Here is a 72,089-nt window from a genome sequence, read left to right as displayed (position 1 = left end):
ACCCTATTTTGCTCTTTTACACGGTTTTAAGAGAGCTAGGGGAGATCATTTTTCTAACTTAATTTTTCTAACCTAATTCACTCATCACACAAGAAAGAAAAACCCTAAAAATTAATCATCGAATTTTGGGGATCGATTCTAGCAAGAACAAAGGCATATCTCATATCATCTTGGGTGCAACGATTAGGCGAATATCATTGCGATATTATTTTTAGGCCGATTTTGCTAGGACCGAAGGTTGATTCTTCATCCCTATTTAATTTGTTTATGTAAATTCTTTTATGACTAGTATTCATAAACATAATTTCGTTATAATCCTTATAATTTAAAGGGAAGTATACCGATATTTCCTACACTCGTCCCCACACCCCCTTGCATACTTCCTGCTTACTTTTCGCATTTCACCTGCATACTCCCTCATCCCTTCTTCTTTTCGAATAAAACAACCAACAACAACAATAACCAGTAAAACCTTCAACACCATTTTCGTCCCTTTCAAACCCAGATTTCTCCTCCAATTCTCAACCTTTTCCTCTAATTTTTGCACCATTAGCTTCCCCTTTCCTTCCTCATTATTTCAAGGTAAGAAAGGTGCGGTCTTGTATGAATTTCATTTTTAACCCGTCTTATAAAGTTTTGGTTTTGCCTCAATCTCTTTCGTTTTCTTGCTCCATGACGAGGGTTTCGAAGACCCTGTGTAAGATTGAAGCTTTTGAGACCGTTTATTCAAAGAATAAGGAGCGTTTGAGGTAACGGTGATAGGTTACTTGACAAATATCGAAACTCCGTCTTGTTGTGTCGTTTTATATGTCCTTTTTTTCTGATAAATTTTGGTTCTTTACTTGTCTCATGTGCATGGTAAATTTTCGTCTTATGTTAGTGTCTGAAATGGATTGTTTTGGGTCGCTGTTGTCCTCTGTTTGGGCAGTCGGAATGGGGGTGGTCTGCACTGTTGGGTGTCATTTTGGGAGCCATGATAGACGGTTTTCATACTGAATTTAAGACTGTTATGGTGCCCTAGAGTTACGGTTTCATGTACCCCTTTCGGGGCTGTTCTTGGTCAGTCGAAATGGAGTTCATAGAGCTGTTAAAGACGGAGCTTGGACTGCCTTGTGCTCTGTTTGCTTCAGCTATGGTAGAGCGTTTGATGGTGGTCACGGCGTGATTGAGGGTCATTGTGTTCATGTCGAGTGTTGAGCTTGTGGTCTCGTCTTTTGGACTGGTGGTTTCACGGCTGTTCGGCAGCCGTGGGTGGTGGTTAGAGGTGGTCTTTGCAGGCTAGTAATGGGCTGTGTGGTGGCGGGTTGTAAGGCCGGGTAGGGCTGTTGGTTGGGTCGTGTTTAGGGCTGCCCACTGGTTCTTTGAGTCGTGTTAACGAATGCTCTTGGCGCAAGTTCGGTTTATTTGAAATAATTTATTTCCGTCTCGAATTTTTTAACGTAATTCGTTAATGTCGATCTCTCACATATTTAGTTTGTTGGGCTCATTTGATTTTAGTAAATGGGTTAATAGCTATATTTGGTAATTTGGGCTAGTCATGTTTGATAAATTGGGCTAGTTATACTTAGTAAGTTGGGTTGTCATATCTATTCATTCGAGTTTGACCCGTTAATTTAATTGAACTCGTCATATTTATGTAGTTGGGTTTGTATGATTAAGTTATTAGACCACCTTTAGATTACGGGTAATTTTCGGTGTCAGGTCTGCTTCATTTGAATAGTTTAATGACCGTCTCGTGTTTTATATAGCGTAATCCGTCGAATATCGTCCTTTATATATATATTTCTCTCACATGATCAAATTGTTGGGTTTCACATGAATATATGTTTGAATTTTACATCAGTATTAAGTTGGGTCTAACATATCTTGTTTGTTGGGCTTAATGTGATTTAATTGTTGGACTCCTTATAATTTGTTTATTAGGCTCATAAATGAGTCACTTGGACTTGGTCACATTTTATCCCGTATATTTCATATAACGTAAATTATTCATTATCACTTGTTATATTTTATTTAACTAGGATGTGAAATTATGAAATGGAATATTTATTGATATAATACAAGTATGAGATATTTATTATAAGTAGTTACTTGTAGTGAGTCGTACTCTAGATAATGTCTAGTATTGTTCGGTTGTGAGAGTCTTGGTTCTACCGGATACTAGGGGTGAGCCATAGGCCCTCTATTTGCGGTATGATCGTCGGAAGTGATGTTCCCATCCGTACTTATGGTGATGCAGGCCATAAGTATGAATGTGACATTAACTATCCTGTCCCTGAGTCTTGCTTCTACCGGATACTAGGGGTGAGCCATAGGCCCTCTAGTTGCGGTATGATCGTCGGGAGCGATGTTCCCATCCGTACTTATGGTGATACAGGCCATAAGTATGAATGTGACATTAATCATCCCGTCCCTATGTCTTGGTCCTATAGGATACTAGGGGTGAGCCATAGGCCCTCTAGTTGCGATATGATCGTCGGGATTGATGTTCCCATCCGTACTTATGGTGATGCAAGCCATAAGTATGAATGTGACATTAATAATCCCGTCCCATGTGCTTGTTTGTTGTATTTGGCCATGTTTTAAAGGTAACCGTTGAGCCAGATACTTGTTTGTTGTACCTCGGACATGTTTTAAAGGTAACCTCTGAGTCGGGCACTTGTTTGTTGTATTTGGCCATGTTTTAAAGGTAACCGCTGAGCCAGATACTTGTTTGTTGTGTCTCGGACATATTTTAATGGTAACCTCTGAGTCGGGCACTTGTTTGTTGTATTTGGCCATGTTTTAAAGGTAACCTTTGAGCCAGATACTTGTTTGTTGTGCCTCGGACATGTTTTAAAGGTAACCTCTGAGTCGGGCACTTGTTTGTTCTATTTGGCCATGTTTTAAAGGTAACCGCTGAGCCAAATACTTGTTTGTTGTGCCTCGGACATGTTTTAAAGGTAACTTCTGATTCGGGCACTTGTTTGTTGTATTTGGCCATGTTTTAAAGGTAACCGCTGAGGCAGATACTTATTTGTTGTACCTCGGATATGTTTTAAAGGTAACCTCTGAGTCGGGTACTTGTTTGTAGTATTTGGACATGTTTTAAAGGTAACCGCTGAACCAGATACTTTATGTGTTTTGCCTCGGACATGTTTTAAAGGTAACTTCTGAGTCGGGCACTTGTTTGTAGTATTTGGACATGTTTTAAAGGTAACCGTTGAGCCAGATACTTTAGAGGCCGTGCCTTGGACATGTTTTAAAGGTAACCGCTGTGCCAAGGTACTTAAGGACTTGTGTCTCGGACATGCTTTAAAGGTAGCCTCTGAGCCGGATGCTTTGCTTATTATGTGATGTTAGTAGTCCCATTTCATGTATTGTATGTTGTTTGGTTTTCAAGTTGGATGTATTATATGCCTTATCTATGAATGACTACGCATGTTTTGAATGTTAGTCTCATGTCTGAGTGCTTGCATCAAATAGTTATATTCATGATGTTCTAATATGTTCTTGTTTATCTGTGTTTCGACATTTTGTGGCTGGGAGAACCTTGAGTTACTCCCCACTGACTGTGGCGTTCATGTTTACATGAATGACAAGTTGTGAAGATGCTACGTGGGGAAGCCGTGTGGGCTAGTGAGAACTAAACCCTTGGACCTTAGTAGCTAGTTTAGTAACCCCTTACTTGTTTATTCGTAGGATATATTTTCCCCGCTTTCTTGTCATTCGAGGGATATATTTTCCCTCACCTTGCTTATCATGTTTGTATAAATTTAATCTTTATTTCCGCTTTCTTTATTTATGTTTTGGATTTTAACGAACCCGCGCTTTAAACTTTAAAAGTTTCAAAAATTTCCTAATTTCCGCATTAATTTATTATTTATATTTTTCGCTTTATCGCGGGGGTTCACAGGTGGTATCAGAGCCTATATTGCTCCCGACGCACATACGTATACCCCAAATTTAAATTGAACTTGACCTTGAATAATAAATGAGAGATGGGTAGATTTAAGGACCTAAGTTGGTAGTCTGTAGTGTGCTTGCTCTTTGTTAAGTTCTAACATGTTTGTTGATTGTCAATTATTTTTGTACCCTTGGATGACCGTGAACTTACCTATGTGAAGATTTGTTCAACCTTTGAAGAATGCTTCTACTTCCCCGAAGACATTTCTCATTCTTTGTGTACCTTGCCTTATTCTCTTACTTCTTGATGCTTATTTCTTCGTCTAAACTATCTTTTCTCTTTCCTTGGAGGTGACTCTTGTACCCTCCTAACTTGTCCTTTGTTCCTTACTTATCCTCCCTTGACGCCTTGTAGATTATTCTCTTTCTTTTGTGGGATGTTAATCTTGGTTGGATAATTTGGCTTTGTGGAGTTTGTTTGTGGTTGACCCATAACCCTGGTTTTGAGAGGTTGTGATGGTAGGAAGACTGAGGTAGGATGATGAGACATACTTGGTGATTCTTGTACCTAGTTCCTTGATAAAGTGAGTATAATTGATTGGTGGATTCTGTGTGTTAAGAATGAAATGCCTATGTTACTAAAGTTATAGAACTTGGCTTTTTTATTTATGTTTGGGATTTGAAAGTTTAGTAGGTTGAGCGTTGTTACCTTAGGAGTAAACGTGGAGTAAGGTTTATGATTCGAGTTTGGAAAGAGATACCTTTAGGATTTTGATAGCCATACTTAGATTGGTGTTACCTTTTGACGTTTGTTGAGTATGAGTATAGCCTTGCTAGTAGTTTTGGTCTTGTTTTGTGGAAATCATGTGGATGTTTCGTGATTGGGAATTGTTGATTCACAAGTGTGGTAGATTACTTTGTTTCATGGAGTAGTTTAGATGTAAAGTGGCGTAAGTTATCTTGAGGAATCCTTGGAGGTAATGTTGTTATGAGATTTATTTTATTAGGAAGTTTTCGAAATCGTTTAGGATGGTGTAGTGTTTGAGATTCGAGTACCTGGCGTTTCCTTGTTGTCTAATTTCCCTTTCTTTGACCATAAGCGTTACCGTTCATACCTCTCTTCCTCGCTTCGTCGTACTCCTCCTTTTATGTTTGATACTCGTAACTTATAAAAACTCTATCTTTGACATCCTTGTTGAATTGACTCCAATTCTTACCCCTAGGAAGTTCTTTCGTAGCTCTTTGGTTAGTTAAGTTTGAATTCTCTTAGCGTACCTTGTTTTTATGATGTCTAAGTTACTTTTTAATTCATAAATTTTCTAAATATTTCAAGCTACCATTTCCGATTCATTGTTAAAAATTTATGTTACTATTACAAATTTTCCCTACTTGTAAAGATTTGAAAAAAAAAGAAAATTTGATTTAGTTCCCTATTTGTTCTTTGAGTGTAAACTCCTTTATCATGATTTCTAATTGCTAAACCCGAGATTTCTTTAAATTTTATCCAATTTCTATTAACTTTAATCTATTTACGATTTGTTTGTCAAAGTTTAATAGTATATTTTCAGAAATTTAACTCCTTTTTTTTGTTTAAAGGTGAAACCTTCATTCCTATTTTGGCTTTCGCAAAAGAAAATTTGAGTGGATTGCCTTTTTCTTTTGATTTTAACGTTGATCGGATGTTAGAACTCGTTATTAGAGAAGTTTAATAACTTGTTCTAAGCTTGTCGGCGAATGATTTTTGTTTTAAATCTGTCTTTGACTTGGAAAGTTAGCGTTCTTGTGTGCACAACAAGAGCAATTTCGTTCCATGAATGAAACTTATACTTTTGAAAACTCTTCATTAATGTTTTTGAAAGTATTTTGATTTTCGATTTATACAAATGATTTGCTTTTGACCTTATCTTTGATTTGGAATATGATGTTCTTGAATACGTAACAAGAACACTTCCATTCCTTTGATGAGAATCTGGTTCTGTCGGAAAATTTTATTTGAAACCTTTGAAGGGATTTTGATTCTTACGATAAGTAACCTTTTAATGTTTTGGTTACCGATTTCAAAATTCCGGCTTTTTTTATATAACTTTTCATTTCTATTTTCAAGTTTCGAGGACGAAACTTTTTAAAAGATAGGGTAATTGTAACACCCGCGAATTTTCCATTTTGACATTTAAAATTTATTAAACCGTTTGATTGATTTATTTTATATTTTTGAATTATTTAATTTAATTAATTTTATTTCAAATACGATTTTTATAAAAGTAATACTTTAAAGCTTACTTTATATGAAAATACGTATTTTAGTCGGACAGTAATAATAGTGACAGTAATAATAATTCCAGTCTTAATTTCCGTCCAGCTATAGACAGTCACATTTCCACTTGTGAGACTAATCTTTTCTCGACCTATCCCATACCGACAACACACCACTTACCTTTTCATCTAACTAGTCTAATAATCATCCACTCATACACTCACCCTACATTTATATATTATTATTATGATTATTATATATATTATTATTACTATATATTATTATCATTATTATTAGATATTATTGTTGTGGTTGTGCTTCACTCGTCCCCACACCCCCTTACATACTTCCTGCTTCCTTTTCGCATTTCACCTGCATACTCCCTCATCCCTTCTTCTTTTCGAATAAAACAAGCAACGACAACAATAACCAGTAAAACCTTCAACACCATTTTCATCCCTTTCAAACCCAGATTTCTCCTCCAATTCTCAACCTTTTCCTCTAATTTTTGCACCATTAGCTTCCCCTTTCCTTCCTCATTATTTCAAGGTAAGAAAGGTGCGGTCTTGTATGACTTTCATTTTTAACCCGTCTTAAAAAGTTTTGGTTTTGCTTCAATCTCTTTCGTTTTCGTGTTCCATGACGAAGGTTTCGAAGACCCTGTGTAAGATTGAAGCTTTTGGGACCGTTTATTCGAAGAATAAGGAGCGTTTGAGGTAACGGTGATAGGTTACTTGACAAATGTCGAAACTCCGTCTTGTTGTGTCGTTTTATATGTCCTTTTTTCTGATAAAGTTTGGTTCTTTACTTGTCTCATGTGCATGGTAAATTTTCGTCTTATGTTAGTGTCTGAAATGTATTGTTTTGGGTCGGTGTTGTCCTCTGTTTGGGTAGTGGGAGCGGGGGTGGTCTGCACTGTCTGGTGTCATTTTGGGAGCCATGATAGACGGTTTTCATACTGAATTTAAGACTGTTATGGTGCCCTAGAGTTACGGTTTCATGTACCCCTTTCGGAGCTGTTCTTGGTCAGTCGAAATGGAGTTCATAGAGCTGTTAAAGATGGAGCTTGGACTGCCTTGTGCTCTATTTGCTTCAGCTATGGTAGGGCGTTTGATGGTAGTCACGGCGTGATTGAGGGTCATTGTGTTCATGTCGAGTGTTGAGCTTGTGGTCTCGTCTTTTGGACTAGTGGTTTCACGACTGTTCGGCAGCCGTGGCTGGTGGTTAGAGGTGGTCTTTGCAGGCTAGTAATGGGCTGTGTGGTGGCGGGTTGTAAGGCCGGGTAGGGCTGCTGGTTGGGTCGTGTTTAGGGCTGCCCACTGGTTCTTTGAGTCGTGTTAACGAATGCTCTTGGCGCAAGTTCGGTTTATTTGAAATAATTAATTTCCGTCTCGAATTTTATAACGTAATTCGTTAATGTTTTTCTCTCACATATTTAGTTTGTTGGGCTCATTTGAGTTTAGTAAATGGGTTAATAGCTATATTTGATAATTTTGGCTAGTCATGTTTGATAAATTGGGCTAGTTATACTTAGTAAGTTGGGTTGTCATATCTATTCATTCGAGTTTGACCCGTTAATTTAATTGAACTCGTCATATTTATTTAGTTGGGTTTGCATGATTAAGTTATTAGACCACCTTCAGATTATGGGTAATTTTCGGTGTCAAGTCCGCTTCATTTGAATAGTTTAATGACCGTCTCGTGTTTTATATAGCGTAATCCGTCGAATATCGTCCTTTATATATATATTTCTCTCACATGATCAAATTGTTGGGTTTCACATGATTATATGTTTGAATTTTACATGAGTATTAAGTTGGGTCTAACATATCTTGTTTGTTGGGCTTAATGTGATTTAATTGTTGGACTCCTTATAATTTGTTTATTGGGCTCATAAATGAGTCACTTGGACTTGATCACATTTTATCCCGTATATTTCATATAACGTAAATTATTCATTATCACTTGTTATATTTTATTTAATCAGCATGTGAAATTATGAAATGGAATATTTATTGATATAATACAAGTATGAGATATTTATTATAAGTAGTTACTTGTAGTGAGTCGTACTCTAGATAATGTCTAGTATTGTTCGGTTGTGAGAGTCTTGGTTCTACCGGATACTAGGGGTGAGCCATAGGCCCTCTAGTTGCGATATGATCGTCGGGAGTGATGTTTCCATCCGTTCTTATGGTGATGCAGGCCATAAGTATGAATGTGACATTAATCATCCCGTCCCTGAGTCTTGGTTCTACCGGATAATATGGGGTGAGCCATAGGCCCTTTAGTTGCGGTATGATCGTCTAGAGCGATGTTCCCATCCGTACTTATGGTGATGCAGGCCATAAGTATGAATGTGACATTAATCATCCCGTCCCTGTGTCTTGGTCCTATCGGATACTAGGGGTGAGCCATAGGCCCTCTAGTTGCGATATGATCATCGGGATTGATGTTCCCATCCGTACTTATGGTGATGTAAGCCATAAGTATGAATATGACATTAATAATCTCGTCCCATGCGCTTGTTTGTTGTATTTGGCCATGTTTTAAAGGTAACCGCTGAGCCAGATACTTGTTTGTTGTGCCTCGGACATGTTTTAAAGGTAACCGCTGAGCCAGATACTTTTTTGTTGTGCATCGGACATGTTTTAAAGGTAACACTACTACAGATACAGGCTATAACAGCGGTTAAAAACCGTTTTTATATAAAAAAGCGGACGTTGTTAAAGCGTCCGTTGTAAAAGGTTTTAACAACGGTTGGTTTTCTTAAGGAACCCGTTGTTAAAACTATAAACAACGGTTTTAAGTATAAAAACCCGTTGTGGAAAGTGTGACTCAATTTTGGGGCGGAAGTTATAACAACGGGTTGTATATACAAAACCGTTGTTATAACTAAAGACAACGGGTTGTTTATAAATAACCGTTGTTGTTTGTTTTAAAAAATAAAATAAAATTAAATTAAATATTACTAGATGCATGCATAATTACGGCCCGTTATAATTCCGATGCATGCATTATTACTGCCATCCCTGTGCATATGAATGGACAATATGGAATGAGAAGGGTTATAATAAGATTTGAAGCAGTAGAGAGAGATATGATGATGATTATGGCACAACTTCCTAAAATATATATTAATTAAAAAACAACTCAAACCACACATTGCTTAGTATAAATACATGCATTATCTCAAATAACATTCCATTATCTCACTATACATCTCCAAACCCTAACTGCTAAAATAAACTCCAAATAAACCCTAATTAATCTTTCAAACAAACTCCAAATTCCATCAACAAAATGAATGATATCATCCTTAAGACTCTAACTATGATCGAGAACAACAACAGTTTCATCCGCCGGTTGCTCCACATTGAGGAAAGTTTCAGGAGCTACCTTGTTGATGCTCGATCCGTACTGAAGGACGCCAAAAAAGATGGCTTGACAGAAAGCAGCGTGATTGCGCGCTATATGACGATATAACAATCTGGCGAACGGAACCTCCAAATAGCCAAGGAGGAGAGGACGGATATCATAGAAGAGAATAAGACTCTCTATGAAAATAGAAGAATTGCATTTTTATTAATGTAATTTTTTTTTTAATTTATGTATATATATATATATATATATATATATATATATATATATATATATATATATATATATATATATATATATATATATATATTAATTATGTTTATCATGCATTCCTCTCTATCATCTTGCTTCTTCTTTGTTTTAGTTTATTTAATTTGTTTTACTAGCTAATTAAGCGAATAATACATAAAGAAATAACATAATGATCGATAAAAACACATACAAGCAAATGAAATAATTAGAAAAAGAAAATTATGACGATGAAAGACGATGAAACCAGCAGTGACGGCAAGATTTACCTGATAATTAGAGAAAGTAAGAGACGATGAAATCAACAGTGACGGCGAGAAGATAAAGCGACGATGAGAAAGAGAGAAAGAGACGATGAGAAAGTGTGTGTTTTGTGTTTGTCTGTGTTTGTGTTTGTGTATTAAGGTTTGTGTTTTGTGTCTGTAGCTGATTTGTGTTTGTGTGGTTTATAGTATGGAAAGTATTGACAACGGTTATCAAACAAAACCCGTTGTTAAAACGTTTCAACAACGGTTGTAAAACAACAACCGTTGTTAAATAAGTTTTAACAACAGGTTTCAAAAGTAACCGTTGTGATTACTTTTCACTAACTTTGCGTCAATTTTTCACCAAATTATTAACAACGGTTGTGCATGTGTGACCCATTGTTAAAACTTATAACAACGGTTATATAACCATACCCGTTGTAATTAATTTTAGTAAAATTCGCGCCATACATTCTACAACGTCTATTGTGATTTTCGTGAATAATCGTTGTTAAAGGGGCGTTGTAGTTGCCTGGATTTGTAGTAGTGTAACCTCTGAGTCGGGCACTTGTTTGTTGTATTTGGCCATGTTTTAAAGGTAACCGCTGAGCCAGATACTTGTTTGTTGTACTTCGGACATGTTTTAAAGGTAACCTCTGAGTCGGGTACTTGTTTGTAGTATTTGGACATGTTTTAAAAGTAACCGCTGAGCCAGATACTTTATGTGTTGTGCCTCGGACATGTTTTAAAGGTAATCTCTGAGTCGGGCACTTATTTGTAGTATTTAGACATGTTTTAAAGGTAACCGCTGAGCCAATAATTTAGAGGTCGTGCCTTGGACATGTTTTAAAGGTAACCGTTGTGCCAAGGTACTTAAGGACTTGTGTCTCGGACATGCTTTAAAGGTAGCCTCTGAGCCGGATGCTTTGCTTATTATGTGATGTTAGTAGTCCCATTTCATGTATTGTATGTTGTTTGGTTTTCAAGTTGGATGTATCATATGCCTTATCTATGAATGACTACGCATGTTTTGAATGTTAGTCTCATGTGTAAGTGCTTGCATCAAATAATTATATTCATGATGTTCTAATATGTTCCTGTTTATCTGTGTTTCGACATTTTGTGGCTGGGAGAACCTTTAGTTACTCCCCACTGACTGTGGCGTTCATGTTTACATGAATGACAGGTTGTGAAGATGCTACGTGGGGAAGACGTGTAGGCTAGCGAGAACTAAACCCTTGGACCTTAGTAGCTAGTTTAGAAACCCCTTACTTGTTTATTCGTGGGATATTTTTTCCCCGCTTTCTTGTCATTTGAGGGATATATTTTCCCTCACCTTGACTATCATGTTTGTATAAATTTAGTCTTTATTTCCGCTTTCTTTATTTATGTTTTGGATTTTAACGAACCCGCGCTTTAAACTTTAAAAGTTTCAAAAATTTCCTAATTTCCGCATTAATTTATTAGTTATATTTTCCGCTTTATCGCGGGAGTTCACATCCTTTTTATATTAGCTTAACTGACTCATATTTCGAGTGTATATATAAAGCTATAAACCCTACGACCAATGTCTACTTATTAAACCTTTGGTTGTCTCCAACCCCTAGAAATTAATTTTGCTTTCATATGTTAATTTTGTCTCACGTTATAAATAAATTGAGTTTAAACACAATACAAACACTACATAATTCTAATCTCTAAAGCTGTAGGCTATATTGCTATACATGATGTGAGAAAGTTGTACTTAAAAACAAAAGTAAAGAATTTAGTATTACACAAATTCTTAAGATACCTCTCTCATAAGAGAGAGTTATTATTTTTATTTTTATTTTATTTTTTTAGTTTTAGTTAATTTTTAGTTAGTTTATTGGTAGTCTCTTATTAATATAGTGAGAGACGATCTCTCAGGAGATTTACTGGTGATATTAACCATTTAATGCACCCTTAGTCTTCAATGTTTTAATTAAAGTTGCACCTATGAATAGTAATAGTGCGACTCTTCCTAAGAAGTGTAACTGAACATGCATAAAATAACTACATACTCCGTATTAGTATCCCAACATTTATATAACTCTTATCTAGAATTTGTAGAAAATTTAAAAGATTTGGAAGTATCAATGATAGGGTAGATAAAGATATGGGAAACAATCTAAAATTGCTAATATTGTAAGGTTAGAATTCGAGTTATTCATTGTGGAAGTTTATTTATAAAAACATTTGCTTTAAATCTAAATTCGATAAATCGTTCATCATTGCGCGAAAATCTTATCAAAACATTTTGAGTTGAATGTACTTTCAAGTTTCACCTTTGTTTATTTTGTTACTAAGGAAGGTAACTACGCTTTAATTTGGGTCGCCTTAAGTCTGAAGTTCGAGTGATAATAAAGATTCACTTCAGTATGGGTCCTTGATGAAAGTAACTGAATCCCTGGCGGTATTCTTTCATAAGCTTAGAATATATAGTCGAGTACATAGGGTTTGGTACAATGTGAACGAAATACAAAATTGTTGATCAACTCAATCCCTGTATTGGGATGATTGATGATTCTCATATATATAATATAATTACAATATGCATAGTCAAATATCATTGCTACAATTAGGGGATTAACTATCCTAAATTAGTGGAACTAATAACAACTAATATTGACAACAATATTGACCGAATATTTACAAAGATATGAATGACAAATATCCTTGATATTTGTCTAACACACCCCCGCAGTTGGAGCGGTAGGACAACGAACGCTCAAACTGGCTCGAAAGCGATCAAAAAGGTGGCAAGGGAGGCCTTTAGTGAAGATGTCTGCATATTGATATTCGGAGGGCACATGAAGCACAAGAACTTCACCTAGTTGCACTTTGTCGCGAATGAAATGAATGTCAATTTCGATATGCTTGGTTCGCTGATGTTGGACCGGATTGCCAGATAGATAAATGGCCGATACATTATCACAGTAAACAAGAGTGGACCGTGTAATAGGGACATGAAGCTCAAGTAGTAAATTGCGGAGCCAACTTGTTTCTGCTACTGCATTCGCGACACCACGGTATTCTGCCTCGGCACTTGACCGAGAGATGGTTGGTTGACGTTTAGACGACCAGGATATCAAATTGTTACCAAGAAATACACAATACCCGGAAGTAGAACGCCTAGAATCAGGACACCCGCCCCAATCGGCATCAGAATAAGCTGTGAGAGTATGTGATCGAGACGGGTAGAGAGATAAGCCGTGACCAGTGGTGCCTTGCACATATCGAAGTATGCGTTTCAAAAAATGTAAATGAGAAGCACGAGGGTCATGCATGAAAAGACACACCTGCTGTACGGCATAGGCAATGTCGGGCCGAGTGATGGTAAGGTATTGTAAGGCTCCGACAAGGCTTCGATAGAGAGCAGGGTCATCAACCTTGGGTCCATTGTCAGCGCTAAGTTTAGCACCTGTTTCGACTGGAGTGTTACACGGTTTGCACGAACCCATTTTAGCACGTTTGATTATATTCTTTGCATATTGTTGTTGCGACAAAAATAAGCCCTGTTTTGTACGAGTCACAGAAATACCCAAGAAGTGGTGAACATTACCAAGGTCGGTCATTGCGAATTCCTGGGAAAGGCGGTTAATTATGGACCGTAGAAGAGCAGTGCTTGATGCCGTGATAACGATGTCGTCAACATAAAGAAGTAAGTAGGCTTTGTCCGTGTGTGTATAGTAAACAAAAAAAGATGAATCACATTTGCTACCTGTAAAACCTTGTGAGAGTATAAATGTTGCAAAACGATGATACCAAGTGTGGGCGCTTGGTTAAGACCATATAAAGACTTACGTAATTTGCACACATGATGAGGGGTAGCAGGATCAACAAAGCCCGGAGGTTGATTCATATAAACCGTTTCCTCTAAATTGCCATGTAAGAAGGCATTTTTTTACGTCCAATTGATGTATAGGCCAAGCTCTAGAAACGGCGAGACTGAGTACAGTTCGAATGGTGGTAGGCTTGACAACGGGACTGAAAGTTTCGTCACAATCGATCCCTACCTGTTGTGTCTTACCATTAACGACAAGACGGGCTTTATAGCGTTGGAGGGTACCATCTGCATGAAATTTGTGACGGAACAACCACATACAACGTATAACGGAGGCATTAGAGGGCCGAGGGACTAAGTCCCAAGTATGATTCTCCATTAACGCGGAAAATTCGTCCCGCATAGCACGATTCCAATTTTGGTTTTGTAAGGCAAGGTGAGGGTATTTGGGCAGAGGGGAGAGGGTTAAGGTCGTGGCTGTGTAGGCTCCGTCCAGATTACGCGGTTTAAAAATGCCGTTTTGCGCACGAGTGGTCATAGTATGAGTGGGTAAAGGTGGTGGAGGTAGGGGCGTAGGTTGCTGCTGTGGTGGGGTCGGGTTAGGGGAGGTGGTGGAAGCTGTGGAAGGTGGTGTGTGGGTTAACGAAGGTGAGGAAGCTGGGATGGCTGTTTGTGTGGAGGCAGGGGACGAGTTTGGTTGGGAAACAGGGGACACGATGGGTGTGTGTGGTGAGGATTGGGTCGGGATGGGTATAGGAGTAGTGGGCTCGGGTTGTGGGCCAGGTTGGGTGGGGTTGAGTATGTCATAAGTCAGTGGGTTTGGGGTATCATGGGTCGGGTTGAGAAAGTCATAAGACGATGGGTTGGGCGTGGTGGATTCAGCAAATGGGAACACGGTTTCATCGAAAGTGACATGGCAAGACATGTAGATTCTACCAGTGTTTAAATCGAGACATCGATAACCACATTGACTCGGGGGATAGCCTAAAAAGACACACTTGACGGAACAAGGGGCTAATTTGTGAGGACGAGTAGCGGACGTATTTGGTTAACATGCACACCCAAAAATGCGTAGGTGGTCATATGAGGGATTTTTGAGATATAGGATGGAGGTGGGAGAGCGGAAGTGAAGAGTGGATGTGGGTAAAATGTTGTGAAGATGGGTTGCTACGTGAAGGGCATCGACCCAATAGTGAGTTGGAACTGAGCCGTGACGGAGGAGGACAAGGGTGATTTCATTGACTCATCGGATCATGCGTTCAGCTTTGCCATTTTGTGGAGATATTTGGGGGCAAGAAAATCAGAAGACTAGGCCATTTTTAATTGCAAATTTATGGAAGCCGGAGTTATCAAATTCACGGCCCATGTCACATTGGAAAGCCTTGATTTTTCTATTAAATTAAGTGTGAACAAATTTGCTAAATTGACAAAATTTATCAAAGGCTTCGGATTTAAATTTGAGAGCATAAATCCAAACAAATTGAGTGAAGTTGTCTATAAGAACCATATAATACTTATGTCCTTGTTTGCTCAAAATAGGAGAGGTCCAAAGGTCACAATGTATAATATCGAAGGGTGCGATAGTTGTCGAACAAGAGTCATAAAAAGGGAGTCTTTTATTCTTGCTAATTTGACAGGAAACACAAAGACTAGAGTTATGAGTTTTATTACAAGCAATACAACTCTGTGACCGTAACAAACTTAAAATATTAGTCCCGGGATGACCGGGACGATAGTGCCAAACATCCGGACCGTGGGTAAGGAGGGCTTGTGGCTGACACGGGAAGGTGCGTCGAAGACTTGGTGTAGACACAGGGTAGAGCTCGCCATCACTGTCACTCCGTAAAATCGTTGTCCCACTCGGAATATCCTTTACAGAAAAACCAAAGGGATCAAATTCAACAGTTACGTTATTGTCTTTGGTAAATTGTCGGACGGAGATGAGATTTTTAATGATGTTGTGTGCGTGGAGTACATTATGCAGGTGAGGGGTTCGGCTAGGGGTATGTAAATTTGATGTGCCAGAGCCCAAAACTGGAATGCAATTACCGTTTCCGACATATATTGAATGAATTTTACTCGAGTTAAGTGGAGTAGTAATCATACCTGGATCAACAGTGAGATGGGACGATGCTTCTGTATCCATAAACCATGGTTCCACATAATTTTGTACTGAGAGAGCTTGGAACGATTGGCTTAAATCAGTGGGTTGAGGGGCTTCAGACTCAAGAACAGAAGCCTGACCTTGTAGGCGAGAGGGTTGGCCTCAGTAGAGGGGCTGGCGAGGGGGATTAGCTGGTTGTGGAGGCCACGGGGAAGACCAGCCAGGGTATGTGGGGTATGAGCAGGTTGGAGGGGTCCATGGTGAGGGCCAGGCGGCTGGAGAAGGCCACGGGTAAGAGGAAGTCATGGATGGAGTGGAGGTTTGTCGTTATTGGTTATTACGATTATTATTATTATTATTATTATTATTATTGTGACGGCGATTATTATTGTTATTATTACGGTTGGAATTATTATTACTATTGTGATGATAGTTGGGTGGCCGAGAGTTACCTGGTTGGGTGGCCTTGGGATTAGGGTCAACCCACGGCTCAACCGTAGGGGCGGCAGGGGCAGCAAGCGCCGTAGCAGCAGCCTCATCGCGACCCGAGGTGCGAAGTTGTTCAAGTTCGGGCATGCTCCGGGCAGTCTTGAAATTAGGTAGTGTTTGATTTATATAAGATGCAACAGTATCATACTCAGAAGGAAGACCACGTACCAATTGTATGACAAGGCGGCGGTCAGTGACGGCGGCGTCGACATCTTTAAGCATCCCGGCAATCTCGCGGAGGCGTTGACAAAAGGCCTCAAGTGATGGCATATTAGCGAGACGCAGTGTGGTGAATTCCTGCTCGAGAGCAGCAGTGCGGGCTCCTTTATTGTTGTTGAAGATGTTTTTGACTCGGATCCAAGCCTCACGAGCCGTAGACTTGTCTTCAAGAACACGAGGAAGGAGATCGTCACTTAAAGTCCCATAAATCCATTGCAACACATGAGCATCAACTTCAAGCCATGAGTCATAGGAATCGTCTATTTTGGCGGGTGGTGGTGTGCCATCGATATGAGCCAAAACTTTGTACCCATGAGCATGAAGTTTAAAGTGACGGACCCATGATGCATACGTAACCTTGGTGCCATCAAGAACACGTACTTTATGTTGAATGTTTGAGACGGTGAACACTAGGTGCAAACTGGGTTTGGAAGAAGAAGGGGAAGGATATTTGTCATTCATATCTTTGTAAATATTCGGTCAATATTGTTGTCATGTTTTAGTTTTGGGGAGAGGCAATTCAAAAATTGCAGAGGAGAAATCACAGGCAGGCGAGAAGAGGTCGAGATATCTTCTAGGCACTTGATACCATGTTGATCAACTCAATCCCTGAATTGGGATGATTGATGATTCTCATATATATAATATAATTACAATATGCATAGTCAAATATCATTGCTACAATTAGGGGATTAACTATCCTAAATTAGTGGAACTAATAACAACTAATATTGACAACAATATTGACCGAATATTTACAAAGATATGAATGACAAATCCTTGATATTTGTCTAACAAAAATATCTACTGATATGCTATCAAATGAAATATATACAATATTTCTATTTACTAATACTTGAAAATTGAGATGACATTACTCGAAGGCCCGTGCATCGCACGGGCATTAAATCTAGTAATAATTAAACAGTAATTTGTCTTCTCATCTCCCAAAATTACTTTTGTCGATTATACTTCACAGACAGATTTATTATGCTCTTTTGCAGATGCACTACAACACTGCATAGAGCTCCTCAAAATTCCAAAAAAAAAATTTGCTCAATCAAAAGTATTCGAAAATACCAACAGTCACAACTACTCCTCTTATGGCTGCTGTAAATTTTTATACCTCCCATCATTATATAAATTACACCCACATTGATGTTATACCATCAATATTATCAAACTCTTGGAATTACACAACCAACACAACTATCATCAATTCATCTCATCTTCTCCCATGGCAATTACACCAATCCTCACCATTAGCCAACTCAGTGTCGGAGTTAGATTTAGGGATCGTTTGGTTGCCCCTTAGAAAACATAGGCATTGGAAAATCTCATGATTTTGAAAAACATGGGTTGTTTGGTTGCCTTAAATTTTGGAAAATGTAGGAATTAGAACTTCCCAGGAACTTCCAATGCCTACATGATGTGGGAAGTTGCTTACCTACTCCCCCTTGGTCATTGGAAGTTCCTGTGGAATTTAATTCCTATATGAGCAACCAAACACTTTTCCGAAATTCACCCGAATTGGATGAGGGAACTTAATTCCCATGAATTGTAGGTTCCTAGGAAAATTAAGTTCCTTGATTAACCAAACAACTCCTTACTCAGATGAATGTCAGGGTGGTACATAAATGGACAAGACCTGAATTCAAAGATAAGACGAAGAATGAAACAATTGAACTTCTACTCCTTGATGCTGCCGAAAATATTTATTGATTATTCATTTAGAAGCCTCAGTATATTATCGTATAGTTGTAATAGTCTTAAAGCTAAATTTTGGTAACATGGTTAGTATGTATTGTTTGATATAAACTCTGCCAAAGTCATAATATAAAGATGTTTCCAAAGAGTAGTACTTGAGAAGTGAAGTACATGATAAATGAATTAACTTACCGGGCTTATTTTTCATGATATATCACAATAATTCATCCGATCATGGTCTGTCATGTATCCCTCTACCACACAAAAAGACTCCATATCAATAATAAGATGTCATTTTTAACTATTCTTAGAATATTTCCATCTTTTTTTTTAAAAAAAAATGCAACTTCTAATCAATATTATTTATATTCTCCATTTATCTCAGAGTTAAATCATCCAAGCAACTATTAAGAAATAATTTATTTCCCATTTTGGTCCTAAACTATTAGTTGGGGAGGTATACACCATTCGTAACTTAACCGTCGATAACAACACTGGACTTGACAAGGCTACCTCGAATCCATGTCGCTTAAAGTTTGAATTCTCATCCAGAGTTCATGCGACAAATGATACATCTATTCCTACTCATGGCTATCGTTTTGCGAATTTCAAGGATATTATCGATGGCAGAGTTCCGACAACTCATTATATAGGTACAATTATGTCCAGTTTTTAATGTTTGGTTAACACTTTTTTTTTTTGAGGAAGGGTTAACACTTATTTGTTAACTAACTATTGCTTTGTACGCTTATCACATGACAGATGTTGTCAGAAAACTTTATGAAATTGGCCCGATCAATGAAACTCCGAACATAAATAAGTGTCGGACCATAAAGCTCGAAGACATTGAGTCCATGGAACACAATCATATTATCAAAACTCTTAACTCATTCATCTTTCTAATTGTGAAACACTAATGTTAGTGTTGTGTTTCACGCAGGGGGAGTCAGCTATCTTGCACTTTATGGGAACCACACACCGTTCAACTACCTGTTCTTATATCTGAACAACCTAATCTAGATCAGTCTAAAATTATTGTTATACAATGTGTTCAAACCAAAAAATATGAAGGTACCATTATTCAATAGGCTTATCATGTGCATATATTGATATTTATTTATGTTTATCTTAGGGTTAAGATATAATGGTTAATAATTCATTATCTAGGTCATTAGCGTGTCCAAACAACATTTAATGCAAGTGTTTTTCATGTCAACCCTGACATACCGGAAGTTAGAGTGTTTGAGCCAAGGTAATACAAATAAACTTATAACGTCCATTCAATGTGTATGTAAACTACAAAATCCATATAAATGATTTAATAGTTTTCTTACCCTATTGATAATATTTTGCAGTCTTTCTACTCCGGCACCAATTAACTCCTTGCAAATAATTAAAATACCTGATGATGATGATGATGATGATGATGATGATGACTGTTTGGGCTAAAATTCACACAATGAGGAAAGCCCACTTAGTAAGTAATGGATCATAAAGAAAGGAGTGGAAGAAGGGGAGCCCACGATTGAGAGCAAGGGCGCTGAAAGGGGAAATGGGCCAGCAGGCGCGTGTAGAAGGAGGCCAAAGTCCGCTGAAGGAAGCATCTGTGTTTAGGAAAGATAAGTTAGGGAGAAGTCAAGGAGCATTCAGGGAGATCAAGGAGAATTGAGGGAGATAGTGAGATATGGAAAGAGTTATTATGGAAGTTATATTCCTTTCCATAAACATGGTAGGATACACCTAGGGTTCTTACCCTATAAATAGCAAGGGAAGCAATCGAAGAAGGACATCCAAGATCACACATACACAATACCTCGTGCTAGCAAGATTTACATTACACATCAATTGTATTCATCCTCCCATTTAAAGATAGTGTAATATATGGCAGGGTACCGTTCCTCTCGCGGTTGTTCCCATATTGGGTTTTCCGCATCACCAAATCTTACGAGTCAATTTATATTTCGTGCTTTATTTCCTAATTTAAATATAAAAAACAAACGATCAAATTAAGTAACCAACGAGTAAGACCGCATTGACCTAATATAATTAACTTGGTAAAAATCACCTAAACAGTTTGGCGCCCACTGTGGGGCATTATGGTCGTCAATCATTGATAATCTAAATACACCATGGATAAACAAGTATCAGAAGCCGGGTCAGGGAGTATTCAACCGTCGTTGCCACCATATTCTACTCAAAACCCGGCATCAACGGTGTCAACGCAGGCTCCTAGGCACACCTCAAGAACCATACCCACAGCAAAAACTTCTTTGCCTCCTAAAACCCCTGCTGTTACAACCCAAGCCGGATCAGATAAAGGAACAACGAGCTCATGCCTCACCCCACCGCCCAGTCCAACACAAATCTTGCTCGCTGGCGTAGAGAACCTTCAAAAAGCCATGGAAAACATGAGAGAAGACCAGAAGAAAGCTGAAGCTGAAATAAGGAAAAGAGACAGAGAGCTCTGGGCACAGATAGACATTCTGAAGCAGAAATCTGCCACATCAGCAAGCAAGATAGGTGAAGGAAGAGCTCCAGTAGTGGAACTAACACAGAGGACATCAGGCAGCAGGAATCCGCCTCGACAGGTACCAGCTGAACTGGTAACGAGGCTGGATCTAGCTACAGTATCATCAGATGAAAGAATAACCCCGCAAGGGCTGGGATATCTCACACCAGATAACTGGCCGCCAGCCAGCCACGTGGAAGCACGAACAGGTGGCACCCCTATTGATAATTTCATAGCAACCGGCCAGACACCTGAATTAGGGTCCGCGGTAAACCCGCAGGTGAACTGGCAACAAGGAACAATCGTAACCTCAATCCCCTAGCTGCCGGAACACATCAGAACCTTCAAGAGTTTAGGTCAGGAGGTAGCGCATTGAATCAGTAAGCAGCTGACAGGTGGACCCCAGATTCAAGCAGCATAACAAATGAGCAGTACTTGGACTTAAGAGAGATGCTAAGCAGGGTTCCAGGATTGCCACCCCCACTTGAGAAAGCAGCACCTGACAGTTATGCAGACTCGCCATTCGTGGACGCCATATCCATCACAGTCATGCCAAAGGGATTCACAAATCCAAATATGCCTCTCTTTGAAGGCACAGCAGATCCCTTTGACCATATAAGCCAGTAGAAGCAGAAGATGATGACTGTAACAGCCGTAGGGCAGATCAAGGAAGCTTGCATGTGTAAAGGATTCGGATCCACCTTAACAGGGCCGACACTTCGATGGTTTGTGAGTCTACCCAACAGGTCGATCTCTACATTTGCTGAGTTGGTAAAAGCATTTACCCAGCAGTTTGCAAATAGCCGGAAGCCACAAAAGCATGCAGGAGATTTATTCAGAACCGTCCAGGGAGCAGGAGAAACCATTGGAGAATACAATACTAGATTCAACAATGAGAAGGTGGCAGTATGGGAATGTGATGTTTCAACAAAGATGAGAAGCTTTCGGAGAGGCCTCCACCATGACTCGACCATACAAGCGCTAACTATGCACCCTTATCATAGCTTTGAAGCGGTACAAGAAAAGGCAAAGAATAATCGATTGGAGGAAGACATTCTAGCCGAGCCGGCCGCCTAATACACCAAGCGTCTCCAAAGACCTCGGTAGTAGAAAAGTCGGGAAGAAAACAATCTACAAGTAAAAGGGACGAAAGGTATAGGCCATATGGAAGGGGAGTCAACGAATCGAAGAAAATCGGCTACTCCCTACTGCGCGAGTATGGATTCACTACGAGGCATCGGAGAATCCTGAAAGCACTCAGGGAGATGGGAGATGGAGTAATATGGCCCAAGCCACCAGTTGAAGGACAGGCATGGCGAAAAGATAGCAAGAAGAAGTGTGAGTTCCATCGTGACATTGGGCATAATACTGAGGACTGCTACACACTACGAAGAGAGATCAAGCACCTGTATGAGCAAGGTGAGCTGAGCCAACTATTACCACGTGGGGGCAAGCAGCTGGATAAAGTAGGCTCCGCGAAACCTGCAAATCCACCCACATACACCAAGATAATAAACGTGATAACAGGCGGCTCAGACCTAAGTGAGCTGACGTACTCAGTAGCTAAAAGACATGCCACCGAGACAAAAGGAGATAGACCAACAAATTCTTGCAGAATTTCTCACAGTGATTTACCAGTTGTCACCTTTGATGAAGGAGACACATATGACGAACGGGAACATCACCACGCACTCATTATCACCTTGTCAATGGCTAACCGCATAGTTAGAAAGGTCTTGGTAGATACAGGCAGCTCGGTCAACCTGATTATGTTAAAAACTATAGAAAACATGGGATTCAGCGAGAAGGATCTACAAAAGAAAACTATCCCGCTGGTAGGCTTCAGTGGGGAAACATCCAACTCACTGGGGGAGATAGTCATCCCAACCTATGTGGGAGGGGTCAACAAGCAAGTCATATATCTGGTCATAGACGGACCCTCTACCTACAATGTCATCCTGGGAAGGTCGTGCCTACACCAGATGAAAGCAGTCCCTTCAACGTACCATTAGTGCATAAAGTTCCCCACGCCATGGGGGGTAGAGACAATATGAGGAGATCAGAAGGAAGCTAGAGGCTGCTACAAGAAAGCACTAAAGTGCACTGCCAGCCCTCCCGCATAACAATTACAGAAGCAGCCTGTCCAGGATGGGTACATTGAGCCCCCAGCTGAAGAACTAGATCAAATCAACCTGGACAAGTTGCACCCAGAGAGAACTGTGCTAATTGAAGCTGGATGCACAGGAAGCTTGAGACAACAACTAATCAAATTTTTGGAAGATAACATGAACTGTTTCGCATGCTCGCACGACAACATGATAGGGATAGACCCATCCATCATAACGCATAAACTCAGTGTGGATCCAAAGTGTAAACCCATCCAGCAGAGAAGAAGGAAGTTTGCAGCAGAAAGAAATAAGGTAATTAATCAAGAGGTAGATAGCCTTCTGGCAGCGAAGAAAATAAAAGAGGTAAAATATCCAGAGTGGTTGTCCAACGTGGTGGTAGTGCCTAAGAAGAATGAAAAGTGGAGAGTATGCGTGGACTTCACCGACCTCAACAAAGCATGCCCTAAAGATCCCTTCCCACTGCCTCATATCGATGCAATGGTGGATGCGACAGCTGGACATGAGATGCGACATTTCTGGACGCATGGAGTGGTTACAATCAAATCAAAATGGATCTTGCAGATCAGGAGAAGACGACATTCATGTCTGAAAGAGGAATATATCGTTACAACGTCATGCCATTCGGCCTAAAGAATGCAGGCTCCACATATCAGAGGCTGGTCAACCGCATGTTTAAAAAGCAGATAGGAAGAACTATGGAAGTACACATCGATGATATGGTGGTGAAATCAGAGAAAGCCAAAGATCATATGTGACACCTGGCAGAAACATTCAGCACCCTGAGGGAATACAAAATGAATCTAAATCCATCTAAATGCACTTTCGGGGTATCCTCTGGCAAATTCTTAAGCTACATTTTAACACAAAGAGGAATAGAAGCCAGCATCGAGCAGATCAAGGCTTTTTTGCAATTGGAGTCACCATAAAAGCCTAAGGACGTTCAAAGACTAGCTTGTAATACCCGCCCTTTTAGAGACCCTTTGACCAGCGTTGACTGACCTTGGGAGCGGTAATAGTTCTTAGAAGTGCGTGCCAAAGCTATCTTGGGTTACGAGTTATGTGTGGTACTCGATAGAGTAGAGGCTACTCGATCGAGTAGAGTGGTTACTCGATCGAGTAGGGGGTCACTCGATCGAGTATGTGGGGTACTCAATCGAGTATCGGGTTTTCAGCAAGGGTTTTTAATCACGTTTTGTTAAATCCGCAAATCATTTCCGCCTCATTCCTTCTATCCTTTAGTCTCATCTTTCCATTCCCTTCACCATAAAACCTCCATGGAAGCCTTTTGAAGGTTCTTGTGCCTTAGGAGAGCGTCACTTGAGTCGGGTAGCGGTCTTTTGCTGGGTTTCTCCTTATAGGTATGTCGTCATCATCATCCGTATCCTTGTCTTTGCAGTTAGGGTTTGCTTGGTAGTAATAGATGATTGTGTTGTGGTTATAGGCATTGCTTGATTGCTGGATATGTCGTATGTTGGCATGGATTGGTTGCAGTTGCTTAAAGGTAGGTTCGCCTACTCAGTTTCTGTAGATGGTCTAGTGTGTCGGTTGTTGTGGTTGTATTGTGGTTATTGTGTATTGTCGTATTCGTATTATAGCGGTTGTTGATTGTGATTATTTGACTCTGGTTCTCGAGATGCGTTCTCAGCTGAGTGGAGTCACTTGCGGGAGTGGCTTCACGCCCTAGTTTCGCCCTCCGTGGAACCCGCCACGGGAGGGGATGTTCACATTAATGGGACAGGGTTATCGCTCGATATGATGAGCGGGGATTTGGTGGGTACGGCTGCGGTCCCCCACTGGCAGGGCTGGTCCCGTGGACAGTCGGTGACGGAGATTGATCGGTGTGGGTGTGCTTGTGTGTGACTGATTGTGTTGTATTGTATTGTTAGGTGTTGTTGGCATTGTTGTGTCTTATCTCAGTACTGACCTTGTGTGGTTGTCTTGTTGTTTTATGTGTCTGCCGTGATCCCTTATGGTGAGCAGTCAGTCTTAGCAGGTGTTGATATCGTTGATAACTGGTGTCCGGGCAGGGATGAGTCTTCACGAGATTTGATAGTAATAGCGAGTAGCCTTTGAGTTTTATCTTTTATATCGTCAGTTGGTTTTAAATCACTTGTAATATAACATAATAGTTCTTTTATCGACATTTGATTATTACTGTCCTCGGGCAACCGAGATGGTAATGCCCTTATATGCTAAGGAAGGCCTAGTTAAGGCTCCTCTGGATATGGGGATGTTACAAAGTGGTATCAGAGCGACGATTTTGGAACCTGTAACAAATGAACTTAATTAACTTAGCGAGTCTAATAAAATGAACCTGGTGTATGTATAATGGGAGCCCCAGCCGATGCTAGATTTTGGGTGAGTAGGCGCCCTCATTTCAAAATCTTGGCCCCATAGTACTTAAGCCAGTCACAGGGTATGGGAATGTGGAGTCCGTGTGTATATATGTGATGTGTATGTTAGTTGTGTCGGAATTATTTGAGGTTGAGTCTTTGCTAACGTAGAGATGGGTATAGTAGTTGCGTTTGGATGGTGCTTAGTGAAGCATTGGCATGATTAGTGAGCTTATACGATGATTATGAGAAACGTGACAAAAGTTTATTTGATAGAAATGCGTGAAAATGTGAAAGTGTATGCCGTGACATGAAGGTGATCATGTTAGTGTTTGCTTCAGGATGTTAATAACGGTAATTATGTACGAGTTTATGAACCCTACCGTAATTACAATGATGATAGTTATAGAATTGTTGAGTTATAATATGAAACATAGCATATAGTAATGCGTATATGCCTTGCTTATTGGTTGAAATTTTCCGCTGCGTGACAATCAATTTATGTAAGATGATTTGCTTATGATTGAATTTGGAATATGATAGATTAATTTGCTATGTAGAGTATACATTATATTTTTATGACATATGAAAGAATGAATTATCGTTAATTATATGTTTCATGTTGATGTGAACACGAGTTTGGTAGTAAGGTGGTAAGATAAGTTTAAGTAAGGTATGATGACGTGATTATGCTTATGAATGACTCGGTAGCAGGTAAACCGAGTTGGGTAATTTGTTGTTGCATAGTATGACATAAGCCTTAATTGTTGAGACGATATGGTGTGCTTAAGTAATAATAGTAATACGTGAACGAGTATGATAACTGGTGGCGAATTCCGAACTTAGTTTGGAATCGACACGCGATATTGTTTTTGCAGGAACCATCTATTTACTTCGTATTTCTGACCGAGTACTTAACTATACTTGACCGAGTGCGAGTGCTTACTAGACCGAGTAGACCTCACCCGATCTAGTTAGGAAGCTATGACGTCGGGATGTGGAAATTTTCTGCAGATACTCGACGAAATAGCGCCTACTCGATTGAGTAGAGGGCACTCGATCGAGTACCCTAGACACTCGATCGAGTTGGTTACTGTACAGTGATTTTGCGGGTTTCTTAAAACCCTTACTCTTTCTTATTCTCCTCATTCTTCTTCCTTATTTCGAACCCTAAGCTCTAAAACTCCTCAAAATCTCTCATACTCTTGTGTTGGGGGTGATTAGTTTGGGTTAATTGCTTGTTAGTTTTTGTTCTTTTATTTTCCCTATTTAATCAAGGTATGATCTTTCCTCTATTTACATGTTTTTATTGCTTTAAATTGTGGGAATGAAGGTGGAATCTGAAATTTTCGATTCATAGGGGCAAATTATTGCTTTTAATTGTTGTAATATGATCCACATGCCTTCTTTCCTTGATTGTTGGTGATTAATTGCTGTAAAATAGACTAGAAATCACAATTTGGGGGCCGAAATTTCTAGGGTTATGAAATCAAAAATTTATTTTGATTGTTTTACATTGATTTGATGATGGAATTGAGTACTATACATTGTTTATATCATGTTGAAGAATGAATTTTGATGATTTTCACCATAAAAAGTTGCCTTAAAACTCCGTGTTAAAAGTGCCCCAAATGGAGATTCGTTTTCCATATTATAAATTTGGTGTTGAATATGAATGTTTAGGTAAGGTATAAACTTCAATATGATAGGAGTGATGTTAATTGATGGTGAATATGTCAAAATCGTTACAGCTGTAAAGACCGTGTGACAAGTTTAATTGAGTTGTTTGTTTCTAATATTGAAGGTTGATGATGATATGTTTAAATTTCTTCTCTATGAGTATGTCTGAATATCCCACATGATGTTAAGTAATTATATGAGATAGCATATTGAGTCAGTAAGTAATATCCGAACTAGTTGAGTCGATAGTGTTAACATGCTAAATTATTCAACTATGGAGACCGTCTGAATCTGAATTACCATAAAATGAGGTTATATATATCAAAATGGGAACTTGCTGGTGAATTGTGTACCTATCTGAGTATGTAAAGTCCAATTGCACGAAGTATATGCTTTACATGTTTATGCAAGTTGCTTAAGTTATATGCTGAAACAGATGCCGAGACTGAACATAGGGACCCGACAAAGCAAAAGGGGCAGGGCTTCACCGCTTGAGACTGGGGAGGGGAGTGGACCCGTGGTACCCGCGGTACCGGAATACCCTTCAGTAGTGTTTGTAGATTTCAAACAAAGAGAGTGTTTTGTGGTTTTGCAAAAATGCAAGATGAGGCCAACCCGGTGTGTGGATACCACACTTCTGACTGATTTGGGAATGGAGACGGATGTCCGTCACATATTTGAGACCTTGGGCTTTACGGGTTTGTATCGGCTGAGGAAACATTCCTACCCTTTTCTTACCTTGGAGTTTATGAGCTCCTTTAGTTATGACCCAGCTGCCCAAATCGTTGAGTTTCGGTTGATGAACACAAGTTTCTTGCTTACTATGGACCTTTTCGCTTCTCACCTTGGGTTGGCCAAGGCCTCCCAAGGATTCCATCACTGATATTCCTGCTGAGTGCGGTGTCTGCCGCCTAATGCCTTGTCTTACCGGGAAACCAGCTCCCACCTCAAGCAACATGTTGATTAATGATGTTCAGCATGTTACATTGAGGATCTTTATTCGTTCTCTCTCGAACCTCCTTTATATTAGACCGGATATCAGTAAACTGAACAATCATGAGGTGTTGCTTCTGATGTCTTACTTGAACCCGGAGCGGGCCAGAAAGGTGGTCTTCAATGCTCCTGCCATCGTCTGCACTAGCCTTGCTTTGATGGCTACCGCCACTTCCCGTGCACTGAGTTGTGGCGCCATCGCCACTCGGTTAGCTGAAAAGCTAACCTCCTTTGAGGCTTCTTCGGAGTATGTGCCTCTGGCTACACTGGTGCCTACGATGGACCGTGACTACTATCTCGACCTGAAATGGTTGAGAACTTTGGCTGACGGTAGCCTAGCCTGGAGAGTGTGGGGGATGAGTTGGATGGGGATCCCGGCTCCTGAGCACCTTCCACCGATCGAGCCGTTAGAGCTAGTGGTGACAGCTGTTAACTCCGACGAGGAGGAGGAGGATGATGACGTGCCCCGCCAGTTGCAGACCTACCTCATTGATGACACGATTCTCGAGGTGATTCCCGAGCCGAGGAAGGGGGAGAACGCGGCGGTAGCGGAGGAGAGGCCCAGGTTGGGGCAAGGACCCCGTCAAGTGAGAGAGAGGACCGCTGAGACTAGACCACGACCTGTAGCACCACCGCAGCAACACCCTTTTCCTTGCTACCCTTACCTCGACACCCCGGAGACGCGATCGAGCTACTTAGCAGAGAGAGTGTCATCTACCTTGACACTCCGGAACATGCACGAGATGGCGTACACTCAGGGGATTGGGACAGAGGGACCGCATCCGGTATGGTGGAGTGGAGTTGGGAACAATAGTGGGGTTTTCAACTCTTACGGGGTGGATCAGTTAGCTTGGGGGATGCCTCAGTCCTTTGCCTATGGTGGCTTGACCCCATGGTACGTAGGTCCGGGAGCTGGAGCGGGAGTTGATGCAGGCATTGGGTCATCGGGAGCGGGGACTTCGGAAGGCGATGGTGGTGGTGATGAGGTGATGAAGGAGGAGGAGCAGCAGCAGCAGGAGTGATACTCCTATATCTTTATTCTTGGTTATAGTCGTTGGTGTTGGATGTTAGTAGTTATTAGTAGTTAGAACTTTTACTTTTGGATTTGTATGCTTGGCCATAAGGCCGGATTTGATAGTTGACTTTGTTGTAGGATTTTGTGAGTCGGGAGGTCATTCCGACTCAAGTTATGTGACTAGTATGTATATATACATGTGGGTTATGACAGGTTTTCCAAGGCTTCTGACCTGTAAGTACTCGACAGAGTACCCCATACTCGGTCGAGTAGCTGCAGGTATGACAGAATTGATGCATTCTGATCTCAGGGCTACTCGATCGAGTAGCCAAGACACTCGATCGAGTAGCGGGCACTCGATCGAGTACCACTAGTTACTCGATCGAGTAGCACTGTTACAGGAACTTTTGAAAATTAAAAATCGTTTAATTGTTATATAATTGCGTGTTTGATGTTTAACATGGTTATTAGTGACTGGCAACATGTTTGGACCGTTCATTTCATGTGTTGGAAGTCGTGCTTGGTTTTAAACGCGTATTTGCAACGAATAAGGGAGTTGTAATTATTCTTATTGCATTCGTTTTACATCCGTTTTGTCTACAAGTTATATTTCACCGAACTCTATATATACGAATTCAAATGATATGCTTATACATGCTTGACAGTGACTAGTTGTTCCAACATGGTTGTATATATCTTTTTGTTGGACTGGTTGTACGAGTAATATGATAATGTCTATAATGAATAAGAAGGTTTGGATTTATGTTACAATGCAAGTAATAAGTAACATGTGTGGTATATTGGTGGTGAACTTCGGGGACGAAGTTCCTTTTAGAGGGGAAGAGTAATGTCGCAAAATAAAAAGGCTGATTTTGAGGTTATGTTGTTGTTTGTTTATAATGCTTTGTTGTTTAATTACAAAATTTTCTATTGCTTTGGTCACATTGCTTGTATGAAGCTGTAATTGGTTACCTTAGTTTGTTGAGTAATTCATGCGTCGAAGTGAAAAGTATGTTTAAAAGATGGTCATAAAGAGATAGTTGTGGTGCAATGTGTCGTAGTTGAATTGCGTTGTTGGGTAACATGGTGGTATAGTCGTGCGGCATGAAGTTGATATGAATATGTTTCGTGTTGATAGTTGTTACTAATGAGTGGGGTAATGTCATATATGATGAGTGATCGTTGTTTGTGCTGGTTCGTATTGCGAGGTTGATGTTTTACATATGATAGTTTGTAAGAATTGATATATACATATAGAGTGACAGTTGATGATGATGACATATGGGAATGGTATTTCCGGGGAGTAGTGACCTGTGTCGAAAGAGGAGTGGTGTTGTTGTGTTTCCGTGTCGAGTGCGTTGAGATAGGTGAGTTGAACTTCGGGGACGAAGTTCTTTTAAGGGGGGAAGACTGTAATACCCGCCCTTTTAGAGACCCTTTGACCAGCGTTGACTGACCTTGGGAGCGGTAATAGTTCTTAGAAGTGCGTGCCAAAGCTATCTTGGGTTACGAGTTATGTGTGGTACTCGATCGAGTAGCGTGGTTACTCGATCGAATAGGGGTCACTTGATCGAGTATGTGGGGTACTCGATCGAGTATCGGGTTTTCAGCGAGGGTTTTTAATCGCGTTTTGTTAAATCCGCAAATCATTTCCGCCTCATTCCTTCTATCCTTTAGTCGCCTCTTTCCCTTCCCTTCACCATAAAACCTCCACGGAAGCCTTTTGAAGGTTCTTGTGCCTTAGGAGAGCGTCACTTGAGTCGGGTAGCGGTCTTTTGCCGGGTTTCTCCTTATAGGTATGTCGTCATCATCATCCGTATCCTTGTCTTTGCAGTTAGGGTTCGCTTGGTAGTAATAGATGATTCTGTTGTGGTTATAGGCATTGCTTGATTGCTGGATATGTCGTATGTTGGCATGGATTGGTTGCAGTTGCGTAAAGGTAGGTTCGCCTACTCAGTTTCCATAGATGGTCTAGTATGTCGGTTGTTGTGGTTGTATTGTGGTTGTTGTGTATTGTCGAATTCGTATTGCAGCGGTTGTTGATTGTGATTGTTTGTCTCTGGTTCTCGAGATGCGTTCTCGGCTGAGTGGAGTCACTTGCGGGAGTGGCTTCACGCCCTAGTTTCGCCCTCCGTGGAACCCGCCACGGGAGGGGATGTGCACATTAATAGGACAAGGTTATCGCTCGGTATGATGAGCGGGGATTTGGTGGGTACGGCTGCGGTCCCCCACTGGCAGGGCTGGTCCAGTGGACAGTCGGTGATGGACATTGATCGGTGTGTGTGTGCTTGTGTGTGACTGATTGTGTTGTATTGTATTGTTAGGTGTTGTTGGCATTGTTGTGTCTTATCTCAGTACTGACCTTGTGTGGTTGTCTTGTTGTTTTATCTGTCTGCCGTGATCCTTTATGGTGAACAGTCAGTCTTAGCAGGTGTTGATATCGTTGATAGCGGAGTCCGGGCAGGGATGAGTCTTCACGAGATTTGATAGTAATAGCGAGTAGCCTTTGAGTTGTATCTTTTATATCGTCAGTTGGTTTTAAATCACTTGTAATATAACATAATAGTTCTTTTATCGACATTTGATTATTACTGTCCTCGGGCAACCGAGATGGTAATGCCCTTATATGCTAAGGAAGGCCTAGTTAAGGCTCCTCTGGATATGGGGGTGTTACATAGCTGGCAAAGTAGCAGCCCTGAGCAGGTTCATCTCAAGATCCTCAGATAAGTGCAGGTTATTCTACGACATACTAAGGAAGAGCCAAAAGTTCGAGTGGGCCGCAGACCAGGAGTAAGCATTCAGAGAGCTGAAACACTACCTCAGCAACCCACCATTGCTGTCAAAACCGGAACTAGGAGAACCACTGTTCCTCTACCTGGCCGTCACAGAGGTGACAGTGACTGATGTTCTAGTCGGAGAGGAGGAGAAGGAACAGAGGCCAGTATACTATGTATGCAAGTCAGGTACACATCTCTCGAAAAACTAGTACTAGCTCTGGTGATAGCATCTTATAAACTGCGCCCCTATTTTGAGTCCCATACCATACATGTTGTGACCAACTACCCGCTGAAGTCTGTCATGAGGAAACCTGAACTGTCAGGCAGAATGTCAAAATGGTCTGTACACCTTAGTGGGTATGATATCCAGTATGACCCCAGAACAACAATCAAGTCGCAAGCATTAGCAGACTTTGTCTCAGACTTCAGTCCAACCATCCAAAATCTGGTAGATGAGGAAATCCTCGCCCTAGAGGGAAATAGGGACGTGGAGATCTGGCAGATGCACATCGACGGAGCCTCCAATCAAAGGGGGACAGGTGTAGGGTTAATTCTGCGATCACCACAGGGGGATTTGATAGCACAAGCAGTAAGATGTGAATTCAAGGCAACCAATAATGAAACAGAATACGAGGCTTTGATACTAGGAATGCAGCTAGCTCTGGAATTAGGAGTTAGGCACCTGCACATATCCAGTGACTCTCTGCTAATAGTCAACCACGTAAATGACGAGTTTATAGCCAGAGATTCAAAGGTGATTGCATACTTAAAAGTAGCAAAGGAGTTAAAGGAAAAATTCAAAACTTGCAAGCTCGAGTAGATTCCCAGAGATCAGAATGTGGAAGCAGATGCCTTAACAACTCTGGGGGCAACGTTCAAGCTGACAGAACTATCCAACATTCCCATCGCACACATGCTGGAACCTTCTATCCAGAAGACAGATGAAATAGACAGAGGAGAACTGGAGGACCAGCAGGACGAAGTGGGAGTTCAGACAGCTACGGAGGCCGGGGAAGACTCCCAGCCGCCTGACCAACCAGCTATACAGGCAGATGACTGGGATTGGCGCACACCCTACCTAGACTGGCTGCGTCATAGCAAGCTGCCAGATGACAAGAAGGAAATAAGAGCTTTCAGAGTGAAGGCCTCCAGATTTACACTAATTGATGATACACTTTTCAGGAAGTCACTGGCAGATCCCTACTTACGATGCCTGGACAAGGAGGAAGCACAGACCGTGTTACATGCCCTCCACAGTGGTGAATGTGGAAACCATGTAGGGGGTAGGAGTCTGTCAAATAAAGCTCTCAGGCAAGGATACTTCTGACCCACAATGAGGGCATATACAGCAGAATAAGCACACAAGTGTGACGCCTGCCAGCGCTCAGGACCAATGATCCATCAGCCAGCATAGCCTTTACACCCTATCATTTCTCCCTGGCCGTTCATGACATGAGGTATGGACATAGTAGGCCCCCTACCAAGAGCCACAGGGAACAGGATATGGATGCTTGCAATGACAAATTACTTCTCCAAGTGGATAGAGGCAGAAGCATTCACAGAAGTGAAGGACAAACAAGTCATCTCTTTCATAAAACGCAATATCATCTACATGTTTGGTATCCTGTCAGAGATCATATGTGACAATGGCTCACAATTCATCTCCAACGATGCTGAGGGATACTGCGCCAGATGGAACATCACCTTGAAAAAATCAGCACCTAGGACTCTAAAGTCTAATGGGCAAGCTGAGTCCAGCAACAAAATTATCATTGATAATCTGAGAAGGAGGTTACAGGAGTTAGGAGGAAAGTGGGCAGATGAATTGTCACTGGTGTTATGGTCAGATAGAACGACGCCAAAGATAGCAATAGGCCAAACACCCTTTAGCCTGGTGTTTGGTGTGGAAGTAGTCATTCCGTCAGGGGTTCTGGTTCCCACTCACAGGTATGGATGTATGACAGAGGAACTGAATAAGGCAGAGATGGTCAGGAGCCTGGACACAGTAGACGAGCTGCGAGCAAGTGCAAAAGTACGTCTAGCTGCCTAAAAGCAGTCAGTTGCCAAGAGTTACAACAAGAATGTGAAAGTCAGGCTCCTAGAGGTAAGAGACCTGGTTCTCCGTGAAGTGTTCCAGAACACTAACAATCGAAAGGCAGGAAAATTCGCCTACAAATGAGAAGGACCATACCAGGTAGAAGGAGTTGTTGGCCATGGTGCATACAGACTAATGACTATGAACGGTCAAATCATACAACGTCCATGGAACATACTTCACCTGAAGAGATATTACTTTTAATAATAAGTAGATTTTAGCCTACAGAGTAATGTACTATGAAAAGCCAAATTATTTTAAAATAAAAGAAAGTCCGGTAGTAGGCATACTACCAATTTCATCCCCATTTCCGGTGTCTCTTACTCTTTCAAATTTTAAACTGTTATTGGATGGTGTGGTCTGACAGCGTCCTGGGACCACAATTGCTATGGTACCCCATGAGATGGCGGCAGGTACTTCACATCATTCTAATAGACTTTTCTATTTTCAGGCTTCTCTAAGTACATCACTCTGAATCCTAATGTCTATGGTACGTTGAAAGTGTATCTAGAAGGACTGTCAACTGCCAACGCGACAAGGCACATGGCACTCCAACATGCCTAACCTACTTTCCCCACTAGGAGCACCCTCACCAGGCGGGCTGTGGAACATACGAAAGGGAGCCTGGTTGCAGCTAAAAACGCTTACCTAGCTACCCCTTATACCACCCCCTAGACGTAGCTCGCACTAATCGCAATTAATCAGGTCCCCAGCATACATGCACACATATATGGAATGTAGGGATCTCTGCGCTACCATAATCCTGCAGCGTCCCATCGGTCCTAGAATGACGATAAACTTGCCTAAAGTACGCTCTTGTTGGCTCTAAAATATGATGAAAACACCTTGCGTCATGAACAAGGTTAAGTAGTCAAAATTGCGGCATACGCCTAAATCAGCCATCAGGTTGACACGGCAGCTAGCTGAGTCTCAATCAGCCTTTTTAGGCTGACACGACTGGTCTAAATCAGCCTCTAAGGTTGCCACGGCCATCCCTCCTTACGATGCGGCACATGCCTAAATCAGTCAAACAGACTGACACTGCAGCTAGCTGAGTTTGAGTCAGCCTCCTCAGGATGGCATGACTCGCCTAAATCAGTCAACAGCTGACACGGCAACCTCCTAAACAAAGAAAAATGAAATTTAACACACAGTATATAATTAAAACTTGCCAAACTAGGGCAAGGGGTATTCCAAAAATCCGGCCGAAAATACGGCCCAAGAGTTTAATCGCCACCATGGTGAGCTACCAGAAAAGTGTTTCAAAATATTACAAGTCTGCCACCAAAGGGCCAGACTACCAAAAGTTCACTGATATAAAAATTAAAAAAAAAACTTCTTAATTGTTGGTCACATTAATGACCTCCACATATGGCATCTTTTCTGCCTCCTCCTGCTTACCATCTGTTTCAGGTACGGGACCAGCTTGCACACCCTCAGCTACCACAGCTTCCTGAGCTCCGTCTTCAACATCCCGGGGAAACCGAGCATCCTCTGCAGCAGCCTGATCAGCCAGCGCATGAGAATTCACTTTGCCAACTTCGGGCATCAGGATGCTCAGGTCAGGTTGCACCGGGTACAGGGTCTCCAACTGGCTCTCTTCTTCTTCAATAGCTTGCAGAGTTGGAGGCTCCTCAAGGGCAGCACGCATTCCGCTGATCTTTCCCCACCAGGTAGCATAGGCAACAATGTTTGAGGCCATGGTAATCAGCTCACTGATCTTCTCCTCAGAGCTCTTCAAGGAGTCAGAGAAAGTGGTGCAAACCTCATGGGTACGAGCCAGCTGATTAGCCCCTTCCTTCAGCTTCTTCTTTGTGCCGGCTAGATCCGCCTTCAGCTCAGCCACCCGTCCCCTCAAATCAGCGTGTTGCTTCTCTAGATCAGCGACGGACCCAACCAGCTCCTTGTTCTTGGCACTAGTAGCACGGCTAGTGGTCGGCACTATGTTGATCATCTTCCTGTTATAGAGAGCGGACTGGAGGGCCTGGGGGCAAGGAAAGTCAAAGTTAGCAGGAATTGAAGATAAGAAACTTAGAACAGGTGGAAGACGAAGGATACTCACCATGAAAGCATTATGCACATCGTTCTCAGCCATCTCCTCGGGACCAAACTCCGAGAAAGCATCAACCAGAGGAGGGAAGAGCAATTGGTCAATTTCGGGCCAGTATGGCACCTTGTCAACATTTTCAAAGCCCTCTGGAAAATGGGCGATGATGCCACCGCTAGGTGAAGCACGAGGGCTGGCAGGAGGAGTAGGAGGATGACGAGATAGCGGGCTAACCTCTAGAGGTTCAGTCCGAGCTGAGCTGGAATGAGTAGGAGGTGACTGGAAAGAGGCAGCAGGGGCGCTCCTCTTGGAAGCAGACGCCATGTCAGGACTTGCAGCGGACCTTTTTCTTTTAGCACTCTGGAGGATAGCCTCCAAAGAGTCAACTTTTGAACCTGCAAGCAGTCATTATTTCAGGTGTCAGGAAGGGTTAGACAGCCAGCAAGGTTGCACGCAGGTAAAGAAGACTTTAGGCAGCTTACAGGAAGACATGCTGTGGGCTGATTGTAGGGGGTGGAGGAGGAAGCAGGTGAATATCCAGGCAGCAGATCAGGGAACTTCCTCTCGCTCAGATGAATGCAGAACAGTATGTTGCGAGCTGGGATCGGGGCACCAATGTGGGTTAGGTAGTAGGGACCTGCATGAAAACGACTGTTAGAAATATCGGTATATTTCATCAAGGAAAATTCGGATTATAACGAAATTATGAAATATAAAATTACGAGTCATAAACGAAATTCATAAACAAAAGAATAGAGATTAGAATTAACCTCCGGTCCTAGCAATTTGGCCTAAGAACAAATATCGAGATCGATATTCTCCTAATCGTTGCACCCAAGATGCTCCGAGAAATGCCTTTTTCTTGCTAGAAAGAGAACCCTAATTCCTAATATTTTTTAGGGTTTTGTGATGAGAGTATCGAGTAAAAATCAAGAGAGAAAAATGATCCTCCCTCTTTCTTATTATAACCGTGCAAAAGGAGGAAAAAGGGGAAGATATTTTTTTCTTATTTTTCTCCCCTTTATTTCGTGTAACCAAACAAATAAGGAGAAAATCTTCTTATTTTAGGTTGTTATCATATTGTATAAAATGTGTATCATTATCAATTGTCATTTATATAGTCACGTATTAATAAGTCCACACACAACAGTTTGTAGTCGATTTATTAATACCGGTTTGTCATCATTATTATGACAATTTCGTATAATATATACATTAACTATAAATATCGCATATTTATAATTTGCTAATTAAATATAACCGTTTATGTTTAATTAAGAATTAACATCTTAATTCCATTAAGCTAACATTATATACATTAATTAAATATAACAGTTTATATTCAATTTACGAATTAACAATTAATTAGTCTCAGCTGATATTATTTAATTGTATTAAATAATCGACTCATCATCACATTGACTAACCTTTTAGTTAAATTCATGGACTAACCTTTTAGTCATATAAGGCATCAATGTGATTATATTTTCGTATAATCACATCTCTCAAACACATACTTTAGGTGTGACTTTTAGGGACCAGTTGATCACCGCCATCAGTATGATAATAACGTCAAACTTCTAGCAAGCCAACCGTTATTAATAAACGTTAATCAACTGATAAAATACTAAGTATACCATGTGAACTTATAAGAGATTTATACACGTTATCACACTAACTGTGGAGGACACTAGCTCCAACAATCTCCCACTTGTCCTCACAAGTGTATGTGCGATAACCGATTCTCATATCCTTAATTTCTCCCACTCAATGTAAAACAATTTGCAAAATCCGTATTCACAAAGGTCGTATTTTACAAGTGATCAATATCAAGAGTGGTTTTCCCAACTAGAGAGTAACTTAACTGATAAACGAATCATCATTCGAGCATGGCCATGCATTTCAGTTATAACTCCTCGAGTGGCCCTGAGAAATGACTAAACCTGATAAAGGATGGATATTTTCTTCAACTCGAATCCTGCAGATACAAGCATAGTATGAAATGACCCAGTAAAAATCTGCTTAGCCTCCTGTTACGGTCGACCATGAGAAAGAAACCAAAGTCACCCAAAAACTGCCTTAATCTCAAGAGACAGTCGATAGTCAAAAGAATCGACTCTAGGAACACAATGGACGTCCAAACCACGACCTGGCACCGAATGTTTTAAATATTTAGGACTCCATTACGTTGTCACAATGTCCTACGAGGTATCGTTATAACTCGCATCTGTGATCGATCAGCCAACCGTTTGACTTATGGCTCGTTGAACCCACCATCAATCAACTTCACAATATAATAGTTAGAGTTATTAGCTCATGTAGGCGATTACGGACCAAAACAAATATAATGTAATTCAGTTCACTGTGTGGCGTTCAATGTTGTCGTACAATCCACATGAAAAACAAAATATGAAATAATACGATGAAGTTATAAATAGCATATGAAAAAGAAAATGTATCGAATCCATAAGCAACTACTACAACTCAGGAACACGTTTAATTCCCATGGAATAACGTGCCCTTCATGCTTATCATATTTCAATGGTTTAGTGAGAGGATCCGCGATGTTGTCATCCAAAGCAATCTTGTCAATCACTATCTCCTCTTGCTCCACGTAATCACGGATCAGTGAGCCTTCCGATGTACATGTCTAGACTTGTTGCTAGACTTAGGCTCCTTGGCCTGGAAGATTTCACCTCTATTGTCACAATAGATGGTGATTGGGTCATTCGAACTAGGAACTATGGTTAGTCCTTGTAAGAATTGACGCATCCATATAACTTCCTTTGCTGCTTCTAAAGCGGCGTAGTACTCGGATTCAGTATTAGAATCTGCTACAACTTCCTGTTTGGAACTTTTCCAGCTGACCGCAGCACCATTAAGACTAAAGACGAATCCAGACTGAGATTTCGAACCATCTCGATTCGTTTGGAAGCTAGCATCTGCGTAACCAATTGCACATAGCTTAGTATCTCCTCCATAAGTCAATGCACAATCCTTCGTTCTTCGTAAGTACTTAAGGATGTTTTTAACAGCCATCTAGTGTGTTTCACCTGGATTGTTTTGGTACCTACTCGTCATACTCAATGCATATGCCATGTCTGGACGTGTGCATATCATGTCATACATGATTGATCCTATGGCTGATGCATAAGGAACGCGACTCATGCGTTCAACCCCTTCCGGTGTCTTGGGTGACTGAGACTTGCTCAAATGCATCCCAGAAGTCATTGGAAGGTTCCCCTTCTTGGAGTTAGTCATGCTGAACCTTTCAAGAATCTTATCTAAATAAGACTTCTGACTCAGTGATAACATCCGTCGTGATCTATCTCGATAGATACGGATTCCCAATATGCGTTGTGCCTCACCCAGATCTTTCATCTGGAAATGGTTCTTCAACCATCCTTTTACCGAAGATAAGAGAGGAATGTCATTCCCAATCAAGAGTATGTCATCGACATACAATATCAAGAAAACAATCTTGCTCCCACTCAACTTGACATATAAGCATGGTTCCTCGACCGATCGAGTGAAACCATACTCTTTTATCACCTGGTCGAAACGATGTTTCTAACTCCGAGAAGCTTGCTTAAGTCCATCAATGGAACGTTTAAGCTTGCACACTTTCTTAGGATTTTCAGGATCTATGAAACCTTCGGGTTGTACCATGTACAATTTCTCCTCCAAATAACCGTTTAAGAAGGCGGTTTTCACATCCATCTGCCAAATTTCATAGTCATGAAAAGTGGCAATCGCTAAGATTATCCGAATGGAACGCAGCATAACTACGGGTTCAAAAATTTCATCATAATGCAATCCGTGCACTTCAGTGAAACCTTTTGCCACTAGTCGTGCCTTATAGGTATCTGGTTGCCCTTCTACAGAATGCTTTATTTTGTAAAGCCATTTGCACTGAAGAGGTCGTACCTTGTTAGGTAAATCAACAAGATCCCATACGTCATTCTCATACATGGAGTCCATCTCGGATCGCATGGCTTCAAGCCATAGCTTAAGAGTCGGAACAGGTCATGGCACCTTTATAGGTAGCGGGTTCATTACTCCCTAGGAGCAAAACGTCATTTTCCTTGACCATACCAATATATCTGTCTGGAGGATTAGAGACTCTACCCGACCTCCTAGGTTCTTGAGGAATATTAACTATATCATAAGTTGAAGGAACATCTTCCTCCATCTGTTCCTCGGTTGTTGGTTCTTGAATCTCCGACAGCTCGAAGGTTCTATTACTTGACTTGTTCTCGAGAAACTCTTTCTCTAAGAACTTTGCACTAGCCGCAACAAAAACTCGATGTTCGGTAGGCGAATAGAAGTAATGACCAAACATTCCTTTTGGATAACCAATAAAGTATGTCTTGACCGATCGCGGGCCGATTTTATCCTCGTGTCTCCACTTAACATAAGCATCGCAGCCCCAAACCCGAATAAAGGACAAGTTAGGGACCGTTCCCTTCCATATCTCATACGGAGTCTTGTCGACAGCTTTAGACGGACTTCGGTTAAGTATAAGAGCAGCTGACAAAGAAGCAAAACCCCATAATGAATCAGGTACTACCGTGTGACTCATCATGGATCAAACCATATCAAGTAGTGTTCGATTTCTCCGTTCGGACACACCATTTAATTGAGGTGTTCCAGGTGGAGTTAACTGTAAAACTATTCCACAGTCTTTAAGGTGTTGATCAAACTCATTTGAAAGATATTCGCCACCACGATCTGAACGGAGTGCTTTAACCTTTCTTCCCAGTTGGTTCTCAACCTTATTCTGGTATTCCTTGAATTTTTCAAAAGACTCACTTTTATGCTTCATTAAGTAGACATATCCGTATCTACTCAAATCATCCGTGAAAGTGATAAAATATCTATAGCCGTCTCTTGCGGTGATTGACATAGGTCCACATACATCAGTATGTATGAGTCCTAATAGGTCATTAGCGCGTATTCCAACACCTTTGAAGGAAATTCGAGTCATTTTGCCGATAAGACATGATTCACACGTGCCAAATGATGAGAAATCAAATGTGGATATAGTCCCATTCTCAATGAGTTTCTTTACACGTTTTTCATTTATGTGTCCCATTCGACAATGCCATAGATAAGTTTGATCTTTGTCACCAACCTTTAATTTCTTATTATTCACATGTAATATATCTGTGGTATGATCTAAGATATAAATTCCATTCATGGAAACTGCTTTGCCATAAACCATTTCATTAAAAGAGAAAATACAGCTATTGTCCTTTATTGAAAATGAAAAACCGTCTTTATCAAGTACGGAAACAGAAATAATATTCTTAGATAAACTGGGTACATAGTAACAGTTATATAAATATAACTCAAAACCACTCGGGAGCTGGATTACGTATGTTCCCATTGAGACTGCAGCAACTCTTGCTCCATTCCCTACTCGTAGGTCCACATCACCCTTTGCGAGGGGTGTGATGTTTTTTAGGCCCTGCAAATGATTACACAGATGAGAACCACAACCAGTATCAAGTACCTAAGTTCCGAAACTTGCATGTTTAATCTCAATCATATGAATATAAGATGACATACCAACATGAGTGACGCGGCCTGCTTTTATATCCTCACGGTACATGAGACAGTTCCTCCTCCAATGCCCAGTCTTGTGACAATGGTGGCACTCAATGTTACCGCCCTTGCTCTTTGCCTTGCCTTGTGAGCCACTAGTCTCACCAGGCCCACTCTTACCGTTTCCTGACTTCTTAAACTTTCGCTTTCCTACAGTTAGGTCGCTGTGAGCTTTGCCCTTACCCTTATTCTTGTTGGAAATCATGAGAACATCTTGCTTCATGCTCCCACTCAATTTCATATCCTTCTCGGTCTGTACGAGAAGTGAGTGTAGCTCATGAGGACTTTTCTTCATGTCATTCATGTTTTGGTAAATTTCTACCAATTTAGGGTTAAAGCGGTCTTAGCGTTAGGTCCGTATTATGATTTGATTGTTTGTTGTATGTTAATTTGAATGTGCGATGTAAATAAAGAACACGAGAAATTTTGGTGACGCGGAAAACCCAATTTGGGAAACAACCGCGGGGGGAGATGGAATCCCACCAATATTTTCACTATAATTCGGGAGGAAATACAGTTCGTGCGTTTGCTATGAATGCTAGGGTATATTTTTTGTATTTTCTGATGATCCTTCTTCTCTGCGCTGAGGCTCTTTATATAGGGGAGCTCGGTGAGCTAGGGTTTCTTGCTTTTCCTCCAAGTTATTCCTAATTTGACACCGAATAGGACTTTCCTTCCTTGGATATGGTAAGTGATAGGACTCTCTCATGCTTCTTCCATGCGGATCAAAGCCCACGTCCCGCACTGCTTGCTAATGCTGTCACCCTGGCTCCCTGATATCCTGCGTCCCACAATGCTTCCAGACTTGCTGCCCCAGGTCAGCCCATATCCAGATTTTGGGCCTAACAGTTTGCCCCAAATTTTCCGCGAAAGTGCAACCCTAATTATTTGAGCGGGAAATTGTAATGTATCGTTGAGTGACTTCTCGCATACTCCATTTTATTTCACATTTTTCAAAATCCCAACTACCCTCTCCTATTTAATCTCACCCGTCCCCTTCTTTCTCTTTCATCATCATTTCATTTTCTCAAAATCTTCAATTTTCCGTCTCCCCAAACCCTTCTTTTTCAACGTTCTTTCACTGTCAGCGCCGCCTCCTCCCGCCTCTTCAGGTACTCTTGCTTCTCTCTCCTTGTTTATCATGGCAAAAACCCGTTTCACATCATCCTCCTCCACCACCATCGACCTTGTCGAAAACGATGACTTCCCTTCACAGGGAGTCCTCAAAAAACCGCATTCTGGCGACTCCCACCTAACCCAAGAGGATATCCCTAGGATTAAAGCCCTGCTTGGATTGGGTGATGACGTGGTGATCTATATCCCAAAACCCGGTCAGAAGGCAGATCCTTTCTGCGAGGGGTGGATCTGCTTGTACACCTACCCCTTCGCCCTTGGCCTTAGATTCCCTTTTCCCTTGATGATTCAAGAGTTCATCCGCTTGAACTCCCTTCCCATGGCCCAAATTGCCCCCTACGCATGGAGAATCCTCTTGTCTACTGTTGCTCTGAACAACAGTCTGGGCGCCGAAATTGGATTGTCAGATCTGGCCCATAGGTTTGAGTGTCGGTCATTGGGGGCATGGCCAATACACTTTCAGGGCTGTGGAGAAGACTGTAAATTTTCTTCAGTCGGCTGCGAAGGGCAAGGATGACGGGTGGTAAGAAGACTTCTTCTACGTCAAGCTTGAATCACTTCCCATCCATGCTGATTACTTGTATGAGCACTGGATTTTCGCCAAGAGTAAGTATAATTGCATGCCTATTTTCGATTGCTCTTGTCACTCACCGTTCTTACTCTTTGATCTGATGCAGAACTCAAGAACCCTGAGAGATCTGACGACGAAGCAATCTCTGTTGCCAAGCTTTTCTCCATCCCTGAAGACCGTAGACTGTTTCCCCTTCTGCTCTCTGGTTTAGACGATTCTCCTACTGAAGAAACCATGTCATCTGGTAAACATCCTCTCTTAATCTCCAAAAGCTTCCTTACTCACTGGCTCTCCATTCTGATTTCTTGCGTCATGGTGCCTCTGCAGGAAGTGCTAGACCCTATGCCTCTGAGATCCTGATGCGCCATGCCAGGAAAAGAACTGCTGACTCCTTTTCCTCCCCTGCTTCCTCAAGAAATAGATCCACCTCAAGGCCTGCTCCAGAACCTATCGAAGTGACCCCAATATCGCGTGCGCCTGGGTCCCATGTCCATGCCGATGAGCTGCTGTTGCGCCTCCCTGCTAACTTTGGGGATGTTGATCATGCCAACTACTAGCCTGCACTGGAGAGACTCCTGACTCCGGCTTGCTCTAGGGCATTTGACTCGACTGCCCCCCAGGAGATGACTGACCTGGCTGCTGAACACTGCTTCCTTGTGAGTCTTCTTTCACTGGATCCTTTCTTTGTTTTCCCCTGTGCTTCCCTGCTAATGGTTTTCTTTATTTCAGGCTCTTCAATCATCCCTCTATCTTCGCAAGATGCTGCAGAGGGCCAAGGTTGAGTGTCTGGCTTCCGTGGGGAAAAACAAGGAGCTCACAGCTACCTGTGCCAAGTTGAGAGAGCAGCTCCACACGGCCTTAAAGGAGAAGGAAGCAGCTAAAGACCAGCTGGCGAGGACCCAGGAAGCTAACTGCGTTCTGACTTCTGGGCTGACAAAGGCAGAGGCCCATGTTGAAGAGATGGTTGAGCTAGCAAAAAATGTGGGAGCCTATACTGCTTTTGAGGGGCGGATTGATTGCATCCGTGCTTATACCGAGGGGAGGCATACATCCTGGAATCTGGAGGAGGAGCTGGCCGAGTTTGCCCGTGCATTTCCCAATGGTATGGACCTGAGCGCCCTGTTCCCTTCTGAAGCTGAGGCTGCTAATCTGGAGCCTGATTCCATCGCCATGGATATCTTTGGGGCTATCTCTGGGACTGTTGAGGAGATCCTGGCAGAGTAGACTGGTGAAGATGCTGTTGCAACTCCTGAGGCTGGTCAGGTACCTGCAACAGAGAGGCAGGTGGAGCACGAGGAGCAGAGCAATGGTCAGGATGCAGTTGTCGAGAGGATTGACCTCTCTTAATTTTTAAGTTATCTGGGGACTTGGCCCTGCGTGGCGCAAGTTTGTAAAAAACTCTTTTTTTTTTTTTTTTTTTTTTGGTTTGTTTTGTGCCTGCTGGTACGCAGGCTTTAAACTCTAATGGCGTCTGCTAAAGGCAGCAGATGCCTTAACTTAAAGTAGTCCTGGGTCCAGGTTTTGGGCCCTCCTTTTGTTATACTTGTGTTTCTTGCCATTGATTTCTGGAGCTGTGATTCCACATAGGAATACCTGGGAGGCTGACCTGACTCTAGGTGCACAGCCCTTGCCCCTGGTGATAGGTTTCTGATAACATATTTTACCCATGACGTAAAATATCTTATCACTAGGATTAGCTGATTAGAGCATACCTTCATTGACTGTTTCTGACTAACAAGGAATGTTGCGTTCCTTGTGGTTCCAGACGTTTGAAATTCCGTGCGTGCACCTTTTGCTCTACGACATAGCTATGGAATTACTGAGTTAGCGTTAAGGTATGGGTGGTCTTAGTATGCCGTACCCTGCGCGCTACCTCGGCGTATGCTCCCCATGTGGCTTGACTTAAGATAAACGTCTTCGTAGCCTCATATGGCAGGGGCTGGACCCTCAATGTGTTCCTCGTCTGACAAGTAACCAACATTAGTACCAAAGCCTTTCTTCGTAGAAGCATTATAAAGTCCAAAGTAGTGCAAATTACCTGGTGCTATCTCATGGTGTTCCAGGGCAACACCTGGATCCAGGAAGCCACAGCCTGGACTACTTGGTTTAAAAACGACTCTATTTTTTTTTTTGCTTCACGGACTTTCGAAAGGTCCTTTGTACACTAAAGTTTTGGCACTTTGTCAGACAAAGTACCGTTTCAAGTGACGAATGTTCCAGGGTTTATCCAGGATTTGACCGTGCATGGTCATCAACCTGTATGCCCCATTCTTGAAAATGCTTTCGACCTGATATGGCCCTTCCCATTTGTAAGCAAACTTGCCTGCTTTGTGGTTCTTGGTATTTTTGAATACCCTTCTGAGTACGAGGTATCCCACTTCAAGGGTCCTGATCTTGACGTTTTTGTTAGATGTCCTTGCTACAGATTGTTTGTACGACGCCATACGTATGTAGGCACTTTCTCGCAGCTCATCAATTGTGTCCAGGCTCCGAGCCATTTCAACCTTGTTCTGCTCTGCCGTCTGACAGCCGTACCTGTGCGTGGGCACCAGAACTTCTGAGGGTATGACTGCCTCTGCTCCGTATAAGAGGCTAAATGGAGTCTAGCCTGTTGCCATCTTCGGTGTTATTCTGTCTGACCAGAGTACTAATGGTAGTTCATCTGCCCATTTTCCCCCCAACTCTTCCAGCCGTTGGTTTGCGGATATCTGGGGGCTGACTTTCTCAGTGTTATGTTCCATCGTGCACAGAAGCCCTCAGTGTTATCTGATATGAACTGGGATCCATTGTCGCATATGATTTCGGATGGTATCCCAAATCTGCTTATGATGTTGCGCTTGATGAAAGAGATCACCTGCCGTTCTTTTACCTCTGTCATTGCCTCTGTTTCAATCCACTTTGAGAAGTAATCAGTCATAACTAGCATATACACTCTGTTTCTTGGAGCCCTGGGCAGCTTACCCACTATGTCCATGCCCCACATCATGAATGGCCATGGAGAGATAATCGGATGCATTGGTTCTGCTGGCTGGTGGATTGCTGGAGCCGCCTTTTGACATGACTCCCAGCGTTTGGCATGATTTACGGCATCTGCGCCCATGGTGGGCCAGAAATACCCCTGTCTCAAGATTTTGTTTGACAGACTTCGTCCTCCAGCATGGTTCCCGCATTCTCTGCCGTGTACATCCTGCGGTACTGTTTCTGCTTCCTCTTTGCTCAAGCACCTGAGGCATGGTCCTGCCAATGACTTTGTGAAGAGAATCTTATCAATCATGATATACCTGGAAGCTTTTATCCTGAAACTTTGTGCTTCCTTTCTGTCTTCAGGGAGTGTCCCATCCCTTAGCCAATTTAGGTATGGAACCCTCCAATCTGCATCCTGCTGTCCTACTGTGGAAACCAGCGTCCTGGCTCCCTGTGTACACTGCATGTGTACATCCTCTTTCACCGGATTCTGATCTGGCTCCTTTTGGATGGTTGGGGTCAACATATGGGTGATAGGTATGTTTGATAGTTTTGTGGGCTGGAAGGTGGCCCCCAACGTTGCCAAGGCGTCTGCCTCCACGTTCTGATCTCGCGGCACCTGACTTATCTTGAATGTTCTAAACTTTGACTTTTGCTCCGTGGCTACCTTCAAGTAGGCTATCATCTTTGAATCTCGTGCCACATATTCATTGTTTACATGATTTACCACAAGTAAGGAGTCACTATACACCCTCAGGTTCCTCACCTTAAGCCCCGACGCCATCTGCATCCCGAGTATAAGGGCTTCATACTCGGCTTCGTTGTTAGTTGCTTTGAATTCACACCTAACAGCTTGTACTATCATATCACCTTTAGGTGATCGAAGGACCAAACCTACGCCAGTTCCCCTTGCATTTGAGGCTCCGTCAATGTATAGGGTCCATATCTCACTATCCTGACTCCCTGTTATCGTCAGCATTCCTTCTTCAGCCTCCCCACGGGTAGCAGGGCAGAAGTCAGAGACGAAATCTGCTAGGGCTTGGGATTTTATCGCCGTTCTGGGTTCGAATTGCAAGTCATAGCCACTAAGATGCACTGACCATTTAGTCATTCTGCCCGAAAGTTCAGGCTTCCTCATAATAGTCTTTAGCGGGTAGTTGGTTATTACATGGATGGTGTGAGATTCAAAGTACGGCCGCAATTTATAGGAAGCTGTAACCAAAGCCAATGCTAGTTTCTCGAAGGAAGTGTACCTGGTCTCTGCAGGAAGCAGAGACTTGCTAATGTAATACACGGGATGCTGCACTCCTTCTTGTTCTTTGACCAAGACCGCACTTACAGCTGCTTCCGTGACTGACAGGTACAGGAATAGTGGCTCCCCTTGCTCCGGTTTTGCGAGTAACGGTGGCGTGCTTAGATAGCTTTTGAGTTCTGCGAATGCTTTTTCATGTTTCTCGGTCCATTTAAATTTCTGACTTTTCCTCAATATATCAAAGAACAGCTTGCACCAATCTGAAGCCCTTGATATGAACCTGTTTAGTGCCGCCACCTTCCCTGCCAGCCTTTGCACATCTTTTGGTTTCTGCGGTGATTCCAGCTGGAGTATTGCTTTTATCTGTTCCTTGCTTGCTTCAATTCCTCTCTGGGTCACCATATACCCTAAGAATTTTCCCGAGGATACTCCAAACGAACACTTGGACGGATTGAGTTTCATTTTAAACTCCCTTAATGTCTGGAAGGTGTCTGCCAAGTGCTCCATATGCATTTCTGCTTTTTTGGACTTCACCACCATGTCGTCTATGTATACTTCTATGGTCTTTCCTATTTGATGGTTGAACATCTTATTTACCAACCGTTGGTAAGTGGACCCAGCATTCTTCAGGCCAAAGGGCATGACCTTGTAACAATATATGCCTCTTTCTGACATAAATGCCGTTTTCTCTTGATCTTGTGGATGCATCTTGATCTGATTGTAACCGCTCCAGGCATCGAGGAAGGTGAGTACCTCGTGTCCTGCAGTAGCGTCCACCATTGCATCGATATGTGGCAATGGAAAGGGGTCCTTGGGACAAGCTTTGTTTAAATCTGTGAAGTCTACACACACCCTCCATTTGCCATTCTTCTTGGGCACAACTACCACATTAGAAAGCCATTCAGGGTAGCTGACTTCTCTAATTTTACCCGCTGCCAAGAGACTGTCTACTTCTTTGTTAATGACTTCGTTTCGTTCTGCCGCGAATTTTCTTCTCTTTTGCTGTACTGGGGTGCAGCCTGGGTTCACACTTAGCTTATGCGAAATAACGGATGGGTCTATACCTACCATATCGTTGTGGGACCAAGTGAAGCAGTCCATGTTGGTTTTCAGAAATTGAGTCAGTTAGCTGCGCAGCTCTTCACTGCAAGTTTCCCCAATCAATACTGTCCTATCCGGGTGCTCCTCGTCCAGGTGTACCTGATCCAGTTCCTCCAAGGGAGGCTCCCTATATTTTTTCGAGGTGCCCCGGTCCTGTAATTGCTATGAGGGGAGCTTAGTCGTAGCTTTGAGGGCTTGAGCGTAGCAGTTTCTGGATTCCTCTCGATCCCCTTTTACTGTGACCGTACCCCATGGTGTTGGGAACTTGAGACACTGATGATATGTTGAGGGCACCGACTTCATCTGATGCAGCCATGGTCTTCCTAGTATCACGTTGTAGGTGGTTGGACCCTCAATGACTAGGTATCTCACTAGTTTATTAACTCCTTCAATATATGTTGGGATGGTTATCTCACCTACAGAATGCGCAGTCTCACCCCTGAATCCCACCAGGGGCACAGATTTATTTATCAGGTTCTCTTTGTCAAAACCCATGGTTTTGAGGGTTTCAAGCATGATGAGGTACACATAAATCCCTGTATCCACTAATGCTTTTCGTACGGTGCAATTGCCAATGGACAACGTTATAGTTAGGGCATCGTCATGTTGCTCTGCGCCGCTTTCTACGTCGGTTTCTTCGAAGGTTACTGGGGGTAAATTGCTCTGGCTTACTCTGTATGAAGTTTGTGGATGATCCCCTTTGCTTCCGGTGGCTTTCCTCTTAGCGGCGAAGTATGTTAAACCTGACAGCTTGGATCCGCCTGTTATCACGTTAATAATCTTTGTGCATACGGGTGGAGCAGAAGGAAGCACCTGATTTGCTGCTTCTCTCCTATCCTGCTTTCCCCCACGTGATAACAGGTGGTCCAAGTTTCCCTTGCGTACCTGGAACTTTACCTCCTTTCGCAACCTATAACAATCTTTTGTCCTGTGACCTATGTTCTGATGCCATTTGCACCTCTTGCTGCTGTCTCTGTCGTCGTTGGGTCGATCCTGAGCAGGAGGCTTTGGCCACCTCACCTGATCACCTAGGCTTCTGAGTGCTTTCAGCAACCCCTCCATTCCCGTGTTGAATCCGTATTCAGATAGCTTAGGAGGATGCTGAGAGTCGTCTATTTGCTGGGTTTTTTCTGCTATTCTGCTGATATTGGGTCTGTTGTATGGCTTAGCTCATTCGTCTTTCTTTTCTGTTGTGAATTTTCTGCTCGGTTTGTCGAAGTTTGCTACTCCCTTTCTAGAATGTATGTCTTCTTCCAACCTTAATGCCGCTGTAGCTCTCTGTTGGACTTCTTCGAATCTCTCACAAGGGTACATCGTTAATTCTTTGTAGAGGTTTGATTCCTTGTCCAAGCCCTGCCTGAAGGTGTTGATGGCCGTGGACATATCGCAGCCTCGTATTGAGACTTTCTCTGCATTGAACCTGGTGACGTAATCTTTGATTGATTCACCTATTTCTGAATGATCCTATCTGAGATCACTTGGTCTGCTTTGGTGTTCTCACATTCTGGAGAACTGCTGATTGAATGCGTTGACCAGATCGGCGAATGAAGATATGGTCCCGTTAGGCAAGCCGACGAACCATTGTAGTGCTGCTCCAGTTAGGGTCGAACCAAATCCTTTACACACACATGCCTCTTTTGAGGCTCCTGTGGCAGTGGTAACCATCATTTTCTGCTTGAATTGGCTAATGTGATCGCAGGGGTCTGTGGTTCCATCGAAGAGGGTCATTTTTGGGACGCTAAATCCTTTTAGTAAGGCCACTGTAGCTATATCGTCAGTAAACGGCGAGTCAGCGTAGCTTTCTGGTGTGACCATTTCCATAGGCAACGGCATTCCTGGGACCCTCCGGAGGAGGCTTTGTAGTTCCTGGTATTGATGTTCTATGTATGTCTCTCTCTCCGGCAGGTCGCAGGTGCTCTTGTGACTGATGTTCGACTCCTCGTATGAAGTTCTGCTGTCCCAAGATTGCTGGTTGGCGCATCTGCGATGCTGCTGCAGCCGGGCCGCTTTCCCACGTATACTCACCTTGATTTGTAACCGGGGCCCTAATCATTGGGACTGCAGCTGCTGCTCCGCTCTGCTGGTGTCTTTCTGCATCTGACGTGGGTGTTGGCCCCTGGTGGGTTGGCTCCTCATCTGGTGTTAATGCTCCCAACCCTGTTAGGACCTGGCCTCCTCTTTGTTGTGGTGTTGCGTCCATGTCCAGCCTAAGTGCTACTTCGCGTGGCAACACCCGCGTCTGCCTCCGATCCCCACTTTCTCCTGGTAACCTCCTAGACCTGTCTTCCTGCATCCAAGGGGCCGATTAAACGGCATGGCTCCTTAACTCGTTGATTTGTGCTCGGAGGAGATTGTTGTCCTCTTCCATCTGGGACCTCATGCTTCTATTCTCGTTCTGCATAGTCCGGATTGTCCTTGCTAATGTGTCCAATCCGCTTATCATTGATACGTGCATTTTATATAGTCTTTTTAGCCTAATTTATGCACGTATTTCTACGCTTTTATCGTAGTTTATGCTACGAAATGCCCCGAATATGCTACTTTGGTTTATTTTGTCTTATTTGCAGGAATGAACCAGAAAGTAGTGAAATCAAGCCTTTTACCATCCGTTTAGCATGCATTTGGAGGAAGAGTGATTTTGGAGCGGGAATGAAGCTATTTTGAGATGCGCAAAGAAGAAAGATAGCTAGGCAAGAAAAGGAAGAACTTCAAATTGCTAGTGCCTATTTTGAAGAGCCATATCTTGAGTTCTACAGCAGATATTCAGGTGATTCTAATTGGAGATGAAAGCTTGTCTTCTTAGATTTCCAACGCCACCGGAATCGACCTGTTTGCCCAAGAAACGAAGAAATGGCAGCCATTTGAATTTCAGTGCGCAAAGCAGGAAACTGTTGCTGGAAAGTACTCGATCGAGTAGAATTTTGCTCGATCGAGTAGATTTTGCTCGATCGAGTCCTTTTTCTACTCGATCGAGTAGATTCAATTTATGGTTTACTCGATCGAGTAGATTTTCTACTCGATCGAGTGGTTTAAGCTTTAGTTACTCGATCGAGTGGTTTTAAATCACTCGATCGAGTGGATTCGCTATGGGCTTGGGCTTTTTAGCTTATTTTCGTCATTAGGTTAATTAATAATCCTATTTTCTTATAAATAGGAGTTAGGACGTGAGTTTAAGGGGCTTCTCCTCTCTTATCATTTTTCATATACACTGTTACTGTTACTACTGTTCTTCCTTATTTTCCGGATCAATAATTCAATAATTCATTCTTTCTCTTTACTTTTATTTAATGTTTACTTCTCCTTTATTTCTTGTTCTCTATTTCATTATGCGTAGCTAATTCCCTTTAATATGTTAGGATTAGGGAAGCCGTGGTAGCAATATGTTAGGATTTACTTGATTAGATTAGTCTTGCGATAAGAATTGTATTAAGCAATATAATTGTCATTAGGTTGAATGAATGCATGCAGGAGACCAATTTATCTAGTTAACCCCGACCTGGATCGAAAGATTGGAATGGAAGGCTTGCTTTATTACAATAGGTGATACCTAATTAGGGCGAAAGCTAAGTTAGGAGACCCTAGGGCGGTTCAAGGACCAAAAGGTGACGACCATAGCTCTTCTTATCAATAGTTTAATTGACTCAGTTGACCCGTTAGTGTAGCTGTCACGGTAGACCGACCCCTAGCATATTCCCTTCTCTTACTGTTAATTTCTCGCATTCTTTTCCCTCTCGCTTTAGTCTCTTTAGTTTAATCAAAACATTTCAAACCCCATTAGTGACATTAGACAGATAAAATAGACAAGTAGATAGTAAACCGCCTCCCTGTGGAGATCGACCCTACTTACCGCTGACTTTTGTTAGTAGTACTTAGGTATTTATTTTTGGTACGAAATGACAGTATCAAATTTTGGCGCCATTGCCGGGGAGGCAAATAATTATTTACTTGTTTAATTTTTGTCTTTTTTTTAGCCTCGAGGATTTTTCCCTTGAGGTCATTCTAATCTTTCCTTTAGTCTTTGTTTTAATAGGCCTTACAGTACTACCTAGACAGTTCTAGCCGAGATCGTCAAAGGGAAGGCTTGAGTACCTTTGACCCATCACCAATGTCCTATTATATGGAACAAATAGGTGATTTCTCATGGAGATGTGGTGTCTTTGCTTTGGGCATAATGCGCTTTTTGTTTGGCGAGAGAATGACGAAGTTTACGCGTTCAAGCGGTAGCGCGATCGAGTTAGTCAAACAAACAGTGTAGTTGTGCCGCCACATCCACCCTATCAATGGCCACCGCAACAAGATCTTCCTTATATACAGAAAGAAGAAATTGCGGAGCTGAAATCTTTAATGGAGACACTTGCATCTCAAATGCAAGATTATGATAACAGTGTATCGGAATATGATAGACGATTTTTCGCGCGCATTGATAAGCTCGAGTCCAAAATTGCTCGATTAGCGGTGAGTCGGATAATTGGCAACGAAAGAGGTATATTTTGCCGAGAGCGGTTTTTCCCATGAAGAAACCGTGTTGCCCAATACTGAGAATGATTTTTATGACTCGGATGACGAATTTCTATCGTATTTCAAGAGTTCACACGAAGATTTCAGCCCTGTACAGGAGGAATCACTCGATCGAGTGACTAATATTAGTCGATCGAGTGATTTTCCAGGAGAAAGTGCTCGATCGAGTGATATTTCTACTCGATCGAGTGAAAATCAGGAGGAAAATGGTCGATCGAGTAATAATTTTGCTCGATCGACTGAATTGGCCATTGGGAGCTTTGATGCGTTACTTGGGGTCGTTTTAGACGACAATTTTGGCGATAATAATGGATACGGTGAGTCTCCCCTATTCAAAGCCGAGCTGGATGCGCTTGAGGCTGAGATTTATGGGATGAAATCCATTGAGGAGGTTGATGAAGAAGCAGCTGAGTCGGTAATTACTCCTAGCACGGAAGAGGTAATAAATTCTTTTATCTATGATTCCGTCATTGAGAGCGATCAACCTGAGGTAGTGAACGATAATTTTATTATTGTTTGTTTTGATAGTATTTTGCCTCATTTGATTCGTACTTCTCCTTTTAAAGCTATACCTCCTCATATGTGGACGCGTAATTTAACGATTTTTCACCACCCTTATCGTTTTAATCTTGTCAAACTAAAACGAGACCCTAATATATTGACAATTGCTCCCGCGCTCCTTGATTTTGTGGATAAATTTAGGAGCTCACATAGGAAATTTGTTAGACTTAAATGTTTACATATTTTTATTTCCTATTTCTGTAATCCACTTTGGTGCTACTTATGCTTCTGTGTAGCACATGCGCAGATGTACGATCTCATGCTGCGCGCTTTGAGCTGTTTTGATTGTGATTAATTAGGGAGGCTCGAAGAAAAAGAAGGTCGAGCTGGGACCTGTCTGAAGCTAGCGCTACCCGGGAGGCAACCCGGAGATTTATTTTATTTTTCTATTTCTTTTTAGTTGTAATAAATGGTTTTTATACCATAGACTTTATCAGTATGCGTGTTTTTATTGCGTCTTTTGCAGGAATATACTAAGGATCACTCGATCGAGTACTTTTTGTACTCGATCGAGAGCTTTTGCGGCTGAAATCACTCGATCGAGTACTTATTCTACTCGATCGAGTACTTTCAAAAAAAAAAAAAAAAAAATTTACTCGATCGACCACTATTCCTCTCGATCGAGCTGTTTTGGACGCCCATTGCTTGGATTAGCTTCTTGTGACGATGTTTCGGAGCTATTAGTGACCTCCCACGTTGCTGGCTGGTTTGGGGAGGTCCCTTATTTGCGTACTCTTGTAAGTTTTCCGCATTTACTCTCTTTCTCTTTTAGTTTGTATTTCCTTTCCTTGTTTGGGTACAATGGGGGCATTGTACAGTTTGGTTTGGGGAGGTTATGCATCCATATCTGCGTCTGTATATTGTTTTTATTGCATTTCTGTTATCACATTCAATTTATTTATGCATTGTCTTTTATTCTTAAAAATTTAAAAATTCCCTAAAAATTAGAAAAATTCAAAAATTCAAAAAAATCACGTTTATTTTTGCATATAGGTTGAGTCGGAACGGTAGATTTTAATAATGATATTGCACTATAATTGTCTTTTTGCTTAAGCCTTGCATGAACTATTATCTTTTAGCTTTGTCTTTTGCATATCTACGAGTTTATGTTAAAATTTAGCTGAACGAATAGACTCGACCTGAAATTTTGGCAACCTACTTATAATTTCTAAGGATTAGAGCCGTATAAACTGGTGTCATTTATGACCAGTTTCATGTAGGATTGTGAGTAGTTACTCCTTGCATAGCATGTCCATTAATTTGCACGTATATGAAATTCAATTGCTTTTTGCCTTCATACATTCGGGTTAGTGGTTGGTGTCACATGCAGGGAGGTGCTTACAATTTCCCTTTCTTTCATTTTTACCCATTTAACTCCACATTAGCCAAATTTGCCTGTTGACCCTTAGCTACATCCCAAATTTAGCCTGTCTTGTCAAGCTAGTTTAGATTGTTCTGCGGTATATTGTCTATTGTATCAAATTTGGCTTGTATCTATTAATTCGGAGTTGGTAATTTATGAAGAAAAGGAGGATGATGAAAAAAAAGAAATGGAAAGAAAAAAAAGGACGTGAAAAATGAAAAAAAAAAAGAATTCGAAAAAATCAGAAAAAGAAACCGGAAAAGAAAAAGAAAAGAAAATTCGAGAAAAAAAAAATGTTGTTTGTTTATGAGTCGGTTTCTGCTCCTATGTTCTATCTTATATCATTTGAGGAGTTTTTGCAGTTCAGTTTGGTGAGATTTTATGCCAAATAAAGGGCATGTGCTTAATTCATAATTGAGTTGGAATCGGATGTCGATATATGGTTTTGTTTAGGTACTAGCTTGATCACCTATACCTCCACATTCCCATAAATGTTTTGCCTTTTCTTACACATTGCCTCACTTTACCATATTTTTGTAAGCCCTCGGCTGTGACAGGACCTTGTTTGGTTGGAATGTATGTTTGGTAGCTAGAATTGTCTATCATATTAGTTGCATGCATGTTTATGTGGGTCGTAGTTTAGGTGAGCGACTATTTTTTTTCCTTTCTCTCTTACATATATATGTTCACCCTTTGCTTCATGAGAGAAGAGTGACCCGTGAGAGTCCATTATTAATGGTCTTGCAAGGTCGATTTGTTCACTATTTTATGAACATCCTATAACTCGTTTGCATTTGACTGCTTTGCTATAAGTGTTAGTTTGCTTGCATTAAATTGGCTTAAGTGGGCATTTGTAGCTAGCTCTGAGTTATCTTTTCCGTTCCATTAGTTTGCATTTAGTTTACTCGAGGACGAGTAAAGGTTTGGTTTGGGGAGATTTGATACGTGCATTTTATATAGTCTTTTTAGCCTAATTTATGCACGTATTTCTACGCTTTTATCGTAGTTTATGCTACGAAATGCCCTGAATATGCTACTTTGGTTTGTTTTGTCTTATTTGCAGGAATGAACCAGAAAGTAGTGAAATCAAGCCTTTTACCGTCCGTTTAGCATTCATTTGGAGGAAAAGTGAGTTTGGAGCGGGAATGAAGCTATTTTGAGATGCGCAAAGAAGAAAGATAGCTAGGCGAGAAAAGGAAGAACTTCAAATTGCTAGTGCCTACTTTGAAGAGTCATATCTTAAGTTCTACAACGGATATTCAGGTGATTCCAATTGGAGATGAAAGCTTGTCCTCTTAGCTTTCCAACGCCACTGGAATCTCCCTGTTTCCCCAAGTAACGAAGAAATGGCAGCCATTTGAAGTTCAGTGCGCAAAGCAGGAAACTGTTGCTGGAAAGTACTCGATCGAGTAGAATTTTGCTCGATCGAGTAGAATTTTGCTCGATCGAGTCCTTTTTCTACTCGATCGAGTAGATTCAATTTATGGTTTACTCGATCGAGTGGTTTAAGCTTTAGTTACTCGATCGAGTGGTTTTAAATCACTCGATCGAGTGGATTCGCTATGGGCTTGGGCTTTTTAGCTTATTTCCGTCATTAGGTTAATTAATAATCCTATTTTCTTATAAATAGGAGTTAGGACGTGAGTTTAAGGGGCTTCTCCTCTCTTATCATTTTTCATATACATTGTTACTGTTACTACTGTTCTTCCTTATTTTCCGAATCAATAATTCAGTAATTCATTCTTTCTCTTTACTTTTATTTAATGTTTACTTCTCCTTTATTTCTTGTTCTCTATTTCATTATGCGTAGCTAATTCCCTTTAATATGTTAGGATTAGGGAAGCCGTGGTAGCAATATGTTAGGATTTACTTGATTATATTAGTCTTGCGATAAGAATTTTATTAAGCAATATAATTGTCATTAGGTTGAATGAATGCATGCAGGAGACCAATTTATCGAGTTAACCCCGACCTGGATCGAAAGATTGGAAGGGAAGGCTTGCTTTATTACAATAGGTATTACCTAATTAGGGCGAAAGCTAAGTTAGGAGACCCTAGGGCGGTTCAAGGACCGAAAGGTGACGACCATAGCTCTTCTTATCAATAGTTTAATTGACTCAGTTGACCCGTTAGTGTAGCTGCCACGGTAGACCGACCCCTAGCATATTCCCTTCTCTTACTGTTAATTTCTCGCATTTTCTTCCCTCTCGCTTTAGTCTCTTTAGTTTAATCAAAACATTTCAAACCCCCATTAGTGACATTAGACAGATAAAATAGACAAGTAGATAGTAAACCGCCTCCCTGTGGAGATCGACCCTACTTACCGCTGACTTCTGTTAGTAGTACTTAGGTATTTATTTTTGGTACGAAACGACAGTATCAATCATGATGCTTGTGGGACTCGGAGGAGCCTGAGCCTTCTGCCTAGATTGTGCTCCTCTCTCAGGCTGTGGGACTCCCTGCCGTCCCTGGACGACTTCTGGATCTCTGGTCTGGACTCTCTCCGAAGATGGGCTTGCTGCTACCTGGGAACTTTGACTTTGCTTGACTGTCGGAATCTGGGCAGTACTGGTGGTTTGAACCGAGGTTGTGCGTGCTGCTGTTGCCGAGGGAGATGGTACCTGTGTTGCTGCCGAGGGGGGCAGTACCCGCGTTGCCGAGGCACCGCTGGTGCTACCTGGGTTGGTTTCTTGGTGTCCGAACATGTTGTGCTTGCTATGTGAACTGACTAACGAAGACGACCACTATGCCCCACGGTGGGCGCCAAACTGTTTTGATAAATTTCTACCAATTTAGGGTTAAAGCGGTCTTAGCGTTAGGTCCGTATTATGATTTGATTGTTTGTTGTATGTTAATTTGAATGTGCGATGTAAATAAAGAACACGAGCAATTTTGGTGACGCGGAAAACCCAATTTGGGAAACAACCGCGGGGGGAGACGGAATCCCACCAATATTTTCACTATAATTCGGGAGGAAATACAGTTCGTGCGTTTGCTATGAATGCTAGGGTATATTTCTTGTATTTTCTGATGATCCTTCTTCTCTGCGCTGAGGCTCTTTATATAGGGGAGCTCGGTGAGCTAGGGTTTCTTGCTTTTCCTCCAAGTTATTCCTAATTTGACACCGAATAGGACTTTCCTTCCTTAGATATGGTAAGATATAGGACTCTCTCATGCTTCTTTCATGCGGATCAAAGCCCACGTCCCGCGCTGCTTGCTAATGCTGTCACCCTGGCTCCCTGATATCCTGCGTCCCACAATGCTTCCAGACTTGCTGCCTCAGGTCAGCCCATATCCAGATTTTGGGCCTAACAATTCATGTAGTAATTTGCCCTAAAAAGGGCAAAACCATCATGAAGTGAATGAAGCATACGGTCAATGACTATGCTCTCACTGATTTTGCAATCAAGTGCCTCCAGTTTCTCGACGTTCTCAATCATGTCAAGAATGTGTGGGCTAACCGGTTGGTCCTTCTGGAGTTTCGCCTCAAAGAAGCGACAGGTATGCTCATAAATAACGATTCTCGGTGCTTTTGAGAACTCATTAGTGAGCGTGGTGAAAATCTTGTTTGCACCTTGGGCAATGAAGCGTATTTGCAAATTGGTTTCCATTGCAAAAATGAGTACGTTCTTTATCGCACCCGCTTCCATGACGAAGTCACTATAAGCAAGTGACTCGTTCGCTCTTGCATTGGGGCCTGGGTTTGGCGGTATTGGCTCAGTCAAGTACTTGAGCTTACCGTCAGCAATGGCAGCATTCCGTAATGATGCCTCCCAGTCCGCAAAGTTGGACCCGTCATTGTTCAGTTGTGTGGACTGATTCATGTGGTCCAGGAAAGTTTTGAGGCAGGACTCGCGTGCAATTGTGGCACTTGGCATAGGGATATCATTATTTCCAGTCATTTGTTGTAAGCAGTATTATCAATATAAAACGAATTCTACACTGCGAAAAGAAGAAGAAAAACATAATAAGCATACTCATCGTTATGATTTAAGTCTAATGCAAAACTGCTATAATGCGAAGACTCAAGCATCTATACAATTGACCTCCCTCAAGAATTATATAAATGATCCCAAGACTCAATTATCTGTAAATTGATAAGCCAACCTCTTGGCTAATTCTACTTTTAGAATTCTTGGTTGATAAATTTCTGTAAATTCTATCTATAGTCCATCATAATCTCGAGAAACTTTTCGGATTATAATGTTGAGGTAAAATAAGTCAACACAAACTACTTACCCAACGTAGAAGGGATCATATGGAGAGTAAGGTCCTATATGCCTACCGACGAAGAAGGGATTCACAGTTGTTTGGCCTATAAAGACTAGTCTCAATTTTAGTTTTAGAGGAAGTTCCCATCATCTTTATTTTAATACATTTTAAGTGAACTAATATCTAGCATGCGAGAATGAATAAACTAAGATGATGGCTTAAAATAATGTGACATCTTTATGTCCATGATAACTAACATCCAAACTATATGGGTCTATTTTCATGCATATAAGTAGGTGGTTTGGTTTAGGCGGAATATGATGCACTAATTATCATGCGAAAAAAACAACAAGAATGGAAAAACGTAAAACAAAAACAAAGTCCTAGTGTGGCCTATCTACCAAAATGAACATAAATACAACTTTGGAATCCTTCCTAGAACCCGAGAAGCTTGTCTTGATGTTCCATCTTGGTCCATGTAGCGGGAGTGAGCAATCCCATCTCCATCTTTAGCCTTCTAAAAATTACAATAAATAAATTACAAAATAAACCTATTTACATTCTAATTTCAAAAACATAATACTAAAGAAAACCAAAGGAGATTCGAGATCTCAAAATTACATCAAGATTATGTTTCCATCATTACGAAAACATAATCAACTAAGGCCACACTAGGTAATACCAAATTACAACCGATTGCAAAAATACGTAAATAAACCATTCAACAATTCATACAACTAAATAAAATGCATCAACAATAAATTAATCATTCAAGACATAATTCCTTAATTATGTATCAAAATTATGTGACAATTCCTCAATTACTCACAAAAATTCCAATCTTAATACACATTAACTTGTAATATGAATTAATCTAACATCATTTTAAACCACTTTAAAATAATTGGGTATCTAAAATTTGTGAACCTTTTCACAACAACCAATCATACATTTTAGATATAATGTATAATAATTATTGGCCAATACACAACACAAAAAAAAAAAAAAAAAAAAAAAATTTTAATTGCTCTCGGCATTCTGCCCAAAAAATTCGAAAAACAGTTTTTTTTTTTTTTTTTTTTTTCTCGAAAACAACCCCTTTTATGTGAACAAATTTGTTTAATGTTGCTACTATAACAAGATTGGCATAATCATCAACGTTTAATTTAAACATAGATCCAAACTAGATGATTCAATTTAACCTCTTAAAATGAATATCTAAATTATGATTAAATCGATTATCTGAATATTTGATTCATCACAATTGATTTGAACATTATTAAATTAATGAATCATGATTCTTAAACAACAATTTAACACCATGTTTGCCAAAACTATATAGCAAAAACAAATGAACATCATCAATAAAAACAATTTCCATTTACATTTCAATCTAATTCTTATTAAATCAAAACATCTACAAATTTATCATATTATCATCTTAACATATTAAAACAACAATATCAATAAATCAAAATGGAAACAAGGCATCAAAAACAAAAAAAACATCTCGGCAAAAAAAATTTGATACGGCCGAATTTTTTTTTAAAATTCTTTTTTTTGTTTTAATCCATTTATGAAAATCATATAAAATAATTTCGTGGCCTACGCTCTGATACCACTTGTTAGAAATATCGGTATATTTCATCAAGGAAAATTCGGATTATAACGAAATTATGAAATATGAAATTACGAGTCATAAACGAAATTCATAAACAAAAGAATAGAGATTAGAATTAACCTCCGGTCCTAGCAATTTGGCCTAAGAACAAACATCGAGATCGATATTCTCCTAATCGTTGCACCCAAGATGCTCCGACAAATGCCTTTTTCTTGCTAGAAAGAGAACCCTAATTCCTAATATTTTTAGGGTTTTGTGATGAGAGTATCGAGTAAAAATCAAAAGAGAAAAATGATCCTCCCTCTTTCCTATTATAACCGTGCAAAAGGAGGAAAAAGGGGAAGATATTTTTTTCTTATTTTTCTCCCCTTTATTTCGTGTAACAACCAAACAAATAAGGAGAAAATCTTCTTATTTTAGGTTGTTATCATATTGTATAAAATGTGTATCATTATCAATTGTCATTTATGTTGTCACGTATTAATAAGTCCACACACAACAGTTTGTAGTCGATTTATTAATACCGGTTTGTCATCATTTATTATGACAATTTCGTATAATATATACATTAACTATAAATATCGCATATTTTATAATTTGCTAATTAAATATAACCGTTTATGTTTAATTACGAATTAACATCTTAATTTGTTTAAGCTAACATTATAACATTAATTAAATATAACAGTTTATATTCAATTTACGAATTAACAATTAATTCGTCTCAGCTGATATTATTTAATTGTATTAAATAATCGACTCATCATCACATTGACTAACCTTTTAGTCAAATTCATGGACTAACCTTTTAGTCATATAAGGCATCAATGTGATTATATTTTCATATAATCACATCTCTCAAACACATCCTTTAGGTGTGACTTTTAGGGACCAGTTGATCACCGCCATCAGTATGATAATAACGTCAAACTTCTAGCAAGCCAACCGTTATTAATAAACGTTAATCAACTGATAAAATACTAAGTATACCCTGTGAACCTATAAGAGATTTATACACGTTATCACACTAACTGTGGAGGACACTAGCTCCAACAACGACAGAGTAAGCCAGTAAGCATTGAGATGAACAAGCCAGGCGTCACGAAAGCTACTTACTTGAAGTAATAATCCATTTCTCGAAGATATAGTAAGCAGGCGGCTCGATAGAAGCATTCCTCACATAGAAGAAGTCCTCAAACCATTTCTCGTCCCTGGACTTTGACACATGCTTGAAGGGAGTCTCACCAGAACCCCGGAACGAAAATTGGCCCCTCCCCAGGGACCTGATATCATACATATGGGCCAAATCGCCCAGAGACATGAAATTGCGAGAGTTCTGACATGCAGCTAAAGAGTAGAGGAGAACCCTCCAAACGGTGGCCGAGATTTGTGTCATAGCAAAGTTGTTGGTAAAGATGAAGTCTTGGATAAGTTTCGGAAAGGGGAAACGGAGGTCGTATCTAAATGGGTATAAATAGAAACAAACCCACCCCGGACGGATAGCATCAGCCTTTTGACCCGGTTCAGGGATGGCTATCTCAACCCCATCACCAAGGCCGAGTATAGTCTTGATTAGGGGAATATCGGCGGGACTCAGGGCGGAGTCATAGTCATGGGGGTGAGTAAAAAGATTTCGCGAAGGAAAGACGAGGTCTGGATTCCGGTCAGCTGGGGTAGAGGATGAAGAGGCTTGTCGGGTCTTTCCCATGATTGAAAAGAGAAAAGAAAGGAGGGAAGAGAGAAATACCCGGTGAAGAGGACGGCGGGAGTGAAGCATTGAAGCCGACGAAAAAAAGAGAAAAGGGAGAGATGAGAATAAGGGGAAGAGTTTTTTTTGGGGAAATAATGGAAGTGAGTAAATGAAGTGAGGAGGGAGTTGAGATTATAAAGGAAGAGAGAGAGAGAGAGAGAGAGAGAGAGAGAGAGAGAGAGAGAGAGAGAGAGAGAGAGAGAGAGAGAGAGAGAGAGAGAGAGAGAGGCGCGAGAAATGAGGAGGAGGGCGGCGAGTAATGATGAGTGTGCATGGGAGGAAGTGTAAAAGACGGCTTAGGGTTTTAAATAATCAACTACGTAAATTCCTTGTTCGACGCCTCGAAGCGTACCTCGCAAGAAATTGGGGGCAAACTGTTTGGGCTAAAATTCACACAATGAGGAAAGCCCACTTAGTAAGTAAGTAATGGATCATAAAGGAAGGAGTGGAAGAAGGGAGACCACGATTGGGAGCAAGGGCGCTGAAAGGGGAAATGGGCCAGCAGGCGCGTGTAGAAGGAGGCCAAAGCCCGCTGAAGGAAGCATCCGTGTTTAGGAAAGATAAGTCAGGGAGAAGTCAGGGAGCATTCAGGGAGATTAAGGAGAATTGAGGGAGATAGTGAGATATGGAAAGAGTTATTATGGAAGCTATATTCCTTTCCATAAACATGGTAGGATACACCTAGGGTTCTTACCCTATAAATAGCAAGGGAAACAATCGAAGAAGGACATCCAAGATCACACATACACAATACCTCGTGCTAGCAACATTTACATTACGCATCAATTGTATTCATCCTCCCATTCAAAGATAGTGCAATATTTGGCAGGGTACCGTCCCTCCCGTGGTTGTTCCCACATTGGGTTTTCCGCGTCACCAAATCTTACGTGTCAATTTATATTTCGTGCTTTATTTCCTAATTTAAATATCAAAAACAAACGATCAAATCAAGCAACCAACGAGTAAGACCGCATTGACCTAATACAATTAACTTGGTAAAAATCACCTAAACAATGACGATGACATGTCCAGAGACAATATCAAAACTATTAGTGACATTAAAGAGAATGAAAAGGTACATAGTCATCCTTATAAAGCTAATATCAAAACAATCAGATAAGTAATAAGCTGATTTTGTCGCTACGGTCATTGATAAGCTGGACTTCATCATATGTTATTGTAGGCCGGCTATTTCTACACATTTGCAAAGATAATTAATCTTGATTGCACAGCAGGATGGTATTATGATAGTTGTAAACTATGTTGGGCTAAGAGTTCTAAGAATGAGAACGGTAGATGGAAGTGTACCCGAGATGGGTGCGATGGCAATATTTCTGGGTTTACATCAAGAGTGCCAAGGTAGGCACCTTCAATATATTTTTTTGAATTTGTGTGCGTGAATCAGTTCATCACTCAAACCGTTGCTGAGCTTCTTGCAAAAATAGAAAAAGTAAACACAATAAATTACACAATACTAATGAGTATCATGCTGAATGTCAGTTTTATCATTTATTCTAAACAGGTACTATGTTATTGTTTCTAACTACTATTCATGTTTAATATAGAATGGTGGTGAGCAAGAAGCTATTCCATGCGAACTGGAGGCATTCATTGACAAATCCTTTGTTTTCAAGGTTAATATACATGAAAAGTATAACGTCAGTCAAGGCTCTAATTCATATACCGTGTTCAGTATGAGTGATGACGAAGTGCTGGCTAATAAATGGCTTGCCAAGTACACAGAAGCAATCAAGGTCTGTTAAAACATAGTTTTTCAACCCTTACTTTTTCATGATATACTGACCAAGATAGCTTATTACGTTGCTTTTATTGTTGTTCGATGCATCTTTTGGTATATATAGGAAGAGCTTGAATCTTTTAAATCACGCACTAAAGCATCGGTTCACTCTGAAAATGCAAAGGTTAGTTTTCTAACGTGGATTCTTAATACTTCTAAATATCATGCTATTATAATTAGCCTCTTTTAACAATGAATAGCAGGTCATCAAAGATGACATCAGTAAGCATTTCGAAGACCATAATAAGTTACAGGTCAGCGGTGTTTGTAACCACGAGGTAAATAAGATTTTCTTAAGAATCTGTGAAAGCCGTCTTTGATGATGAAACATTACCGTTAACAGTACATAAAAACTTGCCATTGATGCAGGAAGAAAAGTCTGAGACTGCTGAGACTAGCCCAAAAATCACTCCTCTTAAAAGACCATATCCAAGGAATGTTGGCCAAAGTGGAGAGCAAATTGAATTCGGCTGTGAGACTGGTGACGCATGCTCGGCAACCAAGAAACCTGTAATCGTGAAACAGGAGAAGTGAAGACAGATCAACTATGTTATTAGACGAACTATTTTGGAAGTGTGGTTGTTTCAACCAGATCATTACTTTTGTCCTATTGCTAAATCAGAAATGATCAGCCTTTTGAGTTTTCCGAAGTTATGTAACTTAATCGAATATTACCTCTCTGATTTAGCTAGGATAGTTAGGATCACCCATAATAGGCCAATAATACGGAGTAGCCCCATGACCGCCTTTTCCTTTTATCATTGTCCAAACTATCCTACTTTTTATCCAAAGGATCACCCATAATATGGATTATTCTCATTAATTAATCCTACTTTTTATGATACTATTACTTTATCTAATAATTTATTGAACAATATGAAGCCAACTCCAAAGGATGTTTCACTTGAATAACTAATATGGCAGATGGTAATCCAGATCAGTCTAAAACAGGTGCATAAAAAGCATTTTCACATCGCCTTGATGAACAACCTATATCCTCCCAAGTATTCCATCTCATAAAAGAACATTAAAATAAATAAATATGCATAGATAAATGTTCATCAACAATAAATCAGAGGGTGCTGTCACATTTTCTACTCAAAATGATTTATTTATCCAACATACAACAAGCCTTAACCAGCTGACGTGGTTTGGTTAAAAACAGGGCCGGCCCTGTGGGTGTGCAACCCGTGCAGCTGCACAGGGCCTCAAATTTTTGGGGGCCCAATTCTCTTTAGCATCCAATAACATTTACATTTTAACGCATAGAAAGAGACTATGTAACTCTTGGCACAGTGGTAGAAACACTGGCTTTTAAAAAAAACAGCCCGTGTTCAATCCTTCCTGCAGAGACGAAGCTCAGCCCTGGCCGAATGGGCCATGGCCCGGGCGAGCTTGTCAATGCTAAGTATAATAAATGGCAATATATATAGTAATGTTCTGTAGTAGCACAACGGTAAGCACTCAAAACAAGTATTGAGACTTCTACAAAGTCACGTGTTCGACTCACGGCAACGCGACTCAACCTATATATTTTTAACATCAACTAGGATTTTTGTAATTAAAAGCAGGGAGCCATTTTGATCATTAGGAATATGCCTAATTTAGTAAACAATTTACCATTACTCTAATAGTGATTATTTTATATATGTCGTTCGTCTCACCTTAATTTACAATAGAATCTTCCTAAAATACATTTATTATTATTTATATTTTAGATTTGTTTCACCGTTTAGATAAAAAATCAATATTGAGTAAGTCCTTCTAAAAAAACTAATGTACAATTTAATAATTACGTAAAAAAAATTAATTTGTATGTTTCGTAAGTTACCAAAGTCTTTGTATAAAGTGAAGACATGGGACGAAGTCGAAATCGGCCCGGGTCATAATTTTACCACAAATTCTCATTACAGACGGACAATATCCGTCTATACGTATAGACGGATACCATTTCCCCTTACAAAATACCCATTTGTCATAAAGTGGGAAGCACATGGGGGTGCCCCACCTTGTCCCCCTACCCATTTTATTAGAGGTTTTTACCCGTCTGTTCGCCCCACCCGTCTATGCCAAGACCTATTGTAATTTTACCCTAGCTTCGTCCTTCCCTTCCTACAAACAAAATTTTAGCTTTTAACATTCTGGGGCCCCTAATGAATCACTATTGCAAGTTTCAACTACACTTAAATGCCTAGAAAAGTACTCTGTTGTGCGGAAGCGTGAATATCGCGTGTTGGGCCTCTGCTGCATCTGTGTCCACTGACCATAATAGTACGATATTGTCCGCTTTGGGCCAAGCCCTCACGGATTTACTCTTGGGCTCCTTCCCAAAAGGCCTCATACTATTATATTTTGTAGACACTTATAAAGATGATCTTCCATCTTTATTCTACCAATGTGGGACAAGGGTTTGCACCCTAACAATCCTCCCCTCAAACCAAGGACCATCATCATGACTCGGACTTTGACCTCCATGGAGAACTCCCCACACCTTACAGCCCCATCACCTAGACACCCGCATCACCAAGTCTTGATAACCTCCCCTTAAACGACACACCATGTGTCTCACGGGGCTTGTGCTACACTTGCGTACCAAACTCCAACCTCCCCTTAAACGACACACCATGTGTCTCACGGGGCTTGTGCTACACTTGCGTACCAAACTCCTCTGCATCCAATATACCCTGGACTGGTCCGAATCCACTGCCTCAGCGCGTCACACCGGAACCGCCATTGGACTTACCATGGACCGCTTTTGTTGCCTCCATTAAGCCTCAGCCCACCTCGCCGGGTCGCTGACGATCTTCTCTTGGACGGCCTGCCGTCTCAACGCCGTGAGACCATGTCGCTTCTCGCGAACATATTAGCTCTCCCTCGAGCTATAGGAGTTCCACGTCTTATAGTGTACGTCCACCTTCAAGTCTTGGCCTGATGAATCTTTGTGTCTAGCCCAAGTCGAACCTTGGGCTCTGATACCACTTGTTGTGCGGAAGCGTGAATATCGCGTGTTGGGCCTCTGCTGCATCTGTGTCCACTGACCATAATAGTACGATATTGTCCGCTTTGGGCCAAGCCCTCACGGATTTACTCTTGGGCTCCTTCCCAAAAGGCCTCATACTATTATATTTTGTAGACACTTATAAAGATGATCTTCCATCTTTATTCTACCAATGTGGGACAAGGGTTTGCACCCTAACATACTCGATGATTTAACATTGATGATTTTTTATTTTGAATTTATACAATTTGTGTTCTTGTATTATTTCTTGTCATTTTATTTTTTTTTCTCCCAATAAATTACAACCACTTTAAAAATCTATAGTAAAAAAATATTGTAAACCTATATTTTGTTTGAACACTAAATAAATTTACTAACAACAAGACAAAATGAGTAGTTTTATGTTATACTCCCGTAAGTTCTAAATAACCTTTTGCTTTTATTTTTACACAAAAATAAGAAATTTAATTTAGACCACACAAAATACAATACCCTACATGCAATTTATTTAAACCACACAAAACATACTACCACACATGCAAAAAAAAAGTTAACTGAGTTGACGAAAAAAAAAAGAGGAAAGTTTATCTAGAATTAGAGGGAGTAACATATATTATTGTACATTTAATAAAAAAAATGTCATGATAGTTAAATAACTACAAAAATATGGCGCACGACCTTCAAAGCTCGAACAATACTAGCTTCGGACCCCATTGTTAAATATCGCACAGGGCCTCCAAATACACCGGGACGGCCCTGGTTAAAAACATCAGTTTGACAAACTGAGTAATGTTTAAAAGATGAAAATTTCATATACTACAGTTGTAATAGTCTAAAACCAGCATTTTGGATACATGGTTAGTATATGTGTTCGATATAAACAGTATTTCGGAACTGAATAGAGAAGTAAACAACCTTACCTGGCTTATTTGTAGCATGTTTTGTTGAACAACCCTTAGGCCTTAGAGCAGGAACAATGAAGAGGGTTTGTTTTCCCCTTTACTTTTCCTCTCTCTTCTTGTACTACATACACCTGTCTTCTATTTTTCCAACTCAATGATCTCAGGGTTTTTTTATTTCATCCTACAACTAAGAGGTTTCCTACTCCCTCAAACAGACCCCACATTTATAATCATGCTGCACTACAATAATAATCAAACGATTTTTTATATTATAATAACTAAACAATGGCACAAGAGTCAAGAGAAAGGTTCCCTTCAAGTAAGAAGAAACCTCTACCCAACAGGAAAATATAAAGGTAGCTACAATGGAGGGGGTTCCCTTTTAGAAGATAGAGAAATTAAAAGGGAGGTAATTCCCCTTTGTTTCATCTACTTCTGACAAAAGAAAATAAAACTGAATTAATATGCATAGATCAATGTGCCTAAACAAAAACAAAAAAAAAAAAAAAAAAAAAAAAGAGAACAACAGAGAGCTGGAATGTTCCAGCATGAGACTATTTAGAATTCTAAGATTTCTATCTTCTTTAAGTATTCAACTAAGCCACTCCAAAAAAAAAAAAAAAAAAAAAAAAAAAAAAAAAAAACTACTTCTCAAGTTCTCAGCCATGGCAGGTTCACCTACCCAAAAACACTTAAACAAGAAGAGTAAAACAAATAGCAATCAAGATGAAAAAGGTTAGTCCATCATTATTTCTATTCTCTCTATCTTTATTAAACATCCACAAAAAAAGTTTAACTTAAGTTATAGCTCAATGAATTAACCTTCAAATTGACTTTTTTTATGAGACCTTAGTAAATCATTTGTACTTCGTATTACTCAATGAATTCCCTTAAAGTTCCTGGGAAAAAAAAAACAGAAAGGACAGTGACGTTATAATATATTTTAGTGAGGATATTCACGTAACACATGATATTTTGACACTAAAATGACCTTTGCTTCTTTCCCTTTTCTTTTGTAGAAAACAATGAAAAACTTGTTGGAATTAGATACAATGGTCATGCTCAGGGGAATACAATTACGGTTACTGCACAAAACAATAGTATGAATTCATTAAACCCATCAAAATCAGGTACGTTATTACATAGTAATATTCTTATTACAAAATGAATGGTATATTCATACCCCTGACATTATACCTTTTTTGCTTAGTGTTATCATATTTCATCCATTCCACAATTTGCCTATTTGAGGGGAGCTATGAAAAAACACAAAATTGAGTTAAAGATTATTCGGCCTGAAAACATTGAAATTTAGTGCATAGGTTTACAAAATAACTTAAATATTCACAATGCTAAAATAATGAAAACATTATTCAAATGTATCCGAGTAATGGATACAAACGATGTTGAATAGCACTATCATTATGTATATTGTCATTTCATGGTACTATTGATATGTCTACTACGTGATACGATAACAACAGTTAACACTTTGTCACTGCACAATATATGACCTTATGACATCGACCAACAAGAGAAAATCAACGCCGGTTGAAGAATACGGAGGGAGCAATTCTGTTTCACCACTTAACAGTCACGTGTCGAGTGATCCATGTAATGCAAATATACACGGTACACCCCTGGCCCTTAGCCAAGCCAAGGTACGCCATTTAAGAACAAGTGTTATTATTGAGACAAGTTGTTCACCGGATTAATTGAATATATAAATGACATTTATTAGGCAGCCCGTCGTTCCCGCTAAGTGACATAACAAACAACCATATGCAAAGGTATGCATCTATAAGACAAAATAAGGGTAAAGCACCCCTGTACCAATCTAACTCAGGTATGCTTCCTAACATACGATACTACTAAAATTCAAAATTTGTACACATGACAAACTATTATTTATATAATTGCTATATCATGATACTCACAATTTTATTACTTCTTTTCTTTATTTATGATGTTAAAGTGACAAATTTTCGGCAAACTTCTCAATCATGTCCTGATCATACCCAACAATTATACTTGGCTTCTCCTATTAGCAATTTCATGGGTGGTAGAATTAAGCTACCAAATTAGATATTTATAAACCAAACTCGACTCTACATTATGCAATAAGAATAGTGGTAAAGGGAAGTAAGGGTCGAACCCAAGAAAAGAGATTAAGACTAAAAGCTTGTATTAGACTAATGACAATGAACAAAACACAAGACTATACACAAACTATGGATATTAACAATGGACAACAATTGAGACACATAAAAGGAGAATTGGCATGGAGAAAACAAGTGACAAAATGAAAGAGATGTGATTTTTCCTATGAAACAAGGTAACAAACACTTGGTATGCAAACAACAATAATATGAGATGAAAACTTGGTATAATTCTACAAGCTTCCACTTTTCTCAAAGTATGACTCTTTTCTCTCCAAATTCATTTACCCAACAACAATCCTCAAGCAATTGATCACCACTATCTAAGCCAACAATGATAATCCTACTTAAACTACAATTCCAACACTAAGCCATGTAAGAATTGTAGCCAAGAGCATGAAGAGCACAACCAAGAAGAAAGTAAATGGGATATCAAAAGAGCATGTCTAAGCCAACAAACCCAATGATATAAACAATTTCTACTCACAAATATTGATACTCTAAGCCAAGATAACAATAATTATGAGGTGCTTCAACAAGTTATCACAAAAGCAAGGAACTTTGCAACAATCAAGCAATAGATGAACAATAAAGAGGCAAGAGTGATCACTTCTCACAACAAAACATTCATCACGACATTCAAACATAGAAATAGAAATAAATGAAAGATTAGAGAGTAGAGAGTCAATACAATGATAAAGTTGCAGACTTGAAACGGATTACACCAAGCAAGGAAGGATTTAGCCTTCCATAGTCTTCATAAACCCAAAATAACAAGGAAAGATTACAACTTGAATGAAAAAGTCTTCTAAATTATTACAAGATTCAAACCCTAAGATGATGAGATTAGATGAGATGATATGATGTTCTCTATGATTTCAGGTTTTCAAACTCTTGGATATATATAGGGCTTCACGAAAACCTAAAAAGATTTCCACTTAAGAAACCCAAAAGAAGATTAGAAGGCCCCGTAAAACAGAGCTACGCAGCCTGCGCCAAAAACCTTCTTGCCTGCGCAATCGTGCGCAGCTGCGCCTGGCCTCGCCCTTTTGGACTTCTAATTTGCAAGAACTTTGACCTCTTCACTTGTTCTCATTTCTTCTAATCTTCACTCCTCACTTCTCCCAGCTGGATATTAGGCCACATGTGAACCGCTTGTGCCTTGTCTTGACTGTTGAAAGGTTCTCCTTGACCCTCGGGTTTCGTGCATCAAAATCAATTGTAAACCGAGGTAGAATGCACAAGTTATCACATCGTAACCGATTATCAAATACTAGGAAAAGCACACTTAAAGACCCATATTAAAAGACACGAGGGTGATAAAATCACCCTCTTAGACCGATACAAAACATTACTATCAAACACCCCCACACTTAGACTTTTGCTAGTCCCGAGCAAAACCCGAAATAGCCAAAATGTAGTCTACAAGAGAGTGTAGGAGTGATTGATCACTCTTCCCTTACCTCTTCCTTCTTATATCTTCCTCTTAGACAACCACCAATCAAGAAGAAAAAACTTGACTCAAATTTTGACACAAACTCTTCACTCGCTCCTCCGCCTTATATCTCCCTCAAACAAGGACACGACACACCACCAACCCGACTCATCACACAACTCCACCCTTCTTATATCACCAAGGTAGTAATGGTCACTCTTGCCTTA

The 72,089-nt window shown here is 40.7% G+C and overlaps 4 protein-coding genes across 4 annotated transcripts; 2 read left to right on the top strand and 2 right to left on the bottom strand.

Moving 5' to 3' along the window:
• The first annotated feature begins 22,112 nt into the window (after positions 1–22,112).
• On the top strand, positions 22,113–22,859 carry LOC141629894 (uncharacterized). The gene has a single exon (XM_074442816.1). It carries the CDS (start codon positions 22,113–22,115, stop codon positions 22,857–22,859), a length of 747 nt encoding a protein of 248 aa, XP_074298917.1.
• Positions 22,860–33,290: 10,431 nt separating this feature from the next.
• On the top strand, positions 33,291–33,824 carry LOC141629893 (uncharacterized). Its single transcript, XM_074442815.1, has 2 exons — positions 33,291–33,531; positions 33,622–33,824. Exons 1-2 carry the CDS (start codon positions 33,291–33,293, stop codon positions 33,822–33,824), a joined length of 444 nt encoding a protein of 147 aa, XP_074298916.1.
• A 10,901-nt stretch (positions 33,825–44,725) lies between these two features.
• Positions 44,726–48,515, bottom strand: LOC141629892 (uncharacterized). The gene is made up of 6 exons (XM_074442814.1): positions 48,107–48,515; positions 46,314–48,013; positions 45,949–46,124; positions 45,485–45,763; positions 44,941–45,025; positions 44,726–44,875 (listed from the first exon to the last, which is right to left on the bottom strand). Exons 1-6 carry the CDS (start codon positions 48,513–48,515, stop codon positions 44,726–44,728), a joined length of 2,799 nt encoding a protein of 932 aa, XP_074298915.1.
• A 192-nt stretch (positions 48,516–48,707) lies between these two features.
• LOC141629891 (uncharacterized) lies at positions 48,708–49,607 on the bottom strand. Its single transcript, XM_074442813.1, has one exon. The coding sequence runs from the start codon at positions 49,605–49,607 to the stop codon at positions 48,708–48,710; it is 900 nt and encodes a 299-aa protein (XP_074298914.1).
• Positions 49,608–72,089: the final 22,482 nt, after the last annotated feature.

This window comes from Silene latifolia, chromosome Y, assembly GCF_048544455.1.
Source record: "Silene latifolia isolate original U9 population chromosome Y, ASM4854445v1, whole genome shotgun sequence".
NCBI lineage: Eukaryota > Viridiplantae > Streptophyta > Magnoliopsida > Caryophyllales > Caryophyllaceae > Silene > Silene latifolia.
The sequence above is the reverse complement of the archived record's forward strand: the minus strand, read 5'-3'. Positions and strand labels throughout refer to the sequence as shown.

What these genes read in the sequence shown, in the direction of transcription:
- LOC141629894 (XM_074442816.1), top strand. Translation starts at nt 22,113, where the DNA reads ATGGGAGATGGAGTAATATGGCCCAAGCCACCAGTTGAAGGACAGGCA.
- LOC141629893 (XM_074442815.1), top strand. Translation starts at nt 33,291, where the DNA reads ATGACAAATTACTTCTCCAAGTGGATAGAGGCAGAAGCATTCACAGAA. An exon ending in TAATGGGCAAGCTGAGTCCA is followed by an intron (nt 33,532 to 33,621) that starts GCAACAAAATTA and finishes TGTTATGGTCAG; the next exon opens with ATAGAACGACGCCAAAGATA.
- LOC141629892 (XM_074442814.1), bottom strand. Translation starts at nt 48,515, where the DNA reads ATGGTAGGTATAGACCCATCCGTTATTTCGCATAAGCTAAGTGTGAAC. An exon ending in TGGAACATAACACTGAGAAA is followed by an intron (nt 45,764 to 45,948) that starts GTCAGCCCCCAG and finishes GCCCACGCACAG; the next exon opens with GTACGGCTGTCAGACGGCAG. An exon ending in GTCAGAAACAGTCAATGAAG is followed by an intron (nt 44,876 to 44,940) that starts GTATGCTCTAAT and finishes ATATGTTATCAG; the next exon opens with AAACCTATCACCAGGGGCAA.
- LOC141629891 (XM_074442813.1), bottom strand. Translation starts at nt 49,607, where the DNA reads ATGGAGGGGTTGCTGAAAGCACTCAGAAGCCTAGGTGATCAGGTGAGG.